The following is a 72,089-nucleotide window of genomic DNA, read 5'->3' as shown; positions in this document are numbered from 1 at the left end:
AGTGCAGCTATGTCGTGATGTCAGTGATGACATCCGTGGTTTCTTGATTTGCGGTCAGTCGACTTGTTCGATTGATAGCTTCTCCATCTCCTCCAGATCATCGACTGGGTATGGCCTGAATAGCTGTCTGAGAGAGTAATGTTTCTCACATCTGTGCTACATCGACAATGGTAGTGAAGAGCCTAAGGCTGAGGTGCATTTGTTGTGTCTCTGTCTTTGGGCTGAGAGTCATGTGGGGGTCCATACTTGGACCTCCGTCTTACATCCCCCCTCTGGTCAATGAGTCAAACAAATTACCTACACCACTCTCTCTGTTCAAGTGTGATTTTGTGAACCAAACCTTTTTTATCCCTCCACGATGCCCATGGTACTTTGCATGGTCGTCTAAACTCCAGGTCAGATAACTGCAGTCTCCACTAGGGTTGCACCAAACCCATTTCCCTCAACAGTCAGGGGTGTTGAATGGGAACTCAAACACCATTCCTGTCAGGAACAGAGGGCACTGCGTGAGTTGTAATTTCAGCATATTCTGTATCATTGTGTCTTCTTCAGTCTCCAAGTCTACCAATACTTTCATCCCTATGGTCTTTTCAGTGGTCTTTTTGCGGTATCACTACATATTGTCCCCACCAAAAATATCGCCGTATATATGGTTGATATGCGATATTTTTGGGGGGGATAATTTTTGGGGTTTTTGGGAGCCGGGGTTGCGGGGGTGTCCCCCCTCCTTTAGAAATAATGGGGGGGTTGCATCGGTGTCCCCCGCAGGTTCCCTGCCTTAGTATCGCCGCAAAAATATGGTGATATTTTTTTATGGCGATATTTTTGCGGGGATATTTACACATGGAACCCTTTTTGCATTGCGTAATGGCTATTCTGATGACACAAAAGGCGAACAACACTATTACCAGGGCTAATCCTAGTACATTCAGTCCGTTGGCCATCCATGTTGGTATCCATGAAAAGATATATGATAGCCAGCCTTCGTCCTTTTCTACAGTATTCTGTTCTGCCTCCATTTTAGCATGCAGCTCTGATAACGGGGTAATGGCCTCTGTCAGGGTCCCATTGTCTTCATCATGGGCAGGAATTAATGTACAGCAAGAAGATTCGATCTTAGCGCAATCACCTCCCTCCATGGCTGTAAGGAAATCTAGAACATATCTGTTCTGGAGAGACATTAACCTCACTGCTCGTAGCTCTTCCTTGATGGCATTGAACCCTTTGATGGTGTCAAAACCTGTGCCCTTTCAGGTGCTACTCATTCCTGGCATACTGCCTTTCATACGCGATGGCGCCTGCCTTGGCATTTAATGCATAGAATGTCTTGATACCCGCAACGGACTGCAACCCCCAAAGTCCCCAGCTCCTTTGGATCATGTGATCCACAGCAACCTCTGCATGCTTGAGCGTCATCAGGAAGTCAGCATTAATGCTTCCTTGAACCGCACGCCATCGCTCCTAAACCGTCACATATCCTGTTACGGTATGGTTGCTTCTACATTCCTTGGTTTATTAAATTCCTGCCTCCCGATTCCATTTTGACCCAGCTTCTGACATAGGCTTTGCTTCCTGATTTCGTCCTTCAATCTGTCTCTGGTGCTCTTTTTCACTGCTGACTGCTTACCTGGCTACTAGACTCAGCATTCTCTTCTCTGACTTCTGCAACACTTCTTGTGCTTGTTTGTGTCTGGCGCTCAAACCGTTCTGTCATGATTACATGGCTTCCCACGGACATCGGCTAACTCATACTGGATTTGTCTCTCGCTTTCCCCTGCATCAGTTTCCACAACCTTGAACAGGGTTCTGTTCTTTTGGGATTCTCTGCTGCTACCGGAAGGACCATATCTTCTTCCTTATTGTGGATTGTGAAGTGACCTTTCTCTCTAGAACTTTGGACTGAGAACTGTGCTTTTTGGAACATTGGTGACTCTGTTCCTCCATTTAGATTGCGCCCTCGTGCCGCCCGGGTTAGGGAAGCTGCCCTGTGCTGTAAGATCCTGCAAACACCTGGTCAGGGTCCCCACCATCTCCGCCTACTCCTGGTTCCTTAACCCTTTGCTGGCTGGAGTTCTGTGCAAGTAATTTCACCGCTTGCATCGCAGCGCAACAGGTAAGAGTGGAGTTGTCTCCGGGTGACGCAGGTGAACTGGTTGGATCTCAAAGAGGTATTGATATTCTGTATCTGTTTTTTTCTTCCTATCAGCTCTGCTGCCCACTCCTGTTTTTTCACTTGAGCCCCTGGCCTAGCAGTAGTTACCCTTTCTGCAGGGTGCGCTCTCGGAGGAAAAGTCTCCCTTTCATCTCTGAAAGGAGATCCCAGTACCCACTTGAGACTGGGATTGTTCGAGTGTCTCCGAAATCCCGACGGAAGACTTCTCGACCTCGACAGATGGTTGAATTTATCATCGGCATCAGCTCCCAACGTGTTATATGGAGCTATTTGGCAATTGTGCTAGTTTGGATTGCTGGAACAATGGACGCAAAGAACATTTCCGTTCTGCTGAACAGGCTGTGCTCTTGTGGTATCGCATCCAGGGCCTCTTCCATTTTCAATGATGCTGTGAAGGATTTACCTCTAAGGTCTTCAACAAAAACAGGGAGAAGATAAAAGGTTAAGTAGGCGGGACTTTATGGAGTCATGGAGATCTACAATCAAGTTGTAGCCAGGTACTTTTCTTTAATGGATTTGTTTTTGTTGTAGCTAGGCGACAGCTCCGTGTGGAGAGGAAGAAAATGTCTGTTGTGAGTGGGCTTATTGACGGAGCTCCACTATAACAGACGGAAAAGGGAGATAATGTTGCGCCGTTGCGCAGAAAGCCTGTAATTTGTTGAAAAAATATAAAAGAAAGAAAGCGGCCGCTTGCCCGCCGCATTGTCAGCTGTGAGGCCAGAGCAGCGTAATGAATGTCTGAAGAGGTGGGGCCTGTCAAAGTTGAAGAGGCATTGCGCTGCTCGATTAGTGCAGCGATGGAAGTTGACGTCTAGCGCTGACCGCCCACATCAGCTGTGAGATGAGAGCCAGGTAACAGAGGTCTGAAGAGGCGGGGCTTGTCAAAATTAAAGAGGCATCGCGCTGACTCGATCGACACAACAGTGGAAACTGACATCTCGCTACCGGGTGAAGGAGGCCCGAGGAAGAGGAGCCGGAGGGCATTACGAGAGAGAGAGCCTCTGCTGCCTTCACTGTAACAAAGGTGAAATTGATGCGCATCCATAGTGGAAGTGAAATAGACTTGTGTTTCACGGGCCATCCCACTTCAGTGTAGTCTCACAGGCTGTTTAAGAATTCTGTTGTTCATAAGTTTGTGGGGAGATAATTCCTACGTTGCACAAGAAACAGACACATACACTCTGTGCCCACCTTTCAACGCATTGTGCCTGCAAAGCAAGAACAATTTTGAGGAGAAATCTCATGACACAGAACATTTTTGCTCTGAGAACAGGTGTGCAGTTTTGAAGAGGATGCCTAAGAGGTGGAATAAGACTGGTTGAGACATAGAGCATACCTGATTAAGAGAACTCATAAAAGTTGTGCCTTTCAGTGTTAGGCATGCAGATGACAATTCACAATGGAACTGTTCCTCTGGCTTACGTTTTCCTTGACTTTTGAAATGGAGAAGTAGCCTTGCAGTTCGAAGGAGGAAGACTTCCTGCTTATGTATCCTTTACAAGAGAGATATATTTTAAAATAAAGTTGTGTTGAACAAGTTATTTGGCCTACGTGTGCTCTATTACCCACAAAAGTGTGACATTTGGTGGCAGCGGTGGGATAGAGCGAACACCATGGAGGACCTCATTAAAACTTTGAGTCAAGGCCAACATCTTTTACAACAAGCTTTACAAATGTAAAGCCAACAGGCACAAGCAGATCGCCAGGCTTTTCAACAAGCATTACAGGTCCAGCAGGCCCAATTGTTAGAAGCTACCAATATGAAGTATGCTTCGGGTGAGGACCCTGCTCATTATTTTGTAAATTTTGAACGCGTCGCATTGTGGAAAAGAGCCCCTCTTTGAGGAAGCCTAAGTCTTGTACTCAGGGGAGCTGGGATGGAAGGCTGAATATCGATTCTGGTCCCATCGTCATCTCCAAGGTCACTCCTCTGCATCTTTGGCCTATTTCGGAGTGGTGAGTAACAGACACCAACTATGGCGACATGAGAAGGGTAATACTCGAAAGACTGGGCCATGATGAAGAAGCCTATAGGTTAAAATGTAGAGAAATCAAACTTCAAACTGATGCAACCCCCCGCCAATTATACTATCGAGTGAAGGAAATGGGAGATAAGTAGTTACAAACGACTACGACAACTACACAAGAAATGGCAGAAAAAATGGTGTTAGAACAGTTTATAGAAGCACTACCCTTGCCCATACAACGTTGGGTTAGGCAACATCACCAACTCACGTTGATGGATGCCGTCAATATAGCTTTGGCCTGTCAGAAGGCCAGCCAAAGTCGTTTGGTAACCTATAGCGGGACACTTAGATCCAACGTTGGTCCCTCTTCTTCCACCGGCAGACCAATAAACGACCAGAGATGGCCGAATTCCATGGTCAGAAGGCCAGAGTGGGAAACCAGCAGGCCATGACCCGCCAGTGAAGGCCCTCCCACTATTCGACATCCATCAATAACATCTAGGGGTCCAGAATGTTTTGAATGTGGTGAGTGGGGACACCTGGCCAAACTGTGTCCTAAGAAGGTCAAACCAGAACCTATGGATGTGGGAGCATTCCATGTTCCAAAAGAGGGTGATAATCAAGAATATACTCCGCTAGTAAAGTCTCCATATGTATATACCTGTGACGCGGAGGTCGATGGAAAGATGACCCGAGCAATGATTGATTCCGGGAGTCTCCAGACAGCGGTCACTTCGGAACTGGTAGGTGGAGTGACTGAATCAAGTAGAAAGATACCCATTTGGTGTGTGCATGGGGATGTAAAAAGTTATCCAACGAAAGAAATCCAAATAAAGATAGCCGGGGAGCAAATGGGGATAAGGGCTGCAGTAATACCTGTACTACCAGAACCTCTTTTACTAGGGTCTGATGTACCTAGTTTTTCAAAACTGATAAAAAATGTGGAGAAGAGCTGGTTAGAAAGTGCCCCATTCTATGACCAAGAAATCATAAGCCCCCAAGTAAAGAACAAAAGAATAGGGCAGAAAAAAGAAGGCTGAAGAAAGAATGGGGAGAGCGAAATGTTCTACCAATTGCCATAGAGTAGAAGTTGGATGAAGAAGGTGATAGTTTTCGGATGAGACAGGAATTAGATCCACTCCTGAGACAGGCTCGAGTGGCTGCAGGGGAAGAATCAACGGGGAACGGACCTTATTTAAAAAGAAAGGTTTGTACTACCGAATTGCAAGAGGTGCAGGAGAAGAAACAGTTCAACAGTTACTAGTCCCAGGTAAATACTACAAAGCGGTTCTGGAAGTAGCACATCTGCAAGTTAGTGAAGGATATTTGGGGACCAAAAAAATGACCCAAAAGATATTAGCAAGGTTTTTTTGGCCAGGAGAATAGGCCCAAGTGGCCAGATTTTGTCAGGGGTGTGAAGAATGCCAGAAGAAAAATAGGGCTAATGTCTCAAAAGCCCCTTTACAACCAATGCCATTAGTGCTTGAAACTTTCTATCGTATCGGTATAGACATTGTGGGACCCCTAGACCCCTCTAGCTGAGGTCACAAATATATCCTGGTAATTGTAGATTATGCCACAAGATATCCTGAGGCTTTTCCGTTGAAGACAACTAATGCCCAACAAATCTGTGATGTATTAATTCCATTTATAAGTCGTGTGGTTATTCCTAAGGAAATTGTAACCAATAGGAGAACTAATTTCATGTCCAACGTTCTTAAGCAGGTTTGTGAGACTCTCAAGATCGAGCATTTGAAAACAGAGGTTTATCAACCACAGACAGATGGCCTCGTCGAAAGATATAACCAAACAATCAAACATATGTTGATGAAAACTACTACTCCAGGAGAGAGGAAATGGGATAGATTATTAACTCTGCGAAACACTACTTAGTCCTCAACTGGGTTTTCTTCCATTGAACTTCTTTTTGGTAGCCCGGTAAGAACCTTATTGGATATACTGAAAGAAAGCTGGGAGGAACAACCTTCGCAGGAGATTTCTCTCACAGAATATGCATACCAGCTGAGAGAGAGAGTAAAAAAGTGCAGTCAATAGCTAGAGATAATCTACGTCAGGCTCAAGAAAGCAGGAACAGTATTATAATCAAAACAGTCGATTACAGAGTTTTCAGGTGGGCGACCAGGTGTTAGTACTTTGGCCAACTTCAGAAAATAAGATGCTGGCAGCATGGAGAGGTCCTTATACAGTGGTGGAAGTCCTGGGCCCAGTCACCTACCAGGTCTGGCAACCAGAGAAAAGAGTACCTCTGCAAACTTATCATGTAAACTTGTTAAAAAAATGGACAGAACCTATTCAGACCTTAGCTATGATTAATACTAATGATACTAATGATTGGCAAACAGAACGTTTTCCTCAATCCGAAAAGAATTCCGGAAAAGAAGCCTTCAATATAAATCAAGAGTTGTCTCCTTCACAAATGTTGGAACTATCCTAGTTTGTGGATAAATACTCAGAGGTATTTTCATCTCTGCTAGGGAGGACCTCCCTAGCTTTCCACCAAATCTCAACACTGCCAGGTGTTACTGTTAGGTTACGTCCTTACAGAATTCCGGAAGCCAAGGTTCAGGCGATCAATCAGGAGGTTCAGGAAATGCTCGATCTGGGAGTGATAGAACCTTCCCACAGTAAGTGGTGTTCCCCAGTAGTTCTAGTTCCCAAGCCTGATGGGAGTGCTCGTTTTTGCATGAATTTCCGGAAACTAAATGAAGTCTCAAAGTTCGACGCCTACCCAATGCCAAGGATAGAAGACCTCTTAAATAATCGCGGAAAAGCCAAGTTCATGACCACTACAGACCTAACCAAAGGATATTAGCAAATACCCTTACATCCTCCGGATAAGGAAAAAACAGCTTTTTGCCACTGCCACAGGACTTTATCAATTTACCGTTCTACCTTTCTGGTCTGCATGGAACATCTGCAACCTTCCAGAGACTAATTAATTACCTTATCAAAGGTCATGAACAATATGTAGGTGAATACCTAGATGACATTATCGTATTCAGTCAGTCTTGGTCCGAACATCTCTCTCATTTAGAAGCCATCTTCAAATCACTACAGCAAGCAGGCCTTCATATTAATCCAAAACAAAAGTATTTTGCCAATTCACATACAAAATACCTAGGATATTTTGTAGGTCAAGGAGAAATCAGACCACAGGAGGATAAATTGTTAGCAATTCAACTGTTGCAGTTTCCAAGAAACCCCAGACAAGTCAGAGCGTTCCTAGGGTTTGTAGGGTACTATCTGAGGTTTGTCCCTCATTTCTCGACAATAGCAGCCCCTCTAACCAATCTTTTAAAGAAGTCAGCTCCTTCGAGAAGAGAGTGGCAGAATGACAGGACCGAAAAAGCTTTTAATTCCTTGAAGGAGGCTCTTACAGAAAAGGCTGTTCTCCACTGTCCCGATTATACAGCCCCATTTTGTTTACATACTGATGCGTCTGGAACAGGTCTTGGGGCAGTCTTGTTTCAAAACCAAGGGGAGGAGGAGAGACCTATATTGTTTATAAGTAGGAAACTACTTTCCCATGAGTTACAGTATGCAACTATTGAAAAAGAATGTCTAGTTGTCAAATGGGCAATCGAGGCACTTAGGTATTACTTATTAGGAAGACATTTTACCCTGGTGACTGATCATGCTCCGTTGGTCTGGCTAGTCCGAAACAAAGACACTAATCCAAGGGTCTTAAGATGGTTTCTTTCTCCCCAGCCCTTCTCTTTTCGAACTGTTCATCACCCAGGTCGCTTGATGGCCCAAGCTGATTACTTGTCACGTGCTCATGCCCTTTCCGAGCGTAAGGGACTAGAAGAGGGTGCGGGGGTGTGAAGGATTTACCTCTAAGATCTTCAACAAAAACAGGGAGAAGATAAAAGGTTAAGTGGGCAGGACTTTATGGAGTCATGGAGATCTACAATCAAGCTGTAGCCAGGTACTTTTTTTTTAATGGATTTGTTTTTGTTGTTGCTAGGGGACAGCTCTGTGTGGAGAGGAAGAAAATGTCAGTTATGAGTGGGCTTATTGACGGAGCTCCACTATAACAGACAGAACAGGGAGATAATGTTGCACCGTTGTGCAGAAAGCCTGCAATTCGTTGAAAAAATATAAAAGAAAGAAAGCGGCCGTTTCCCCGCTGCGTTGTCAGCTGTGAGGCCAGAGCCGCGTAACAAAGGTCTGAGAAGGCGGGCCTGTCAAAGTTGAAGAGGCATCGCTGTTAGGGTTGGCTCTTATACTTGCATGTGTGCTGAGCCAGGATTGATGTCACCATCAGAATGTAGGCTGTGAGTGTGGAGTGTGAGATTAGAATGTTTAGAGTTGAATGGGTTCCAATCCAGGCAATTAGATTATGTGAGCCTGGGTGGTGGGAGCCGTGGGCTCCTGCTCCTGTCCCTTTCCTCTTTATCTCCTAATAACTATGATGACATCTGATCCTTGTAACAGAAGAAACCTAATAAAGTAACCACTATGCGTACCTGGCCTGTGTATCCTGAGTGTCCCTTGGAGTGAACCCTATGACCAAGAGCCGGTCATAACAATTGCGCTGACTCGATCAGCGCAGCGATGGACGTTGACGTCTAGCGCTGACTGCCCACATCAGCTCTGAGATGAGAGCCGGGTAAGGAAGGTCTGAAGAGGCGGGGCTTGTCAAAATTAAAGAGGCATCGCGCTGACTCGATCGACACACCGGTGGAAACTGACATCTATCTACCGGGTGAAAGAGGCCCAAGGAAGAGGAGCCGGAGGGCATTACGAGAGAGAGAGAGACTCCGCTGCCTTCACTGTAACAAAGGTGAAATTAACGCGCAACCATAGTGGAAGTGAAACGTAGTTAACATTGCTGAATAGACTCGTGTTTCACGGGCCCTCCCACTTCAATGTAGTCTCACAGGCTGTTTAAGAATCCTGTTGTTCATAAGTTTGTGGGGAGATAATTCCTACATTGCACAAGAAACAGTCACGTGCACTCTGTGCCCTCCTTTCAACACATTGTGCCTGCAAAGCAAGAACAATTATTAGGAGAAATCTCATGACACAGAACATTTCTGCTCTAGAACAGGTGTGCAGTTTTGAAGAGGACGCCTAAGATGTGGAATAAGACTGGTTGAGACATAGAGCATACCTGATTAAGAGAACTCATAAAGGTTGTGCCTTTCAGCTTTAGGCATGCAGATGACAATTCACAATGGAACTTGTGGCTTACGTCTTTTTAAGACTTTTGAAACAGAGAAGTAGCCCTGCAGTTTGGAGGAGGAAGACTTCCTGCTTACGTATCCTTTACAAGAGAGATATAGTTTTATATAAAGTTGTGTTGAACTAGTTATTTGGCCTATGTGTGCTCTATTACCCACAAAAGTGTGACAGATGCATAGTTCCCTCTTTTCACTCTGGTCAACCCTACAGATATCTTTTTCCTTTGGCAAGTATCATTTTGGGGAATCCGTCTGCTTTTATGGCCTTCTGGGGCACTAACAATGCTGGTGTGTTGAAATGTACAAGTAAACATATTCCTCCCCAGTTGGGTGGCAGTTGCAGGTATGCCCTCAACCTGTGGTCCCAGTAGTGGTCCATAAGCACTGCGGTTCTGACCTTCATGCCTGGTACCTCCAAGATCTGCTTACACCCCTTATTCTCTCCAACCTTTACTGGACCATCATTCTGGAAACATAAAGAAACGCCTTAAAGTGGTATGATGAGCATGGGTCCTGCTTTGTTTTCCACCCATGGGAGCAGTTTCACACTTGCTTCCCATTCCTTGAGGCAATTGTTGTTTTCCCTTTGCACTACTTCGACTGTACCTTTTAGGAGCGCATGTGCTTTGCTCCCACCCACTCTTTCCTTCCACCCGTCTGCTATGTACACTTGACCATACACTAGCATCTGCGGTCGTTCCCAGCATCCTGGCATTCCTCCTGTCTCCATTGTTCCTGTCTTGGGGCACTGTAACTCCTTTTGTGTTACTACCTGTGTTTCTCCCTTTTGCGGACCTTCAGTGACATATTCTATGGTCTTGTCTGTACTCTAGTAATCATCCATCATTTCTTGAGCCTTGATGTAACTATTTTCATACAAGAACGTCTAACCTGCCGTCGCTCCGCTGTGACCTGCACTAACCTTATGAAATATTACCTCTTTCCCAGCACAAAATATAAAGTAAATACAGGATACGGCTGTTGGAAGACCGTGGCTAAGCCTACGTTCAATGCTGGATGAAAATGGTGCTGTGCGAGGCAGCCTCATTTTCAGTTCTGGAAAAGACTCCAAACACATTCGGGAGGCTTGTATTGGAGTGATGCTCCCGAGGGCTTCTGGCACTGTTGGCTTTGTGGTGGAAGGAGGCGGGGGCTGGAGGAGGACCAAACGAGAGCCCTGAAGATCCTACTTTGTCTCTGTGGGAACTCTTGCTCTGAATCCACAGAATATCCTGCTGCCGGAGACTGGTAATTCGGGACCAGGATGGGAGCTGCTTGGATTGCTTGAACTGCTGCACCGCTGCTATCAGCATTACTATGCGTTCTGTCCCGCAGATGCCCGGAGCTGGAGCCCACCCTCCCCAACATAACGGGGGGTGCTGTAGGGAACCAGTTGGGCACCTCCACCCATGCAAAGGCGTCCCGAAGAGAGGTGAGCTTGCCCCCATGATACCCAGGCATCCACCGATGAGTGCAGCACTGGACCGGGCGCAGCGCAGTGGCAGCATGAGATATCCTCATCTGCAGCCGGGGGAATCACTGGTGCACTGTTGAGAGTGGACATCCCAGAGACACATCCGGCACCGTCGCAGATTCCCCAGATACCCGCCATCTACTGGTCAGCACCGTGCTGCTGCCATATGGAGTAGAGGGTCGGGGCATAACTTCTGACGCACGCATGCAGTGCCTTTTCTCTACATGTATAAAGGAGATGGTCCCTCTCCAGCGCAGAGACCCTCCTGAAGATTGCTGTTGATCTGGGGCGTACCTCTGTCTCTCCAGGCCCTGGTGAAACTCCACCATCTCCTTACATTATCGGCCCTGAGCCCTGAACCTGAGGCCAATAGTGCACTGCCTCGGGTTCGGGAGGAGACTACGCTCTACCACATAAGATCCAGATATGATCGCAATGTCATTAACATACAAGGCAGATTCCTGCCACCCATGTCATCACCATAGTTATCAAGGGGGCGGGTAAGGACTCACTGCAACTTGTCACAGCATCAGATTGTTCGGCCACCAACGATTGGGCCCCCTGTCATAGCCGTACAACTAAGGCCCTCATAGAAGGGTGAAACCCTCTGAAACACCAGGCGCTGTGGTGCAAGGGCACATCCTATACACATCCAGATGGGAAGCGATTTCTATAACGCTTAAATCAGCAGGAATGGACAAAGCAAGGACCAAACAATTGAGGATGAAATTTTAGGGGGCGCTATGCACCAAAGTAATTACATAACTGCCAGACACTGGGCGAGGCCCCCCTTCCTCCAGATTTATGTACCATGGGCCCAACAGGACCACTTTGGGGGGGGACCAACCATAGCCTGAAATAAGGCAGATCAGCTTGCAACATGTGAGCGGAGCACTGCGGCGCTAGAACTAACACTACTACTCATATAATAAGAGCAGAACTGATCACCTCTGCTTGCGACCATACACTGGGAAGCCCACTGGTTATTGACCAATGGTCCTTCATCATCTACCACAAGAGTGGCTGTGCACTGAATGTGAACAACCACCTCCAATAAAGGATAATGCAAAAGGTCTGCTCTGAACGTGTCTGTGTAGTGCCCGTGCCTCAGTCTCCCCCTACAAGACTAGGGGTGCGTGAACATCATTCTTCTGACCATAGCACAGTGACTAGAGGCACGGGCGGAGGCAAAAAGATCAGGGCCATGGACAAGTTTACAACAGCTAACGCTCGGGGGAAACCCAGATACCTCAACGAGCTCCCAAACGGAACAAGCACAACCAACATTGAGATGGTGGCTATGGCAAAGGGATTTCCGGCTGTCCACGAGAAGCTGGATGATATCACGGCCAATGTTGCATCCATGAGAAGACAGCTAGCCACGGAAGCCGGGTGCATAACGGAAGCTGAAGCTAGGATGGGGACGACGGAGGACACTGTGCAGGACCTCCAGAATACAGTGTCATCCCTGGTGAGAGATATGAAAGTTGTGAAATCTAAATGCGATGACTTGGCGTTCCGCTCCATGAGGAACAATTTCAGGATAGTTGGGAGTGCCAGAGGATGTCCTGACAGGGGGTATGGAGCAGGTAGTCGACAATCTATTCAAGGAGCGCTTGCGGGTCACCAGCTCTTTCCCCCTTCTTTTGCAGTTGAACATGCACACCGAGCATTGGGACCCAGACCCAAACCTAACGACTTCCCGCGTCCCATTATAGCAGAGATTCTTAGTTACCATGACAGGGACCTCCTTCTCCGCCTTGCCAGGGAGGAAAAGGGAATTGCGCCTGGGCTCCCAAATAATTAGACTTTTTCAAGACTTCTCCATACCAGTGCAAAATGAGCAACGCCAGTTCATTGGAGTTAAGAAACGGCTATGAAGCTGCAATATTCAATATGCCATGCTGTTCCTGGCTCGACTAAAATTCCAGTTCCATGGCCAGCTTTATTTTTTTACGGTTCCGGGCGAGGCAGTCAGATTCATTGAAGCACAGATTCCAGTCCCGGATGGTCATGAGCGGGCTGACGACAATCCACCACCAATTCTAAAAAACACTCCGGCACCGCACCATGTATCATCCTTATTGTCCTGCAAGGTTATGGTAAACACGAAGCACCCCGCTAGCACAGAGATGCAGGGAAGTATGGTTTTGTGTCACAATTGCAACGCGGGTCATGGCGGCGACAGTTTACCCCATAGCAGTTGCTAACGGTTAATGTTATGTCAGGAAATGGGAGGGAGGCCATGTTGGGTTAGGCCGACTAGAGGGTGGCGGGAGGAAGGGCAGACTACACTGCTAGGTTGGGGGGGCAGTGAGGGTGGGTGGAAGAGGTGGGAGTTGTCCGATTGTTTTGAGACCAAATGAAAAGGATGGACGCTAATTGCAAACCTGAACATAGCAACCCAAAATAAATGGGAAAAATATTTGCCAGCAGAGTGCATGGTTAACAGCAAATATATGGGTAAAACAGAAACAGTATCCGAGGATGGGGTAGGGAAACCATAGGACATCCCCCAAGGTACGTGATGGAGACTAAACTGATGTCTTGGAATGTTAGAGGGTTGGGAAACTACACCAAGTCACGTAGAATTATGGCATATGCGCATAGAGATGAGATAAAAATATTTCTCCTACAAGAGACACATGCCAAGAAGGGAGCGGAGACTGGTATAGCATCAACACGGGGAGCAGATTCTTTACTACCTATTCTTCCCAAGCTAGAGAAGTTACGACAAAGATTCATAAATCTGTTACGTTCACTCTGAAAAAGAATTACATAGACACCGAGGGCAGATATGTTATGCTGCATTGTTTGCTTGCCGGTGCTGAGTACCTGTTGGTTAATACCTACTGTCCCAACATTGACACCCCCGAATTCTTTGACAATGTGGTATCCATTCTGTTGGGGTTCATTGGGATTTCGATTTTATGAGGGGGGTAAATATAAACCTGATACTTGATACAGTGTGGGACAGAATGGGGACAGCCCCTAGAGCCCAATCATGTGCTGCTTTCTGACTACTATCACATATGAACTCACTGGAACTGTGGAATGTATGGAGAACACTTCACGCACAAGAAAAGCAATATACATGCTATTCCTTATTACAGGATAGCTCCTCACGGATAGATTTGTTCTTAGTATCGAGCTCCTTGATGGGCAGAATCAAGAGTACTGAGATACAGCCCTGCACCCTCTCGGACCACTCACCTGTGATGCTATCCATAGTTATGGGGTTGATTCCCGGACCCAAAAACTCCTGGTGGTTTAAGTCTGAAGCACTCCTTGATATTGTGTTCAAGGCAGAAATCCGCTCGGATATATAAACATACTTCACCTGCAACGAGCCATACACCACTTAAGCTGGGGTAAGATGGGAAGCTTTTACGGTATACATCCAAGCTATATCCATATCCAGGAAAGCGTGTATATTAAAAGCGATAAGGAGAGATCTTCATTGTTCTGAAACCAAGCTCAAACAACTAGAGCAGGAGTATTCAACTTTGTCGAGCCCGGAAATACTATCAAAGATATGGGCCGAGCTGGAACTCTTCAGGGCACATGCTCTTAGGGAAATACGATACCTCACACGCCCACAGGCAGCCAGGAGATACGGGGAAGGAAAAAGGCCGGGAAGAACACTAGCCAGGCTATCTAGGTCGGAAGGCGGATATATACCAGTAGACTGCATTATTGATGAGAGGGGGTCCCCTCAGTGGGCAGACCAGGACATCCTAAATACATTCTCAAGCTTCTACGGCACTTTGCACAGGGCGGGACACCTGCATTATACTCATACGGTACAGTCCCTTTTAGATGGGATCCCCATGTCATGCTTAAGCCCTCAGGCCAGGGAGGAGCTCGAAAATTCGATCACACTGGAAGAGATAATGAAGGTAATAACAGAACTCCCAAAGGGTAAGGCTCCAGGCCCTGCTGGTCTCCCCCCAAGTTTGATCAAGAACATGCAGCCTTGCTCTCCCCACACCTCCTTGAGGTATGGAACGAGTCACTTTGCGAGATGCCACTATAACAGTCCTGCTGAAACCTGGGAAACCGAGCAATGAGTGTGGGTCCTGTAGACCGTTATCCCGTATGAATATAGACACAATATTTTTTGCTAAGGTACTGGCAAACAGGCTTCTAACGCTAATGCCCCACATGATACATGACGATCAGGGGAGCTTTGTCCCGGGCAGATTGACATCCTTTAATATTAGGAGGCTTTCTGATGTGATGGCCAGAATTGACTCTAAGGCGTAGGCAGTGGCTGTGACACTGGATGCTCAGAAGGCCTTTGATACGGTCTCATGGCAATACCTGTGGGCGGTCCTGGGAAAGATGGGATTTTGTCCTGAAATTATCAGATATATTAAATTGCTATACACGTGCCCTACAGCTAGCGTATTGGTAAATTCTCACAGATCACCACCTTTCACCTTGAGCAGGGGCACACGACAGGGTTGCCCCCTTCTCCACTCCCCTTTGTACTGGCCATTGAACCTATGGCCGACATGATTAGATCTTGTCATGCCCACCGTGGTGTCCGCCTGAAGGACCAACCGGAGATAATATCATTGTACGCAGACAATGTTCTGCTGTACACCAGAGACCCTCAGATAAATCTTGACCCTATTCTAAGAGACGTGATCCAGATGGGGGGCTTCTCTGGGTTCACAATTAATTATAACAAATCCGAATTATTTTCACTCATGAATAGCACCAGACAACCGAACGGAGAGTTTCTACTCCATTGGTCCCCAGAGGGAATCAGATACCTGGGGGTAAAGGTATCTGGGACATAGCCGTCGCTACTAGCAGACAATTATGTGGCTATGGAAACTCACATTGAAAACAAACTAGCCAGATGGCGCTCACTCCCCGTCACTAGGGCGGGTAGACTATCCTTGGTGAAGATTGTCTTAGTACCTAAATTACTATATATATTCGCCAATGTCCCCATCTGGCCCGGAAATCTATATTTTGCTAAATTACATTGTCTCTGCACACAATTCCCATGGCATGCAGGGCTGTGCAGAAAAAATGGACAGACATGACTCTCCCCTACGAGAGGGGAAGCTTCAAGGCCCCTGACCGAGAGCTATATTGGAAAGCAGCACAGGCCCAGAACGCCTTATTCTGGTATGGAGATACCCAACGACCACCTCATGTCATGCTTGAGAAGCTGGCAGTCGGGGAATCCAACCTCACAACTCTTATCGTGAACTATACCTATAAAGAAGATTGCCCATTCAACCCCATAACTACCACATGACAGGCCTGGCGCTGGATACTACCATCAAACGCAGAGTCATGCCCATATTACAGATGGCTACCCTTGTGGAGGTTCCCGGGTTTGGAACCTGCATGGGATCTGGTGCTTCTACACCACTTGAAAGGGTTAGGATACAGGGCACAAGCGGACCTGTTCCTGAATGGGAAGTTCATTACGCCTCAAACCTGGTGGGAGGAACACTCTGGTTCTGGGTTGGAAAATGCTACAATATTATAGACTGTGAGCAGCAGTACAATCTCTATGGCCATGCTTTCCAGTTGAGCCCGCTGAGGCTCAAGAGGTACAATACATTACCAATGTGTACAGCGCTCACAGGATAGTTTCTTCTCTTTATAAGATAATGTTGAATAAATGCCCAGATTCGATGAATGGGGTGCATGCTAAGTGGGCGAACGATTTGGCTATAGACCTGTCTGATGCCCAATGGAGGTCCATGTGCCTGCACACACGTGGAGTCTCCCTCAATTTTAGATTCCGTTGTATACAGTACAAACTGCTGAATAGATTGTATTATACCCCCCATACTCAATCAATATACCCACAATATGATATGATATGATATGATAGGTTATTTATAATGCGCTTAATACCCAGAGTTTTCTAAGCGAGGACCCGGGGATCGAACCTGTGGTGCTCTGTGCTGTCTTGCTTCCAAAGCGAGCACGTTGCCCCTGAGCTATCCTCCCGAGACAATATGCTCCATACTTGCCCCTGATGAGGAGGCTGATCATCTGCACATGTTTTGGACATGCGCCCAACTTCAGAACTTCTGGGACAATGTTTTACAAATGCTTACTGATATTGTAGGGATCCCCATTGAACAAGCTCCATTGGGCGTACTATTTGGTATATGGGATAACACAATGAACACACATTTTTAGCATTTGTAAATATAAGCTGTATTGTTGCCAAGAGATGTATACTGCAACATTGGAAACAGACCTCCCCGTCTAACTTCAGAATGTGGCTACTAGCACTAACCTGGACATGTGAGGAGGAATATGTGAACTCATTGCCCCTAAAACCCCGCCCCAAAAACATATGGTCTGAATTCCTAATATATTTGTGAAAACTTTCGGGGGACTGAATTTTAAACATTCCAACATTCCATCCATTCAGTATTGTCTGTCAAAAATGTATAAATGGCTATATATGATGTCTCTACCTGAATATCTGCACCAAAAATATACTTTGTACGTCTGTAACAGCACTAACAAATTATCATGTGATCTATGTACTCTGATATGTTTGGCAATAAATAAAAGGTTTAAAAAAACAAATTGTCGCTGGATTAGGGACTAACAGGAATTCTGCTTCAACAATTTGGTTCAAGTGAGACAATTCCTGAATAAAACAACACAACCCCATGTCACCTTTTTTACAGGGTACATTGCGGTGTTACACTGCAATTCTGAGGGTACCAGAATATCTTGCTTCACTACCGCGGCTATGATCTCATAGATGCTATGTTCTGCTTCCTTTGATAGGGGATACTGTCTCGCCCTTGGTAAAATAGCCCCTGGTTTGAATTGTATCTTGACTGCCCCAATCCCTTTTAGTAGACCCGCATAATAGGTCCCACTGGTCCTTAAGACAATGTGTACTCACCCCAAGTCTTCCTCGAGAAATGGTGGTGGTGCTTTTTGCAACACAGCCATTCTCTGTGGCACTTTCCTGTAATGTATTCCCCCATAGTATATAATGCTTATGTCAATCACCATCTCGTGATCTGATCGATCATCGTGAAATAGTTCATCAACTGTCATGTCAGTTAATCTGTATCCTTCACTACCCTGCAATCATCGTTCTCCTTGATCGCCCTGTGTCGTCAGTCCCATGCAATACTATTCTCTCATCTTTCACTATAACTGTGTCAAGTTCTATTGGTATCACCTTTCCTTTGAGTTCATCTAAGGGAATCTGTGGTCTAAATAAGAACGTGTTGGGTAGGCGTAACAGCCTTCCCTGTATCCCTGGGAATCACGCTATCAATACTTCCACTGCATATTGAAAATAACCAATGTCTGCTGGCATTTCCCTCTGTACCGTCTGTCCGCAATATGACTGAATGAGTTCCCTCACGTTCATGTAATGAATTCCTGGTGTCGAACATACTATCCCCTGGTCTGTGAATGAAATGGTCATGTTAAGTCGACTCATCATGTCTCTACCCATTATGTTCATCGGTGTCTGTCAGGAATATAACAATGACATGGTCAGGTTGTGTTATCCTATGGAAAGTGGAAGTTTGTTGGTAAAAGTAACCAAATCCGTAGCCGCAGAGAATCCCTGCGCATTCACGGCAATGCCTGACATTGGGTATCTTCCTTCCCTAATACAGGACCGAGTCGCCCCTGTATCCACGAGAAAGGAAAAAGTCTTGTCACCTATTGTCACCCCTATACATGGTTCCTCAGCTGGATTGGGTGTGATGGATAGGATTAAACACATCTGGTCTGTCTGTGGGCTGTCCTATTGTGGGTATAATGACATTCCCGTCCATGTCAATGGACTGCCCGATACAACAGTCGCTCCCCCCAGCTTTCATACGGGAGTTGGCATCATGGTGTCTGTTAGTGTCATGGTAATGAGGTTCTGCTGTTTTGGTTGTGATGTCTGCATGTGTCACTGTGTCTGTGATGCATGTGTCTTGGGCTGATTTGGCTGTATTTGCATGTCCTGTGTGTGCATCTGTCGCGGAGAGTATCTCTGTGCGTCCATGATACAGGGCATAATAGTCAGGCTGCTCTGTCTGATATGTGGGTTGGTGCTACATTCCCCCATTATGGTGCATCCCACCTCTGTTCCTACACACTCCAGATATGTGGCCTATTTACCCACACATCCAACATTGTATGGGACCCTGTCAGTCTTTGCTGTCCCCCAGGAAACCCCTCTGCACCCTGTTGCATTTGATACACACACTCTCCCCCAAGGTGTCCCTCCTCGACCCCGTGGCCAATAATTCATATCCTCCTAACCCTGCAAAACCACCCTGCTATTTTGTGGTCTGTTCTTAGTATGCTGAGTAACTACTCCCTCCCCACTCGTTAGCATTGCCCCGTCCATTGTGTACTTCAATAATTTCTTCTATAATAACTTTGCTTCTTCCTGTTTTCTTTCCACACGCTTCTTTCTCGCATTCTCTTGCATTAGTCTACAATAGTGCACTAGGGTTAGCTGAATTTGTGACCACAGCTTAGCCTCAATCCCCACTAGCTTCTTAAGCTGTTTTTGCACCTGCTCGGGCAACCCTCGACATAATATGTGGTATAATAACCCCACTGTTTTGTGCCATGGCTCTCTTGTTTCGAGACGCCATTGCACTTGAATCTCTTGAAAATAGTGAAGCGGGTCTTTATACTCACGCATTTTGCATACCATAATCACACTTATTTCTGAGGTGTCTGGGTATTGCACCCTTAGAGCTTGCCATAAGGCTGCTCAGCAATTATTGAATAGCGCGCCATAGTGTGCCGTGTTCTGTGCAGTCATTCCGGGATACCCTGCCCTTTTCCATACATCAGCTGCTACCTCCCCAAGAATTGCTGAAAGTAAACTCTTCATTTCACCCACTGATAATGTTGTCCCCGCTGTCAGTCTTTCGAGCTCATAAATAAATGTCCCAGCAGTCAACAACAGAGGCTTGCATCTTAAATTGCCATTGTCCATTTGCTGCCACGGAATATGCTGAGGCTGCCCACCACCCGTCTCCAATAACTTTGTCAGTCTGGTCTCTTCGCCCTGTCTCTCCATGTCTTTAGTGGCGGTGAACGCCATTGCCATCTCTGTCTGTTTTGATCCTGGCAGGGCCCTGAGCCTCTGCACATATGGAATTCTATTATTCTCACTGAGCAATCCACCCTTTGGACATGGCAGTCGCCTTCAATGTCCTCCTCTTCTTCACCTCCCCATAAAGTGTCTCTATCAGGGCTTGCTTCCCTGGAGTCACGAGACGGTCTTCCCTCTTCATGGTCCTCACTCCTCTGTGGATCCTCTTCTGACCCCATGGTCCTGATACTACGGTCACTGGCCCTTTCTCTCTCATCCTCAAACCTAAGCCTCACAAATATTGGGTCTTCCTGCTGGTTTCCCTTTGCTCGATATGTAATCCTGTGTTCCCTCCTCACTGAGGGACCAGTAGAACTCCTACCTGCCTGTAGGGAAGCCGCGCTGTTTCTCCTGTAGAGTTCCCCTAACCTTCTTTGTATCCCCTCCCCATCCTCATCATCTAAAAGTGCCATGTCTGTCTTAATCTCTACCGCCTTCAAGGAGTCTCTCTCTGCTCTTGTCCCGCTCGCATCTCCGCTGCTCTTCTTCCCTGTGTCTGCGTTCTTTATTGAGCTGCTTGTCTTCTGACCTCCTTTTCTTTCTTTATTTGCAATTGATTTTACCGCTTTTCTTCTGCTTTCCTCCTTGCTATGTTCTCTACCTCTCTATGTTTTCATTTCTTCTTTTCTTCTCTTTCTTGTGCTTCTGCTTGCTCCCTCTCTTTTCGCAACTTTTTGCTTTCCTCCTTCTCTTCCCTTTCCCTTCTATGTACTTCCTCCATTATCTCTGCCCATTATTTAACTTCCTCCTCCGCATCTTTACTACTCGGTAGTTCCTTTCCCATGTGCCCTGACTCACTTGTGGCTTTCCCATTCAGTTTGAGCAATATCTGTCTGCCTACCCATTCATTCAGGATTATCAATTCTTGGCCCTCAGTAAACCCTGTCTTTCCCAAGTCATTCTCCTTTAGCTTCGCGTTCAGCTCGCTGGGCTCCTTATATATGCTGCTGATATCTTGCGTTACTTTACTTGCTTGCTTTGCACCACTAAGTGCACCTCTGCCACTATACGGTGGAGGTGCGAAAGTGGGATTGGTGTATCCAGCTGCTGCTTTTAACTCCTTCACAGGATAAAATCCCCTACTCTTTGTTGTTGCATCTAAGTCAGCGGTTTGAGGAGGAGGGGGAATCGAGGTCCATTTGCCTTCCATATCCCGGTTACTCAGCATCCACTGCCGCAGGATCGAGTCCCCTTCCTCGTCCTGAAACATTTTCCATAACTCAAATATGGCCAGTTGCTTGCTTAATTTGTTCCCCTTATAGGCTGCATGTAAATAAGTGGTTAATTGTTGCTGCACACATTTGGAAAAGCTCCCGTCTTTGGGCCATGGCTTTGCCAACTTGCCCTCAGTACCATGAGTCCATTCTGCACTATATTTGCATGTTTGGTCTTGATACTGTGGGAGGGACTTGCATAAGTGTTGGAGACGTGTATCCCTCATTTCGTCACCTTACGTAACACTTGTCAATACTTGCTTGACCTCAAATCAGGATTTCGACAACTTCAGTTTTACCTTGGAATTTTGCAATTTACAATGTCAATACTGTCTCTCGAAACCATGTATCAAAATCATAACAGTGCAATTAAATCTTTTCCTTAGCCTATCCGGTTTCGCCACCATCACTGTGGGTGTGCTGCGTGCACCAACCCACTGTGGCCCTTTGCCCTGAAGGCTCAAATCAAAACTCCACTTGTGCACTTCTCAAGCTCTGCCCCAGTGGCACAACACTAGTTCTCGAAGTCAATCAACAGTCTAAATACTGAAATCCACCACTTCCAATGCACCTCAAGTCCTATTAAACAACCTCGCCGGTAACGTCACCAATAGCTTAGAGGAAATATTCTCGATGAATGACCCTTCAACATATATGTCCGCTTATTGACTACCCAAACATGATAAACATGACGTAACATATACACTTCCGTCTTCCTGTCTGACTAACAGGGTAAACCATTAAATCACATGGTCCCTCTTCTATAGCGTTGCCATATAGGAATACATCTCAGAGAGATAAATTAGGAAACCACCTTTTATGATATAAGGTAACTTGCCCTGCTAACACTTATACACAGGTAAACCATACATAACCATCCATGAACAAAGCTAAATTGCCTAACTCAAAGTGAAACCATGATTTTTTTTCTCAAATTGTTTTCATCTGTAAGCTAAGCTGACCGTGTAAGCTGATCGCCCAAAATGACCACCTAAAGAACGGGTAATCCTTACACAGAACAAAAACCACAACACAAAGCATTGTAAATGCTTCCTGCAGTTCTGAATTGCGGGAGGCATTCACATTTTTTGCCAAAATGGAGTGGAAAAATCAGCAGTGAAGGCTAATGTACCTGTGTTTTACTCGTGACATTGCCACTCCGTTTTGAAAATGTAGAAAATTGCATGGACAGGATCTCTTGAAACGTTCATGGCCCCTCCAGTGCAATTTCTGAATTTTCTAAATTGATCCCTTTTTAAAATGGAACCCCAGCACTTTAAAAGACCCACTTTCACAAAAATGAAGGACTGTTATACATTGTACAAATGAGGGGACACCCTTGCAGATTATGATGCAGGCTCCCACTTTGGATTTCAGATGACACAGAACGTCCAATCTTGACTTTTTATCTAGACGTCAAAACATGTTTTGAATCCATTACTTTTGCTGCCTTTATTGGGTCCTTTCGGTGGCTGAGCAAAGGTGACATCTACAGTGGTTTTTCCCCTGCTTTTCCTCACGGTAAAAGCTGCAAAAATGGCTGGCATGTTCGTTTTTCTCACTTCTGTGACACCAATACATTTTGCATGCCTTATTTCATTATGAAAAGCTGCCAAACAGAACTTCAATATCAGTGTAAATGCAAAAAAAACCGTTTTTTTAAAAAAAGGAGGCAGCGTCGAACAAAAAAGTCGGAATTTCAGGCAAATTATGAGCATACCATAAAACTGCCGCAAAATGGCAAGAATGCTACAAACAAAAGAAAAACAGGGTATTTGCACAATAAACAAAGACGCTCTGAAATAAAGACGCATTGTAAAAAATACACTGCGTCAAAAGACAGTTGCAGAACCTACAATGGCACCTCAACTAGCTGCAAGCTGCTAGTGTTGTCGATTAAAATCATGGGTAATTGAAGCAATTCTCTGGCATAGAGTACTGGCTTTGCCTAAATGGGTGCCAATAGGGGCCATTTGGCACGAGTTGGGCATGATATCTATGAAAGCCCACTGGGACCGGAATGTGATGCAACTATAAGTGTTAGATCCCCGTCTGCTTCACTGTTCGGAAAGCGTACAGGCATGATGAATTTGCAAAGCATTGGAGGAATGGTCCATATCTTGTGAAGACATGCTGAGGGCTATAGATTCTCACAAGAGGGATATCTTCCCCCTCAAAGTAAAACACAAAATTATCTGATTGGATTAAGAATAGAGCCTTGATATCAAATCTGCTTATGTCTTGCCAGCATATTTATGGAAACATCCACCTAGACCAGTGGTTTTCAAACTTGTTTGGCCTGGGCCCCCCTGAGCAATATTTGGGCAGGCCGGGCCCTCCAAAAATGCCAAATGGACAATATGTACAAATGGCTAGGAACTATTGCTCTCCGTCACTGCACCCTACTCCCAGTATAGTCCCTGAGCTCCCCCACCTGCTCCTATCAGAGTCGCTGGGCTCCCTCTCCCCACCCCATCACAGACCCTGGGATCTCCCCACCCTGCTCTCACCACTATACCAGTGCTCCCGCCCATCCTACTCCCATCATAGTCCCTGGGATCCTCCCACCTCATTCCTAACACAGTCCGAGGGCCAGTGGGAGCTGGTGAATTTTTTAAGTGGAGGGGCACAAATATTGCCCACAAAAATGCCATAGCGACCGAGTGCAGTGAGAGAGCCCAAACCAATCCAGTGGGGTCCAGGGTTTTCCCAATTCTTTTTTTTTAAATAATGGGTTAAAATGTTGCATTTTGGAGCATACTTTAAAAAAAAATGGGTAAAAAGCCAAACAGTTTGCAATTGGCGATGTGTGGCCAAGGGGGAAAGCATGTTTATTTTGACCAGACATCTATGATAGATATCCAGTAAAAAAAATACCATTGCTGTCCCCTGGGCTTCACAGTGCCTCAGAAGGAGAGCTGATTTTGGCAGGTGGGTAGGGGGATTGTGCAACAAAGGCATTTTTAAAACGCCTTTGTTGTACATCCCTCCTTCCCCTCTCTAACCTCCACTCGCCAAAATCAGCTCAACAGACCAAAACAAACACACACACCCACACTCACATTCACGTTCACATTCACATTCACACAGCAATCATTCATACGAGGACCCATCACCATCCACTCACTCATAACACAAGCATACACGCATCCATACACATATTTAAATAAAAAAGAAATGAACATAAACGTACTTTCTGCAGGGGCCTGCACGTGGGTGCTGAAATGGCCTGCTCCAGGTTGCTCTGTTCATATGTTTGAGGAGGCGCAGGAGCTCCCCCTCGCACATACAGACATGCAGTGCCCCAGCCAGCATTTCCAATGAGTTATGCAAGGCTGGCGAAGCAAAACGCCCCCCCTGCATGGCTCAGTCAGCATGTGCGGCTGGGGAACTGAACTGTCAAAGGGAAACAGTGTTTCCCTTTGACAGTTCAGCCAGCCCAGTAGCACTCCCTCAGCTGGAAAAAACAGCTGAGGGAGTGCTCAGTGTTTCACTGAGCTGGCTCCTCGGCTCCTCCATAATGGGTGAGGGGACCACTGGGTGGACGCACCCTCGGCCATTATGGATGAGCCGCCAGGCGCAGACTGGCCTATAGGGCAAAAGGGCAACGCCCGTACCAAAAATGCAAAATGCTATTTTAGGCCAGTCAAAATGAGCTACTTTTTTGGCCAATGTGGGCCAGTTTGTTGAGTTACTTCACTATGCAGCTCGTAGCTTTGACCATTGTTGCTGAACAAATATTCTTTAAATATCAGAATTTGCTTACATTTTAACAAAAAAACACCCCATTGGGTACTATTCAAAACGCCTGTAACTAAAGGAATGAATATCCATTTGTAACTGCAGGCTACTTTTTTCATTGGTGACTGAGACAGTTTTATGGTCCAGTCCGTGCATATGAGCCGGCCCTGCCCATTTCCTCCAATCTAAAAAAAAAGAAAAAGGAAGATTTTTTTCTTTTTTTTACATTTCATGCTGGGCTCTCGTGACCGGCCCCACCTCCCGCCCTCACGGGAATCCGGTCGCTCCCCCATGGGGAGGGGGCACCCACCATAATGTGAAGACCTCTGATCTAGACCATTTAGGAGCATGTTCCTCAGATTTAGGTTAAACCTGAGTCTGACGAAAGAATATGTAGGAGCGTGCTGAAATGAGTCCAGGGCGGATAGGATGTGTCATTAGTGTAAAGGAGACATTGGGCCTCATTACGAGATTGGTGGAAGTCATGGCGCTATTTGCGCCATGACTGCCACCAATAAAGTGTCCGGCACCGGTCTCGTTCAATGGGGACTTACCAGTGTAGTTCGACCTTTGCAGGATCGGTAAGTCCCCATTGAAAAAGCCATCCCCCATTCCCATTGAGCCCCCGGTGCCGGTATCCCTTACCGCCCTACTCGTAATGAGGCCCATTGAGATGCTTTGCCAATTTTTTACTTTTTATCCCGCCCTATGGCAGCTTCAATGGGATGCTTTTAAGAAATGTGTATTGTACAAAAAGAAATTGACTTCCTACTCGGTATCGAATTTTAATTACACTGGACACTTCTTTATGTATTGCAGATTTCGATTTTTCTAACTTGTTTTATTTGGCATTTTGGTTAATAACACATATAACCCACCCGCCCCCTACCACCCCTCCACTGACTACCTCCCTCTTCCCCCCTATCCTGTAGTGTGAATGGTACAATAAGCAAAGTCTATGGGGTCACCCAATACCCAGAATACAGAGTTTCTGAGTACAAAATGGAACATTATAGTTACTTTGAAGAGTTCAGCACTATATCCCAGTCCTCAGCAAATGTGGATGGTTCCCCCTCTATGGAGTAGGTTATCCATTCAAGAGCCAAAAAGTTCCAAACCTTGGAGAGCCATTCATTAACGTGTGGTAGATCTTGTGATTTCCATTTTCTTTCCAAATATGTCTATTAAGCATTTCAAAGATATGCATTTTCGAGTTTCCACATCAACATTTCGACAACTTTAGTGCGCAATGTAGCATGACCAGTATAGACTTTTCGATATAACTTTTACCTCCTCCCAACCACCCATACCACAGCCACATCCCTTCCAACATTGGGGGTTAGATTGCTTGAACATTTTAGATAGCCTCTTGGGGTCATATTGCCATCTGTGCAGTAGTTTTATTCCGTGGAGCTTGTATTGTGCCGGAATTGAGTTTTTTGTGCTAATCTGCACATTTGTATCCATAATTGATCTGTCATCAAGGGGCCTAGGTCCTTCTCCTTCTTAGGTCATCGATTCTGCTTTCTAGTTCCCCTATCAGGGATCTGTATATTTCCAAGATGAGGCCCCTGGTTGAGCGGGATTCACTGATTATTTTCTCCAAGAGAGTAAGATCCCTTTGGAGCTTCTCTTTCCATTTCGATGTTAGAAGCACTCCTTTTAGCTGCAAGAACATGAATACTCCTAGCGGGCCTATTCATAAACCAGTTTCCAAGTCCTGAATTGATATACACCTGTTTGGTTTTACTATTTGACCTGCTCTTTTCAGGCCCGCTTCATACCATGTTTGATAGCGATTAGGTTCTTGGATATCATTCCTGATTGAGGGGTGCGGGGGGGGGGCAAACACAATTTATAGGGGAAGGCCATGTCGTAAGACCTTTCATTTCTCCTTTACTCCACCATATTTTCAGGAGCGAACCCATTGCAAAATGATTGACTACCCTTGGGGGGAATGCCCTTTTGGGGCCCAATAGCCATTCTCCAATTGAAAAGGGTCACAATAGGTGGTTTTCAATAGTCACCCATTGCTTCTGCATATCTCTTCTCAGATGTGGCACCAGGGTGCAAAATCGGGCAGCTCGATAATACGTACATGGGTCCGGAAGCCCTGTTCCTCCTTCCTCTCTTGGATGAATTAGGGTGCGGTAGGCAATGCGCTGCTTTTTCCCTGCCATAAAAATCTTAAGAACCTGGTTTTTATCTCTGTGAAATGATTTCGAGGAATGGCAATTGGGAGCATCTGGTAGTAGTATAAAAGATTTGCCAGGACTACCATTTTTGTGGCATTCAGGTGACCAAGCCATGGCACTGTGAGCTTGCTCCATCTCTCGGGGTCCTTTGATATGGTCTTTCCATCGAAAGAGTTTCCAACAAAACCGTTTCCATCGAAAGATTTGCAACACATTTCTTTCCATCGAATGTGTGTGTGTGTGGGATTTTTGTAATTTTTTGTTTTGGGGGGTCGCTGCCCTACCCCCCCGCTTTTTACCTTTAAAAAGCCACCCCAAACAAAATGAACCCTTTATACGACACACACATGCATTCGATGAAAAAAAGTTTGTTGCAAAACTTTCGATGGAAAGGGTTTTGTTGGAAACTTTTTTGATGGAAAGACCAGATACCCTTTGATATTTCTAGCAGCAGTGGGAGGAGATTCGCCTCATATAGATCTTCCGTCTTCTTCGTGATGTTGATCACTGGATATTTTAAGTGGCTGTGTGCAGTTGGTATACCCTGTGTGGGAGCGTTCCCATTACTTGAGTGGGTAGGCATCTTGTATGGGAAGAGGGTGGATTTCTTTGCATTGACTTTTAATCCTGGCCATTTACCAAATTCTTTTATTGTTTGCAAGACTACTGGTATGGCTGTGGTGGGGTCTGTGAGATAGACTAGTATGTTGTCGGCGAACATATCCGGTTTGTATTCTTTTTCCCCTACTTCGATTCCCTTTATTGAATCCTCTTATCTAATTACATTGCCCAGAGGTTTGATAGATGTAGCGTAGAGGAGCGGTGAGAGGGGGAACCCCTGACTGGTACCTCTGGCCATGCCGAATTCTTCTGAGAGGTTGCCTTTCACCGCCACTCTGCCCTTGGGGTTTTTGTTGATTGCCGGTATCCCCCTTATAAATCGCTCGCCGAATCCCATATTTCTAAGTATGGCCCAAAGTAAGCCCCACTCAACCTGATCAAAGGCCTTCTCTGAGTCCATACTGAGGAAAGCATACTCTTCCTCTTTTCCCCTGAGTGTTCCATGATGTCCAATGTCTTCCGCATGGCGACTGCCCCTTGTTCTCCTTTTATGAAGCCCACCTGGTCCGGATGCATCAGGCAGGGCATTAGGTCTTCCATGCGTGTGGCTAGGACTCTTGCGTAGACCTTGGTGTTCGTATAAAGTAACGAGATCGGATGGTAGGATTTGTAGGATGTAGGGTCCTTTTCTGCCTTCGGGATGACCACTATGTGAGCCACTGAGAAGGACGAGGGAGCCTGGCCGGAATCGCATATGTGATTGAATAGCCTGGTGAGTTGCGGATCTAGGGTTTCCACAACGTGTTTGTAGAAGCCCAAAGTATAGCCGTCTTCACCAGGGGCCCCTCATGCAGGGAGCCTTCTTATTGCTGCTTTCACTTCGTCCGGGGATATGGGTGAGTCCAGAAGTGATTGTTCGGAACTAGTTAGGTGGGTTAGTCCTACTCTCTCGATATATTCATCCATTTGCCTTTCTACACGGTCTCCCTCTGAGGTGTACAAATGTGTGTAGAAATAGCAAATTGGGCGACTATGTTCTCTGGGGTCTGTGCCCAACCGCCTTCCTCTGTTTTGATCTTTTCCACCCATCTTTCCATTCTTTTGGCTCTTAGTCTGGTGGCTAATATTCTGTCGGCCTTGTCGTCCTTTATGTAAAACATCTGTTTTAATAGTGTATGTTTTCTCAGGACATCTCCCCTTCCCAGTGCTTTCAGCTCTACCCTTTTTTGTTTGAGCGATACTACGTGTTCATCTCGATAAGACCCGAGGGCATGCATCCTTTCCTCAAGGGTAGTGATCTCTTTTCGCAGTTTATCTTCGTGCAACTTTCTCTCCCTTTTTCGCTTAGCCCCTTGCCTCATGAGGTGACACCTCCAGACTGCTTTTACCACTTCCCATACCGTTCCTGTACCCACTTCTCTATTGTCATTTATCTGGAAGTATTTGTGTATTGCCTTATCGAGTTCTTGTAAATAGAGTTTGTCCTTCCACAGGTACTCATTGCAACACAATTTGGGATCTCGTCGGTTGAGCCCTTTCACGTCGAGTGTTGCCATGACCATGTCGTCGTCTGACCAGCCTATGGGGGCGGATATCACTATGCTTAATTCTCGGACTGGCGTCCCTGTTGACCAGCAAGTAGTCAATTCTAGTAAATGTCTCATGGACACTGGATCTGAAATTGTATCCCTTCTTGTCTGGATTGGTCATCCTCCAGACATCCACTTGGCCCCCTTCTGTAAGGCATGTCAGGAATGTTTTACCGACCTCCCTAGAGGTGTCTCTGGTTAACACCCATGAAGCTTGCCTGTCCATCTGGGGGTCTACCCATGTGTTAAAGTCCCCCATACCACCAAGAGACCCATGCTATTTGCCAGCGTAGTGGAGAGGACGCTCTCGTTGAATGCCGATTGACCTTGGTTGGGCGTGTACACCCCTGCAAAGGTGATCTGTGTGTTATCACATTCGCCCCGGACCACTAAGAGTCTGCCTCCGATTAATGATTGCACCACTGGGTTCGTGAGTCTGACATTCTTATGTAGTATCAATGCTACTCCCCCTTTTTTAAGATCTGCTGAGGCTCAGAATGTTTGCTCCACTCCTTTCCCTTTTAGTGGTCTCTCTTCCCCTGCTTTGAGCCTGGTTTCTTGTATAAAGAGCATGTCCATGTCGGCTCTGTGAAATTCCCTTGCCACTATGGACCTCTTAGTAGGGGAATTGAGCCCTTTAACATTAAGCGTGGCTACCCCTAGGGTTGTGCTCCCTGATCCACTTTTAACTGGTGCTGCCATCGTTATGTTGGGTCACCTTCTTTCTGCCAGCTCCATCTCGAATCTCCCCTCTGGTCTATGCGACAACCCGTTCCCACTATCTCTTGCGTCCCTTTGTCCGTCTGCAAGTCACCCCCCAACTCCCTTTGAACATGAACAGACCCACTAACTGTACCACAGTTATTAATTGTCCTAGGTTCTTGGGATTACAACGCCCTCTTGTAAGTGAGGGCCACTAGGTTTGAAACTCATTCCTCTTCGGGGAATCCCTTTATTAATCCCGGTCCCAGTTACTTGTGCATTTATCTAATGCTTGTGTTACCCTACACCAGTTGTACTTGTGCTTTGGTTCTTTTTCACCACTATTGGGGCAAATCTGCATTTTGAGCCTGTGACACTTGGGTCTGGCTGGGTCTGGCTGGGGCTCTGTCCTCATTTAGTCCTGTTAGATGCCTGAGCACTTGCCTTGCTTCGTCACAGGTGACAACTCTGTAGTCCTCTCCTTTGTATTCAAAAGTTAGGTCGAAGGGGTACCCCCATCTGTATCGTATGGCTTTCTCAGTAAACCACGCTGTTAGTGGGCTGCATGCTCTCCTTCTTCCCAGTGTGAAGTTTGACAAATCTTGAAAGATCTTTATCTCAGAGCTTTGGAAGGTCTTGTGTCTGCTTAGCTTTAAGGAGGATCTCCGTTTTCTCTTTGTATCTGAGATATTTGACGACTATTGAGCACGGGTCTCCTGAGAATGCACATCCTCCTCTGTTGGCCCTTTCAATATGCACATTTTTCCCACCCTCGTCCACAAATAATTGGTTATTATTTCTTGGATCATTCTCTCGACTTGGGCCGGCATTTCACCATCCTTCTATTCTAGGCCTAGAATTCTTAAGTTGGACCTCCTTTCCCTATTTCCCATGTCATCCATTTTGAGCGTAAGTTCTTCTCTCAGTTCTATGTCCGTCATTTGCGCATTTAGCTTCATTTCTACTAGGTTCATGTTGATCTGATTATGTTCCAGGTTCTCCACTTTCCCTTCAATGTGTTCAAACTTTCCTCTAATTTCTGAGATGGATGACTGTATGTCTGATCATAAGGCACGGATTTCTGCCATGATCCCTGCAATGTCATCCTTTGTGGACGCGGTACTCATTTTGGTGGCTTGCGTGTCTGGGGCCTCTTCTCGTCTGTATTGTTGCAGTCTAGGCTTTTGCAGCACGGGGTCCTGCTTTTTTCTTTCCCCCTTTCTGCAGGTGTGCAGCGACGGCGCGGGGATCCCCCTGGCACCTCTTTTGTGTTTTCCAGGTTTATTTATGCTGCGTACTGCTGCGGGTGATTTGGTCTCACCACACTACAGGTCCTTGAGTTCTCTTATGTCTTATGTTGAGTGCCTCTGCCACAGGGGCTTGCAGATTGTTTTATCTTCTGGTTATCCTGCTGACTTGTGCACTTCTCCGACACTCCCCTGGGGGCCCTTTCACTTCTATGGCTCCCCTTCCTCTCTCGTGTCCCCAGATTTCAATGTGAGGGTTATTGGTGTTCGAGCCCTATCTTATGCATTGGGCTCTACCTCCTCTGCAATGCCGCTCCGGCTCTGTCCCATTTCTCCTGTGGATACACTACGCTCTCCGGGCGTGGGTGGGAAGGTTGGGGCCTGTCCCGGTCACAAGGGGGCTATGGCTTCAACCTGCCATGCTCAGAAGCTCTGTCTTCATGGCTTACTGGGGGTGGGAGGGGAGAAGCAGCTCTCACCTTATCCCCGGGGCGTGGTGCGTTGTTCACTCCTCACTTCTACCGAGGCGGAGACGTTCCAGCGCTGGTGAAAGCCTCGTCCCTCCTTTCCACAGGGTCTCAGAGAGTGGCGGCTGGGGGCCAGTCGGGGCACTGATCTGTCACTGCATAGTGTTCCGAGGCTCGCTCAGTGTCGCTTGCCTCCCTTCCGTGGGTTACATGTGGGAGTCCTCAGTTAGGGGTGAGGGAGCTGCCTGCATGTTTTCCAGTGCCTGCAATCCTTCGGGGATACAATTGTACTTTTTCCGTGTTCTCAGCACAGGGACCCTAAATGACTCTCATTTGCTTCCCCTATGGAGAGCCGTCCACAGTGTGACAATGAAGCTTGGGGGCTGACTGTGTGAGGTGTCCTTAGGGTCCAAGTGCCGTTTATCCAGCTCCTTGCCTGCATGCTCTGGTACTCCTATTATGATCGGTTAGCGATTGAGGGTCCAACACTCCTCTCTAGGTCCCCACGCCGGCTCGTGGTCTTGGGGTGGTCACAGACTTTTATGGAGATATGGGGGTGTGCTGCAGGGGGAATGGAGCTCAACTGCGGGCACTCAGGAACTTTCTTACCCGCTGCAACACACACCGCAGGTCGCAACCTGCCACGTCCCGGGTTCAGTTGCACCAGTTGCAGAAGCATCTTTGGGGGCCGGCGGTCCCTCGGTAGGGTCTGCTTTTCGTAGGTTACTGTGCCCTATGTGGGTCCTCCCTGCTGTGGGTCTCCTTCCTCTCTTTTTGACGCTGAGTGTCAACGGGCAGCAACATTCAGAGCCCGGTGGGGGATGGGCACGTCCTTCGTTTTACTTGATTTCTTCTTCCCCTAGGCAGACGTTTGGGGTGCCATTGGGTTCTTATAATTGCCCACACTTCGTTTTCATGCTTTTCACTCAGGGTTTGGCCCGGGATTCTCTCGAAATCTCTTTCGTCCCCGTTGAGACGGGAGGCGAGGTTCAGGTGACCATTCCCTTCCGCGCCCCCTAGTGGTCTCTCTTATTTCCATTTGTGAGCAATCTCCAGTAAAGCCGTTAACTGTAGTATGACATAGGCCTTGCAAATTTGTTTGGAAGTCTGTTGCAAATCTGCTTCAATGAGCACCAGGAGGCACGATCGAAGAGACCTGGGCTTTTGTAGGCTAAATATTTGTATTATGTGTGTATTCACTTCTTTCCAGTATTTTGTCAAGACAGGACAACTCCACCATATTTATCCCCAAACCCCCTTTGCTCCACATTCTCGCCAACACTTATCTGAAATAGTTGATCTCATTTTATGTAAACAAGCTGGTGTATAATGCCATTCTGTCATCAACTAGTACCAAAATTCTCTGATTTCAATTGATCGAATTAGTTTGGGTATGTCCTTCAACAACATGTCCCACTCGTCATACGACACCTGCTCCCCCATTGTCAGAAGCCAAAAGCGTTTGTACTACGGTGCCTTTTTGGGGGTTATATCAGCCATAATTTTATGCAAGTTCGAGATAAAGATCTCATTTTCTAGATTGGATGTAACACGTTTTTCGAAAGGGGTTAACTCTCTAATTGCCACCTTCCTATTTGGGGGAGCAAGTATCCAGTGCCTAACCTGAAAATACTGGAACCGACCAGATTCCTTCAGACCAAACTCTAATTTGCATTGTATAAAAGGTTTGGGGTCATTATCCTGAAATATGTCCCGCAGTCTGGTACAGCCTGCCTGTTTCCATTCAGAAAATGCACATGGAACAAGACCTGGAGTGAATATTGATTTAAGAAGTAAAGGTTCAAGGGGTGAAGGGAATGTTGTCAAATAATATTTCTTAACTGCTACGTCCCAAACGTCTTCAACCTGGCTCATAACCAAACTCTTATGCATGTTGGGGGACGGATCCTGTTTAGGTAACCACAATATGTCTCCTAGCTGTGGACCGCCTAATGCCCGCTCCATCTGAACCCAGCTTTTCCCAGTATCTTCCGCACATCAATCTTTCAGGACCCGAATTTCGGCTGCATGGTAATATGTGAGAAAGTTTGGGAGACCCAAGCCACCCTTGATTGTAGGGGTCATTATCATACCCAGAGCTACCTGCGAAGCCTTGTTATTCCATATAAATATGGAAATCGCCCTATGCAGTTTTTTTAAAAGGGAGGCCGGGACCCAAATTGGTAACGCCTGAAACATATACAGAGCTTTGGGCAGGCTAACCATTTTTACACAGAGTTAATTCTACTGAGCCAAGAAACCGATAACGGACCCCATTTCAACAGTTGACCTTTGATTTCTTTTAACATGGGCCTCATATCATTTTGCTATTGTAAGGGATTTGGTGATTCCAAGCAATCTAATCCCATCCTGCGCCAATCCAAATTGTGTTTGTGATCGTAAAAGCTGCAGGTCTTCAGTGAAGAGGGATAAGTTTAAGGTTCTATGTCCTTTCATCGCCAGGCATTTCTACGCCTGCATTTTAAACGTGTATAAAATAAAGAAAAAGTACATCAAATTTTAACCCCCAACTCCTTATCTGCCCTTTCCCACCCCCCAAAAAAATTCAATGAACTTTCTTGTTATTTTGTACACATTTAAAATGCAGGCGCAGAAAAGCCTGGCGATGAAAGGACGTCGTACCAAGTTTAAAATCTCTGATTTAGTTATATTTATTTTTAAACCAACAACCTTACCACATTTTTCCAATTCTTGTACCGCTGCCTGCAATGTGTTCATGGGTTCAGAGGCCAGGAGCAACATGTCATCTGCCTACGCCATTATTTTGTGTGGAACCCCACCAAAGTCTACCCCATGGATGGCATCTGTTTGTCTGATCTTGGCAAGGAGTGGTTCTAAGTGTAGTGTGTATAAGAATGGCGATAATGGACACCCTTGTTTGGTACCACGTTGGAGAGCAATGAGGAGAGATAAATGGCTGTTAACAAGTAGTCTAGCATTAGGTTGTATAAAATTGGCTTTTATTTTATCTATACATTTCAGCCCGAACCCCATCGTTGCCAAGGTCAGAAAAAGGAACAACCATTTGACCCGATCGAAAGCTTTCTCAGCGCCTACAGATAAAAGGACCAATGGGATGTTCTTCTTTTTGACTTTCCCCAGGATGTGACATGTTCTTCTTATGTTGGCATGTGTCTGATGCTGTGTAATGAAGCCTGATTGGTCTGAGTGTATTAATAAAGGCAGCAGGTTCTCCTTCCGATTGGCTAAAACCTTAGTGCAGATTTTAGCATTCAAATGTATTAATGTAGGACTGTATGACCCACAAATACTCGGATCTTGGCCGGGTTTCGGAAATAGTATGAGTTTAGCTTCTTCCATGGTAGGGGAAATGCAACCCGAATGCTTGAAAAAATGATATATAGATGTGTCAATCTAGGGATTAATACTTTCCGATAGGTCTTATAAAATAAAGCTGGATACCCATCAGGGCCAGGCGATTTATTCTGGGGAATAGAGCGTATGACCCTGATAATTTCTTCTTCAGTGATATCTAATTCCAGCTGATCCCTATATGCCAGTGCTAACTGGGGAAGAGTGACTGCCTTTAGGTACGATTTTGAGACTCAGCATCAGGAGACTCCCCCTGATATAAACTCAAGTAGAATGCATGACATTTGGCCGCATTACGAGTCCGGTGGTAGCCGTGCCGGAAAAACCAGCAGGCTGCCGCCGGACCCGGAATACCATTCCGCCTCCATGATTGCCGGAATCACCAGGGCATTACAACCCAGGTGACCCGGTAATTCAGGAGGCGGAATTCCGTAACTCCCCATTCCAATGGAGTCCCATAGGATGCCATGGGGATGGGGACAATGGAAACACTGGTTCCGTCTATGACAGAGCCGGTGTTTCCATTTCCGCCTGCAGACGGGGGGGCATTACTTAACCCAAGTGGGGAGACTCCTGCAAACGTGACATGGGATGCTTTCAAGGCAACTCTGGACATGGTCCTGATAGTGGAAGAGGCCATTAGATTTAAACAAATATTGGCACTTGAAATAGAATTTGGGGAAGACTTGAGACGAGCAATGACAAATACGGAAACAAGGGTGGGGCCGTCTACGCAAAAAGCCTTTAGAACTGGAGCAGGCAGATTAAACCAATTTCAAACAACAAAAGGCGGAAAAATATCTGCTATATCTTAAACAAAAATGTTATGTAAATCCAACAAGGCTGACTGATTATTAGCAAGACAACTACGCTAAAGAGCGGCATCTCAGATCATTCAATCGATTAGGCTTCCCTCAGGAGAGACGATTACAGAAACACCCCACATTATTTCACAATGTCATGTATTCTACTTGAGTTTATATCAGAGGGAGTCTCCTGATGCTGAGTCTCAAAAAATGTACCTCAAGGCAGTCACTCTTCCCCAGTTAGCACTGGCATATAGGGATCAGCTGGAATTAGATATCACTGAAGAAGAAAGTCTCAGGGTCATACGCTCGATTCCACAGAAAAAATCACCTGGCCCTGATGGGTATCCAGCTTTATTTTATAAGACCTATCAGAAAGTATTAATCCCTAGATTGACACATCTATATATAATTTTTTCAAGCATTCGGGTTGCATCTCCTCTACCATGGAAGAAGCTAAAATCATACTATTTCCAAAACCCGGTCAAGATCCGAGTATCTGTCGGTTATACCGTCCTACATTAATACATTTGGATGCTAAAATCTGCACTAAGGTTTTAGCCAATCGGATGGAGAACCTGCTGCCTTTATTAATACACTCAGACCAATCAGGCTTCATTAAACAGCATCAGACACATGACAACATAAGAAGAACATGTCACATCCTGGAGAAAGTCGAAAAGAAGAACATCTCATTGGTCCTTTTATCTGTAGGCGCTGAGAAAGCTTTCAATCAGTAGAATGGTTGTTCCTTTTTCTGACATTGGCAGCAAAGGGGTTCGGGCTGAAATGTATAGATAAAATAAAAGCCAATTATATACAACCTAATGCTAGACTACTTGTTAGCAGCTATTTATCTATCCCCATTGCGCTCCCACGTGGGACCACACAAGGGTGTCCATTATCGCCAGTCTTATACACACTACACTTAGGACTACTCCTTGCCAAGATCAGACAAACGGACGCCATCCATGGGGTAGACTTTGGTGGGGTTCCACATACAATAATGGCGTATGCAAATCACATGCTGCTTCTGGCCTTTGACCCCATGAACACATTGCAGACAGCGGTACAAGAATTGGAAAAATTTGGTAAGGTCGCTGGTTTAAAAATAAATATAACTTAATCAGAGATTTTAAACTTGGTACGACGTTCTTTCACCTCCAGGCATTTCTACACCTGCATTTTAAATGTTTACAAAATAACGAGAAAGTTCACTGAATTTTTTGGGGGGGTGGGAAGGGGCAGATAAGCGGTTGGGAGTTAAAATGTGATGTACTTATTTGTTATTTTATACACGCTTAAAATGCAGGTGTAGAAATGCCTGGCGATGAAAGGACATAGACCTTAAACTTATCCCTCTTCACTGAAGACCTGCAGCTTTTACGATCGCAAACACAATTTAGATTGGCGCAGGATTTGATTAGATTGCTTGGAATCACCAAATCCCTTACAATAGCAATATTATATGAGGCTAATTACCCCCCATGTTAAAAGAAATCATAGGTCAACTGTTGAAATGGGGTCCGCTATCAGTTTCTTGGCTCGGTAGAATTAACTCAGGAAAAATGGTTATTCTGTCCAAAGCTCTTCATATGTTTCAGGCGTTACCAATTCGGGTCCCGGCCTCCTTTTAAAAAAAAACTACATAGGGCAATTTCCATAATTATATGGAATAACAATGCTTCACAGCTAGCTCTGGGTAGGTTAATGACCCCTACAATCAAGGGTGGCTTGGGTCTCCTTAGTTTTCTCACATATTACCACGCAGCCGAAATTCGGGTCTTAAAAGATTGGTGTGCGGAAGATACTGGGAAAAGATGGGTTCAGATAGAGCAGGCATTAGGGTGTCCACAGCTAGGAGACACATTGTGGTTATCTAAACAGGATCCGTCCCCCAATATGCATAAGAGTTTGATTGTGAGCCAGGTTGAAGACGTTTGGGACGTAGCAGTTAAGAAATATTATTTGACAACATTCCCTTCACCCCTTAGACCTTTATTTCTTAATCCACAATTCACTCCAGGTCTTGTTCCACGTGCATTTGCTGAATGGAAACAGGCAGGCTGTACCAGACTGCGGGACATATTTCAAGGTAATGACCACAAACCTTTTATACAATGTAATTTAGAGTTTGGTCTGATGAATCTAGTTGGTTCCAGTATTTTCAGGTTGGCACAGGATACTTGCTCCCCCAAATCGGAAGGTGGAAATTAGAGAGTTAACCCCTTTCGAAAAACGTGTTACATCCAATCTAGAAAATAAGGCCCTTATCTCGAACTTTCATAACATTATGGCTGACATAACCCCCAAAAATCCACCGTAGTACAAACACTTTTGGCATCCGACACTAGGGGAATAGGTGTTGTATGACGAGTGGGACATGTTGTTGAAGGACATACCCAAACTAACTTGATCAATTAAAATCAGAGAATTTTGGTACAAGTTGATCACAGAATGGCGTTATAAACCAGCTTGTTTACATAAAATGAGAACACCTATTTCAGATAAGTGTTGGCGAGAAAGTGGAGCGAAGGGGATTTGGGGGTAAATATGGTGGAGTTGTCCTGTCTTGACAAAATATTGGAAAGAAGTGAATACACACATGATTCAAATATTTAGCCTACAAAAGCCTAGGTCTCTTAGATCGTGCCTCCCGGTAGTCATTAAAGCAGATTTGCAACAGACTTCTAAACAAATTTGCAAGGCCTATGTCATACTACAGCCAAAGGCTTTACTGGTGATTGCTCACAAATGGAAATCAGAGAGACCACTGGGGGGCACGGAAGGGAATGGTCGCCTGAACCTCGGCTCCCGTCTCACCGGGGAGGAAAGAGAAGATTTTGAGAGAATCCCGGCCCAAACCCTGAGTGAAAAGCATGAAAACGAAGTGCAGGCAAGTTAAGAACCCAGTGGCACCCCAAATATACGCCTAAGGGGAGAAGAAAATTGAGTAAAAAGAAGGACGTGCCCATCCCCCACCAGCCTCCGAATGTTGCTGCCCGTCGACACTCAGCGCCAAAAAGAGAGGAAGGAGACCAGCAGCAGCAAGGACCCACATAGGGCACTGTAACCCACGAAAAGCAGACCCTACCGAGGGACCATCGGCCCCCAAAGAGGCTTCTGCAACTGGTGCAACGGAACCTGATCACCCGCAAGAACCGAGCGGGACGTGGCGGGCTGCGAGCTGTGGTGTGTGTTGCAGCGGAGAGGAAAGTTCCGGAGTGCCCGCAGTTGAGCGGCATTCACCCCCACATCCGACAAAACTGGTAAAAGTCTGTGACAACCCCAAGACCATGAGCCGAAGTGGGGACCTAGAGAGGAGTGTTGGACCCTCGATCGGTAACCGATTGTAATAGGAGTACTGGAGCATGCAGGCGAGGAGCTGGATAAAAGGCACCCGGACCCCAAGAACACTTCACACGGTCAGTCCCCAAGCTTCCTTGTCACACAGTGGACGGCTCTCCATAGGGGAAGAAAATGAGAGTCATTTAGGGTCCCCATGCTGGGAACACAGAAAAAGGACAAATGTATCCCTGGGGGGCTGCAGGTGCTGGAAAACATGCAGGCAGCTCCCTCACCCCGAACTGAGGACTCCCACATGTAACCCATGGAAGGAAGGCAAGCGACACCGAGCGAGCCCCGGAACACTACGCAGTGACAGATCAGTGCCCCCACCGGCCCCCAACAATCCAGCCGGCACCCTCTGAGACCCTGTGGCAAGGAGGGACGAGGCCTACACAAGCGCAGGAACGTCTCTGCGTCGGTGGAAGTGAGGAGAGAACAACGCAACACGACCCGGGGATAAGGTGAGAGCTGCTTCTCCCTTCCCACCCCCAGTAAGCCATAAAGACAGAGCTTCTGAGCACGGCAGGGTGAAGCCATAGCCCCCATGCGACCGGGGCTGGCACCAACCTTCCCCCCATGCCCGGATAGCGTAGTGAACACACGGGAGAAACGGGACAGAGCCGGAGCGGCATTGCAGAGGAGGGAGAGCCCAATGCATAATATAGGGCGCAACCATCAATCACCCTCACATTGAAAGCTGGGGACACGAGAGAGGAAGAGGAGCCATAGAAGTCCCAGGGGAGTGTCAAAGGAGTGTACAAGTCAGCAGGATAACCAGAAGATAAAACAATCTGCAAGCCCCTGTGGCAGAGGCACTCAACATAAGACATAACAGAACTGAAGGACCTGGGGTGTGGTGAGACCAAATCACCCGCAGCAATACACAGCATAAATAAACCTGGAAAACACAAAAGAGATTCCAAGGGGATCCTTCGCGCCTTTGTTGCACACCTGCAGAAAGGGGGAAAGAAAAAAGCAGAACCCCACGCTGCAAAAGCCTAGACAGGCTGCAACAATACAGATGAGAAGAGGCCCCAGACACGCAAGCCACCAAAATGAGTACCGCGTCCACAAAGGATGACATTGCAGGGATCATGGCAGAAATCCGTGCCTTACGATCAGACATACAGACATCCATCTCAGAAATTAGAGGAAAGATGGAACACATTGAAGGGAAAGTGGAGAACCTGCAACATAATCAGATCAACATGGACCTAGTAGAAATGAAGCTAAATGCGAAAATGACGGACATAGAACTGAGAGAAGAATTTATGCTCAAAATTGACCACATGGGAAATAGAGAAAGGAGGTCCAACTTAAGAATTCTAGGCCTAGAAAAGAAAGAAGGTGACACGACAGCCCAAGTCGAGAGAAAGATCCAAGAAATAATAAACCAATTATTTGTGGCCAAGGGTGGGAAAAATGTCCATATTGAAAGGGCCTACAGAGGAGGACGTGCATTCTCAGGAGGCCCGCGCTCAATAGTCGTCAAATTTATCAGATACAAAGAGAAAACAGAGATCCTCCTTAAAGCTAAGCAGACACAAGACCTTGAATTCCAGGGCTCTAAGATAAAGATCTTTCAAGATTTGTCAAACTTCACACTGGGAAGAAGGAGAGCATACAGGCCACTAACGGTGTGGTTAGCTGGGAAAGCCATACGATATAGATGGGGGTAGCCCTTCGACCTAACTTTTGAATACAAAGGAGAGCACTACAGAGTTGTCATCCCTGACGAAGCAAGGCAATTGCTCAGGCATCTAACAGGACTAAACGACGACAGAGCCCTGGTCGGACCCAGCGGGACCCAAGCGTCACAGGCTCGAAATATAGAGGTGCCCCACCAATGGTGAAAACGACCCAAAGCTGGAAGAAAATACACCAAACTTAGCCCAGTGTCACCCACGAAGCCACCATGAAAAGGTACAACAGGTGGGGGTAAGACAAGCATTAGATATATGCACAAGTAACTGGGACCGGGATTAATAAACAGATTCCCCAAAGAGGAACGAGTTTCAAACCTAGTGGCCCTCACTTACAGGAGGGCGTCTGAATCCCAAGAACCTAGGACAATTATAATGACCGTGGTTCAGTTAGTGGGTCTGTTTACGTTTTAATTTCAAAGGGAGTTGGGGGTGGGACTCACAGACGGACAAAGGGATGCAAGAGATAGTGGGAACGGGTTGTTGCATAGACCAAATTGGAGATCCGAGATGGAACTGGCAGAAAGAAGGTGACCCAACATAACGATGGCAGCACCAGTTAAAAGTGGATCAGGGAACACAACCCTGAGGGTAGCCATGCTTAATGTTAAAGGGCTCAATTCCCCTACCAAGAGGTCCATAGTGGCAAGGGAATTTGACAGAGCCGACAAAGATGTGCTCTTCATACAAGAAACCAGGGTCAAAGCAGGGGAAGAGAGACCACTAAAAGGGAAAGAAGTCGGGCAAACATTCTGGGCTTCAGCAGATCTTAAAAAAGGAGGAGTAGCCCTGATACTCCATAAGAATGTCAAACTAACAAACCCAGTGGTGCAATCATTAATCGGAGGCAGACTCTTGGTGGTCCGGGGCGAATGTGATAACACACTGATCACCTTTGCAGGGGTGTACACGCCCAACCAAGGACAATCGGCATTCAACGAGAGCGCCCTATCCACTACACTGGCAAATAGCAGGGGTCTCTTGGTGGTAGGGGGGACTTTAACACATGGGCAGGCCCCCAGGTGGACAGGCAAGCTTCATGGGTGTTAACCAGAGACACCTTTGGGGAAGTAGGTAGACCATTCCTGACATGCCTTGCAGATGGGGGCAAGGTGGATGTCTGGAGAATGACCAATCCAGACAAGAAGGGATACAATTTCAGATCCAGTGTCCATGAGAAATTTACTAGAATTGACTACTTGCTGGTCAACAGGGACGCCAGCGCCAGAATTAAGCATAGTGATATCCGCCCCATAGGCTGGTCAGACCACGACATGGTCATGGTAACACTGGATGTGGAAGGGCTCAACCGACGAGATCCCAAATGGCGTTGCAATGAATACCTGTGGAAGGACAAACTCTATTCACAAGAACTCAATGACGCAATCCACAAATACTTCCAGATAACTGACAATGGGTAAGTGGGTATGGGAATGGGAAGCGGGAAAATTAGTCTGGAGGGGTCACCTGATGAGGCAAAGGGCTAAGTGAAAAAGGGAGAGAAAGTTGCAGATAAACTGTGAAAAGAGATCACTACCTTTGAGGAAAGGATGCATGCCCTTGGGTGAGGAAAGGATGCATGCCCTTGGGTCTTATCGAGATGAACACGTAGAATTGCTCAAACAAAAAGGGTAAAGCTGAAAGCACTGGGAAGGGGAGATGTCCTGAGAAAACGAACACTATTAGAATAGACGTTTTACGAAAAGGGTGACAAGGCAGACAGAATATTAGCCGCCAGACTAAGAGCCCAAAGAATGGATAGATGGGTGGAAAAGATCAAAACAGAGGGGGGCAATTGGGCAAAGACCCCAGAGAACATAGCCACCCAATTTGCTAGTTTCTACACAAATGTGTACATCTCAGAGGGAGACCGGGCAGAAAGGCAAATGGATAAATACATCGAGAGAGCAGGGCTATCCCACCTAACTAGTTCCGAACAATCACTTCTGGACTCACCCATACCCCCGGACGAAGTGAAAGCAGCAATAAGAAGGCTCCCTGCAGCAGGGGCCCCTGGTGAAGACGGCTATACTCTAGGCTTTTACAATCACTTTGTGGAAACTCTAGATCCGCAACTCACCAAGCTATTCAATCAAATACGTGATTCCGGCCAGGCTACCCCGTCCTTCTCAGTGGCTCACATAGTGGTCATCCCCAAGGCAGAAAAGGACCCTACATCCTGCAAATCCTACCGTCCGATCTCGTTACTTTATACGAACACCAAGGTCTACGCAAGAGTCCTAGCCACCTGCATGGAAGACCTAATGCCCCCTGATACATCCGTACCAGGTGGGCTTCATAAAAAGAAGACAAGGCGCAGACGCCATGCGGAAGATATTGGACATCACGGAACACTCCAGGGGAAAAGAGGGAGAGTATGCTCTCCTCACTATGGACTCAGAGAAGGCCTTCGATCGGGTCGAGTGGGGCTTCCTTTGGGCCATAATGAGAAATATGGGAGCGATTTATAAGGGGGATACAGGCATTGAACTAAAACCCCAAGGGAGGATTGGCGGTGAACGGCAACCTCTCCGAAGAATTCGAATGACCAGCGGTACCAGACAGGGGTGCCCCCTCTCGCTGCTCCTCTACGCTCTATCAAACCCCTGGGCAATGTAATTAGATAAGAGGATTCAATAAAGGGAATCGAGGTAGGGGAAAAAGAATACAAACAGGCTATGTTGCCGATGACATACTACTGTATCTCACAGACCCCACCACAGCCATACCAGTAGTCTTGCGGATAATAAAAGAATTTGGTAAATGGGTAGGATTAAAAGTCAATGTGGAGAAATCCACGCTCTTCCCATACAAGATGCCTACCCACTCAAGTGATGGGAATGCTCCCACACGGGGTATACCAACTGCACACAGCCACTTAAAATATCTAAGGATCAACATCACGAAGAAGACGGAAGATCTATATGAGGTGAATCTCCCCCCACTGCTGCTAGAAATATCAAAGGGTATCTGGTCTTTCCATCAAAAATGTTTCCAACGAAACTCTTTCCATCGAAAGTTTTGCAACAAACTTTTTTTCATCAAATGTATGTGTGTGTGGGATAAAGGGTTAATTTTGTTTGGGGTGGGTTTTTAAAGGTAAAAAAGCGGGGGTCTGGGGCAGTGACCCTCCCCAAAGAAATTACAAAAAATGCCTTTATCCCACACACACATACATACGATGGAAAAAAATGTGTTGCAAATCTTTCGATTGAAACGGTTTTGTTGGAAACTCTTTCAATGGAAAGACCATATACCATATCAAAGGACCTTGAGAGATAGAGCAAGCTCACAGTGTCATGGCTTGGTCGCCTGAACGCCAAAAGAATGGTAGTGCTGGCAAACATTTCATACTACTACCAGATGCTCCCAACCACCATTCCTGGAAATCATTTCACAGAGATAAAAACCAGGTTTGTAAGATTTTTATGGCAGGGAAAAAGCAGTGCACTGCCTACAGCACCCTAATTCAACCAAGAGAGGAAGGAGGAACAGGGCTTCCGGACCCATGTACGTATTATCGAGATGCCCAACTGTGCGCCCTGGTGCCACATCTGAGAAGAGATATACAGAAGCAATGGGTGACTATTGAAAATCACCTATTGCAACCTGTGACACTTGGAGATTGGCTATGGGCCCCCAAAAGGGCATTCCCCCCAAGTGTAGTCAATCATTTTGCAATGAGTCCGCTCCTGAAAATATGGTAGAGTAAAGGAGAAATGAAAGGGCTTACGACATGGACTTCCCCCATGAGTTGCGTTTGGGCCCTCCCATCAGGAATGATATCCAAGAACCTAATCGCTATGAAACATGGTATGAAGCGGGCATGAAAAGTGCAGGTCAAATCATAAAACCCAACGGGTGTATATCAATTCAGGACTTCGAAACTGGTTTACAAATAGGCCCACTAGGAGTATTCATGTTCTTGCAGCTAAAAGGAGTGCTTCTAACATCGAAATGGAAAGAGAAGCTCCAAAGGGATCTTACTCTCTTCGAGAAAATAATCACTGAATCCCGCTCAACCAGGGGCCTCATCTCGCAAATATACAGATCCGTGATAGGGGAACTAGAGAGCAGAATCGATGACCTAAGAAAGAGATGGGAGAAGGACGTAAGGCCCTTGATGACAGATCAATCATGGATACAAATGTGCAGATCAGCACAAAAAAACTCAAATTCGGCACAATACAAGCACCACAGAATAAAATTACTGCACAAATTGCAATACGACCCCAAGAGGCTATCTAAAATGGCAAACAATCTAACCCCCAATGCTGGAGGGGATGTGACTCCCATGCTGACTATTGGCATATGTGGTGGTCTTGCCCCAAAACACAAACATATTGGAAATAAGTCCTAACATGTATTAGAAAAATTGAAGGAATCACCCGGGAGACTTATTTGGTCTCGAAGAACAAGAGCGTCACTGGATAAGAGTCCCCCTCATGACTCACTTCCTCGTTCTTGCAGCCAGGGTCTGCATTACCATAAGCTGGAAATCCCACGACCTCCCATCAGAGGCTTCCTGGGCCCGTTAAGCCAGAGAGCTCTACGAGATGGAGAACATTACAGGTGCCATCCACTACATCTCGCCAAGCAGAGAAATGGAATGGGCACCCTTCCTCAAAGCCTATAAATAACTTGAAATGGATTTTGAGACACTATCCCCTGCACAACAGAGCAGTAATAATAAGAAGACTTAATTCCACTGTCTGTCTCGTCTCTGGGGTTGGGTGTGAGGGGTGGGGGACGGGTGGGGTTTGGGGTGTGGGGGGTGGGGGAGGGGTGGGGTTTGGGGGGTGGGGTGGGGGAGGGGTGGGGTTTGGGGTATGGGGGCTGGGGGAGTTAAAAGTCATATCAAAAAGTCTATACTGGTCATGCTACATTGCGCAACTAAAGTTGTCGAAATGTTGATGCGGAAACTCGAAAATGCATGTCTTTCAAATGCTTAATAGACATATTTGGAAAGAAAATGGAAATCAAAAGATCTACCACACGTTAATGAATGGCTCTCCAAGGTTTGGAAATTTTTGGCTCTTGAATGGATAACCTACTCCATAGAGGGGGAACCATCCAAATTTGCTGAGGACTGGGATATAGTGCTGAACGCTTGAAAGTAACTATAAGGTTCCATTTTGTTCTCAGAAACTCTGTATTCTGGGTATTGGGTGACCCCATAGACTTTGCTTATTGTACTATTCACTATGGGAAAGGGAGGCTGAGTCGGGGGAAGAGGGAGGGAGTTAGTGGAGTGGTGTTAGTGGGGGGTTATATATGTTATTAACCAAAATGACCACAAAAAAAACAAGTTAGAAATCTGCAATACACAAAGAAGTGTCCAGTGTAATTAAATTAGAAACCGAGTAGGAAGTCAATTTCTTTTCGTACAATACACATTTCTTAAAAGCATCCCATTGAAGCTGCCATAGGACGGGATAAAAAGTAAAAAATTGGCAAAGATTCTCAATGTTTCTGTTACAGTAACGGCACATCCTATCCGCCCTGGCCACATTTCAGCGCGCTCCAACAACTTTGTGTGTCAGATTCAGGTTAAACCTAAATCTGAGGAACATGCTCCTAAATGGTCTAGATCATAGGTCTTTAAATTATGGGCTGTGTCCCCCCCATGGGGGATCGACCGCATCCCAGGGAGTGTGGGCGGTCACGAGAGCTCAGCATGAAATGTAAAAAAATAAATCTTCCTTTTTTCTTTTTTTTTAGATTGGAGGAAATGGGCAGGGGCGGCTCACATGCATGGACTGGACCATAAAAGTGTCTCAGGCACCAATGAAAAATGTAGCCTGCAGTTGCAAATGGATATTCATTCCTTTAGTTACAGACGGTTTGAATAGTACCCAAGGGGGTGTTTTTTTGTTAAAATGTAAGCAAATTGTGATATTTAAAGAATATTTGTTCAGCAGCAATGGTCAAAACTACTAGCTGCATAGTGAAGTAACTCATCAAACTGGCCCACATTGGCCAAAAAAGTAGCTGTGAATGTGTGTGTGTGTTTGTTTTGGTCCGTTGAGCTGATTTAGGCAAGTGGGTGGTAGAGGGGGGAAGGAGGGTTGTACAACAAAGGCATTACAAAAATGCCTTTGTTGCACAATCCCCCTACCCACCTGCCAAAATCAGCTCTCCTTCTGAGGCGCTGTGAAGCCCAGGGGACAGGGATGGTATTTTTTTTTAACTGGATATCTATTATAGATGTCCGGTCAAAAATACCATGCTTCCCCCTTGGCCACACAGCACCAATTGCAAACTGTTTGGCTTTTTACCCATTTATTTTTTAAAGTATGCTCCAAAATGCAACATTTTAACCCATTATTTAGGTTCGGGCTCTCTCACTGCACTCGGTCGCTCTGGCATTTTTGTGGGAAATATTTATGCCCCTCCACTTAAAAAATACACCAGCTCCCACTGGCCCTCGGACTGTGTTGGGAATGAGGTGGGAGGATCCCAGGGACTGTGATGGGAGCAGGATGGGCGGTAGCACCGGTATAGTGGTAGGAGAAGGATGGGGAGATCCCAGGGTCTGTGATAGGGTGGGGAGAGGAAGCCCAGCAACTCTGATAGGAGCAGGTGGGGGAGCCCAGGGATTATACTGGAAGTAGGATGCAGTGACGGCGCGCAATAGTTCCTAGCCATTTGTACATATTGTCCATTTGGCATCTTTGGAGGGTCTGCCCTGCCCAAATATTGCTCAGGGGGGCCCAGGCCAAACAAATTTGAAGACCACTGGTCTAGGTAGATGTTTCCATAAGTATGCTGCCAAGACATAAGAAGATTTGATAGATGGTACTGCATTATCAAGGCTCTATTCTTAATACAATCAGTTAATTTTGTGTTTTACTTTGAGGGGGAAGACATCCCTCTCGTGAGAATCTATAGCACACTGCATGTCTTCACAAGACATGGACCATTCCTCGAATGCTTTGCAAATTCATCATGCCTGTACGCTTTCCGAACAGTGAAGCAGACGGGGATCTAACACTTATAGTTGCATCACATTCCGGTCCCAGTGGGCTTTCGTAGATATCATACCCAACTCGTGCCAAATGGACCCTATTGGCACACATTTAGGCAAAGCCAGTACTCTTTGCCAGAAAACTGCTTCAATTCTTGCCCATGATATTAATCGACAACACTAGCAGCTTGCAGCTAGTTGAGGTGCCATTGTAGGTTTTGTAACTGTCTTTTGACGCAGTGTACTTTTTACAATGTGTCTATTTCAGAGCGTCTTTGTTTATTGTGCAAATATCCTGTTTTTATTTTGTTTGTAGCATTCTAGCCAGTTTGCGGCACTTTTACCGTATGCTCATAATTTGCCTGCAATTCTGACTTTTTTGTTCAACGCTGCCTTTTTATTTTTATTTTGTTTGCATTTACACTGATATCGAAGTTCTGTTTGGCAGCTTTTCATAATGAAACAAGACGTGTAACATGTATTGGTGTCACAGAAGTGAGAAAAACGAACATGACAGCCATTTTTGCAGCTTTTACCGTGAGGAAAAGGAGGGGAAAAAACCACTGTAGATGTCACCTTTGCTCAGCCACCGAAAGGACCCAATAAAGGCAGCAAAAGTAATGGATTCAAAACATGTTTTGACGTCTAGATAAAAAGTCAAGATTGGACGTTCTGTGTCATCTGAAATCCAAAGTGGGAGCCTGCATCATAATCTGCAAGGGTGTCCCCTCATTTGTAAAATGTATAACAGTCCTTCATTTTTGTGAAAGTGGGTCTTTTAAAGTGCTGGGGTTCCATTTTAAAAAGGGATCAATTTAGAAAATTCAGAAATTGCACTGGAGGGGCCATGAACGTTTCAAGAGATCCTGTCCATACAATTTTCTACATTTACAAAACGGAGTGGCAATGTCACGAGTAAAACACAGGTACATTAGCCTTCACTGCTGATTTTTCCACTCCATTTCGGCAAAAAATGTGAATGCCTCCCGCAATTCAGAACTGCAGGAAGCATTTACAATGCTTTGTGTTGTGTTTTTTGTTCTGTGTAAGGATTACCCGTTCTTTAGGTGGTCATATTGGGCGGTCAGCTTAGACGGTCAGCTTAGCTTACAGATGAAAACATCTGAGAACAAAAATCATGGTTTCACTTTGAGTTAGGCAATTTAGCTTGGTTCATGGATGGTTATGCATGGTTTACCTGTGTATAAGTGTTAGCAGGAGAAGCTTCCATATATCACGGAAGGTGGTTTCCTAATTTATCTGTCTGAGATGTATTCCTATATGGCAACGCTATAGAAGAGGGACAACGTGACTTAATGGTTTACCCTGTCACTCAGGCATGAAGACGGACGTGTATATGTTACGTCATGTTTATCGTGTTTGGTTAGTCAATAAGCTGACATATATGTTGAAGGGTCAGGCATCGAGAATATTTCCTCTAAGCTATTGGTGACGTAACCAGCAAGGTTGTTTAATAGGACTTGAGGGGCACTGGAAGTGGTGGATTTCATAGGTTAGACTGTTGATTGTCTTCGATAACTAGTGTTGGGCCATTGGGGCAGAGCTTGAGAAGTGCACAAGTGGAGTTGTGATTTGATCCTTCAGGGCAAAGGGCCACCTTGGGGTGGTGCACGGAGCAAGCCCACAGTGATGGTGTTGAGCCCGGAGAGGCTAAGGAAAAGATTTCATTGCACTGTTATGATTTTGATACATGGTTTCGAGTGACAGTATTGACATTGTAAATTGCAAAATTCCATGGTAAAATTGGAGTTGTCGAAATCCCGATTTGAGGTCAAGTAAGTATTGACAAGTGTTACGTAAGGTGACGAAATGAGGGATACACTTCTCTAACACTTATGCAAGTCCCTCCCACAGTATCAAGAGCAAACATGCAAATATAGAGCAGAATGGACTCGCGGTACTGAGGGCAAGTTGGCAAAGCCATGGCCCAAAGACGGGAGCTTTTCCAAATGTGTGCAGCAACAATTAACCACTTATTTACATGCAGCCTATAAGGGGAACAAATTAAGCAAGCAACTGGCCATATTTGAGTTATGGAAAATGTTTCCAGACGAGGAAGGGGAGTCAATCGAGCGGCATTGGATGCTGAGTCACTGGGATATGGAAGGCGAATGGAACCTCGACTCCCCCCGACTCCTCAAACCGCTGACTTAGATGCAACAACAAAGAGTAGGGGATTTTATCCTGTGAAGGAGATAAAAGCAGCAGTGGGATACACCAATCCCACTTTCGCACTTCCAGCGTATAGTGGCAGAGATGCACTTAGTGGTGCAAAGCAAGCGAGTAAAGTAACGCAAGATATCAGCAGCATATATAAGGAGCCCAGCGAGCTGAACGCGAAGCTAAAGGAGAATGACTTGGGAAAGACAGGGTTTACTGAGGGCCAAGAATTGATAATCCTGAATGAATGGGTAGGCAGACAGATATTGCTCAAACTGGACGGGAAAGCCACAAGTGAGCCAGGGCACATGGGAAAGGAACTACCGAGTAGTAAAGATGCGGAGGAGGAAGCTAAATAATGGGCAGAGATAATGGAGGAAGTACATAGAGAGGAGAGGAAAGGGAAGAGAAGGAGGAAAACAAAAAGTTGCGAAAAGAGAGGGAGCAAGCAGAAGCACGAGAAAGAGAAAAAAGAATAAATGAAAAAATAGAGAGGTGGAGAACATAGCAAGGAGGAAAGCGGAAGAAAAACAGGAAAAGCTATTGCAAATAAAGAAAGAAAAGGAGGTCAGAAGACAAGCAGCTCAATAAAGAGCAGAGAGAGATGCTCCTTGAAAGCGGTGGAGATTAAGACAGACATGGCACGTTTAGATGATGAGGATGGTGAAGGGATACAAAGAAGGTTAGGGGAACTCTACAAGAGAAACAGCGCGGCTGCCCTGCAGAGAGATAGGAGTTCTACTGGGCCCTCAGTGAGGAGGGAACACGGGATTACATTTCGAGCAAAGAGAAAGCAGCGGGAAGACCCAATATTTGTGAGGCTTAGGTTCAAGGATGAGAGAGAAGGGGACAGAGACAGTAGTATCAGGACCATGGGGTCAGATGAGGATCCACAGGGGAGTGAGGACGATGAAGAGGGAAGACCCTCTCGCGACTCCTGGGAAGCAAGCCCTGATAAAGATACCGTATGGGGAGGTGAAGAAGACATGGACAGAGGAGAGGAGGTCATTGAAGGTGACTGCCATGTCTGAAGGGTGGATTGCTCAGTGCGGACAATATCATTCCGGATGTGCAGAGGTTCAGGGCCCTTCCAGGATGAAAATGGACAGAGATGTCAATGGTGTTCACCGCCACTAAAGACATGGGGCGACAGGGCGAAGGGACCAGACTGACACAGTTATTAGAGAGTTATGTCTCTAAATGGGTGCCTTTGGATTAGGACCTCTGATGGAGGCTTTCCAGTCATCCTTCTACGTGTTTCTTCTCCCCTGTCGGTCCGATGATGACCATTCCAAGGGCTTAGGTTGCTTAGTGGGACGGCCATTACTACCTTCCAGAGGGCCAATAGGTGTATCTTCTTCAATTTGGAGTAGAGTCATTCTGGATTCTCGGGAGCTAATTCTGTGTTGTTTTCCTTTCAAAGTGAAAGCCCATCCAAATGGAAAAGTCCATTTATATTTAACCTCAGGTGACGGTAAGGTTTTTACCGCCACCTGCATTTCACAACGTTCTTGGAGGGTTGTCTGCGAGAGATCCTGATATATTTGAATGTCCATCCCATTGTATGTTATTGGTATCGAGATCCTTGCTTATCTGAGACTGTGTTCCTTTTGCACAGGCTATTAGGACATCTCGGGGGCGAGCTCCAGGTTCTGTTCTTTTTGGACCTGTCGTATGAACTCGATCAAGCAGGATATTGATGACCTCTTCCCCAGTAATTAGATCTGTGAAGATATGGATCTGTTTGTCAGGTCTTCGCAATGGATTTGAAGGTTATGTGCAATCCTTGAGAGATCTTCCAAAGCCAAATCCGATTGCCGGTATTCCTGTGTGAGCTCCTGGATTGCTCACTCGTTGGCATTAAACTTGCTCTCCTAGGAAAGATATTTCCTTGCTAAAATCGGATAGTGAGCGTAATTTCCGAAGTAAAAGAGGAGAATTGTAGCTGAAAAGATGCTGAGAATTTTTCTTGGAAGTCTTGAAAGCTTTTTGCAAAGTCCTCTTTAGAAGCAGCTATGTCTGGATCTTCGTTACGTGGCACTGATAGAGGTGTGACCGCAAGTGTGCTTCTAGTTGAGGGTGTCGCCAGGTCTGTTGTCCACAGTTTTTGCAATGTATTTGACTGTGTTTGGTGGGCCTGCTCAGTCAGAGTATGCGTCTTTCTACCTCTCGGCATATACAAAGTTCCTTATCCTGCGTGGGATTCTTTAGCAGGGGCAGTATTTACCCAGGATAGTAGGTCATCCCAGAAGGCCTGGGATACAAAATGTGTGCTCTACTCAATTGAGTTCAATTTACCCAGAAGAGATCGAAATGCACCTTGCGTTAAATTGTGAAGTTCCCACCAAGCGTATCTTTACCATGTGATGCCAGCAATACTACTCTCTTTCGGGGAGCAACAGTCAGTTATTTACACCTCCTTCAATACTTCCTTGCCTTAATCTTTCCCAAGTCCAGGCTGTTTAAATCCCCCAAATAGGCAATCCTCATCTGTTTTAACTTGGGGGCTATGCAAGTGCGTAGCCCAAATCGAGGGAGAAGATTGCGCAAGACCAGATCACAGCTGCTCCCAACAACTTACATGCGATTGCGGGGAGCAGCCAAAGTCTGCAGCCTGGAGTATTCAAGTTTGGCCAAGGTGCATGAATCCGGAGGCCTCCTATTTTTGGGATGCTAGGTAGCGGTGAGAGGCGCCTATCTGGGGGCGACATGGGTGTTGGTGACCACCTGACTCTTCCGTGGGACGTGGCTCAGGGCCCCCCACAGGGATATTGCTAGAGCTCTCTTGAACCCCCAGGTTGCACCCTGCTGTATGTGGCGGACAGCAAAAGTGAGGTTAGGTTGTGGATCAAAAAGCCCTGTGTCTGTGCTCTTGCCTCTCCAGTTTCCCCCCACAGCCAATTGGTGCCATGTTTCAGGTGGAGTCTCCCCAGCGGAGATGTCAGGCCAAAGTATGCTGATGTTACGGCCTCGCTATACCGATCAAAGCTGCCACAGCGTGTCCCTGTCCGAATCAGAGTTCCTTTACAGCTTCAAAGGCAGTATACCACTGATCCAAGATGCTGTGGTGTTCTGTTTGCCCTGGATTCCAGGCTTGTGCTTCCTTTAAGGAGATCCGAGCATGTTTTAAATCAGAATGTACACGGAGCACTCGCATGCAGGCCTTCACTGTGTGGTCGCCATCTTGGAACTCCCTTTTACATTTTTTAACTCAGGTTTTAGTTTGATGGCACTGTAGAAATTGTAATTGCGGATATTTGTATCGCTGTTGTTATGTAATTTTGCAATTTGCGTCTATTACCGAGGTTTTAATTTGTGTTTCTTTTAGGAAAACGGAACCTTTTTGTCTTTTTTATTATTTGCATAAGGTTTGTTTGATTAACTATATGTGCAGTAAATAAATAAAAATCAAGGTCATCAAATAACTGACTATGGAAAAAGGAGATTAACCAAAGATGGAAAGAAAGTACGTGGATGCACACCGGAAAAACTAAGAGCACATAAAATGAAAAGCATGCACGGGTGACTGCTATAAGAAAGGAACTCTACAATTACACCCTCATACATACCTTGAAGGGACCGTCCGACTGATGGACACGTGTTGCATTTTAATGTCTCCTGGATGCCCATACTTGTGATCCCTTCAAGGGTGTGAGCTCTTTTAACATATTTTAGGTCTGCAAATAAAATATGTTTTAACATATGTGGAGAGGGTTTTATTATGGTTCCCTTCCCAGCACTGTGTGAGATGCATGACACAGCAGGGCATTCGCCCCATGGTATGTACCTCTCTTTAATAAAGCTCTCCCTCTTCTAGCAGCTGAGCTACGTCTTATTGAAGTGCAATCAAAGTGCCCAGACATGGCGCATGTTGAAGGGCGTGCAGAATTTGGAACTATTTCATATGAAGCAGACAAGAGTTAAAGAGTTATCTGTAAGAAGCCAAAACCTAAGGCAAAGTCAACTAAGCCAGAATACTTTAGAGTCAGGGCTCCAGTTGTACGAATTTCTAATTGCATCGAGGGGAACGCCAACATTAGCACTTACATGTTCCGTGCAACTGTCCACATGAGCAAAACAGAGTGAAAAAGCAACATGTGGCAGACATTTACAATGGATTCCTATGGAATCTGCTTGCTTTTAGCAGGGGCTGCAAACAGGTGGATTCCGTACAGTGACGTAACACCAAATTTGGGGTTCCCCTGCGAGCCAGCTGAGGTCCCCCCTCCCATCCCCCAACTGGGCAACAAATCACGGGTCGCGCCACACTCTGGGTCGGCCTAGATTACCACACTTGCGCAATGTGCACAAACATGCTGCTGCAGGGGTATGCTGCACACTGCACTGGGAGAAAGATATAAATATGTGTTTTAATTTTTAATGCATTATACAGCACACTTTCTGAGAAAAATTGGCTAAAAGGCCAGAGCATTTGCAATTATTTTGTAAGGTAACACCAATCCAAAAATCCAATACATGCAAGTCACCAACAGTGCACAGGAACACTAATGCTTTAATTAATACAATGCTTTGCTATTAAAAATGCAATGCCTCAATGAAAACATGTCCAACTCGCTGCACACTGTAGACCAGTCCAGACACGTAATAACATATTACAGTAAAGCATGCCAGGCCACATTTAGACATACCTAGACTGGTTGCACCGAAATGCCAGTCGAAGCAATAACACTTATCATGCTTATTTTATCACAGAAGCCCAGAAAAATATACAATGCTACAGTAAGAAACGGCTACACTGGCAGCACACAAATGCCAGTCTAGACAGGTAATTACACTTAACAGAACTGTTTCATCAGAGATGCTCAGTTAAAAAAAAGTCAAGCCAAGCTAAGAAATCACTAGACTGGCTGCACCAAAATGCCTCTCTAGCCAATAATTCTAGGTGTCAGCAGGAACCGATATGGGTAGGTTCAGTATTTTCAATAGTTTATTGGTCATTCTGGCTATTGTCAAAGTGAGGGGTGCATACCCATTTGAAAAATTCCTCTGCACGGGCATTCAAGATAACGGCAGAACTTTGGACCTTGGCTACTGAAAGCCAGCAGTGTGGGTTGCAAACCCTTAGTCTAGCTAAAGAGCCAGAGCAATGTACGTTAATTGTGTCAGTGATCTTGTAGTATTCTTAAGTTGAAAAAATACTAAACTAGAGATTCTTGTGACAAAACCATGTTGTATTCAATAAGTTGACCACTATACTGCAGTAAATGTGAGAAGCTACAAGGCCTATGCATTTCAGACCTGTGGTCCATCGTCAGGGCATATAGCTGTGCATGTCATTAAGAAGGCCATCAGGACCCCAAACAATCAGTGGACCAAGGGCAACCCCATGCCAATAACAGAAAAAATTAGAGAACGGTGTGGAAATGTCGCAAAATGCATTTAGTGGTTCCATCCCACCACCGCAATAACATATTCAATAGTTAAAAAGAGACAAAATTCTGCGTAAATGTCAGTGATCACATAGTCCAATAAGACAATATCATTGAGTAATGGGCATCAATAAATCAAAGCAATGAAAACAATGCAAAAGGGAAGGAAAAGAGAAGGGAGCAAAAATAAACAGACAGGAATTAGGAAAAGAACCGTACCATGTAGGTACTGCAACTGACTGGAAATGAAGTGCAGTACAATTTTGGCTAATGTTACTCAATAACACATATGTTGCAAAATTCCATCTACCTGGCACATAGAAAGCGCATGGTGGTCAGGGTGTCTCAACGTGCCACAATCATCAGCTGCCCATCTGGGTCGGCACCCATGGCGTGTGCTTGCAAATGACCGCAAAAAGTAAAGCAAAGTGCGTGTTGCAACCCACTGCTTCTCATGTTGAGAGTAAGGTAACAAAATACCACAAAGTTATCACTATAATGCATCCTGCTCTCAAAACTAATGACCCATCCCGGGTCTGACATAGCCTTACCTGTGAAAGCAGTGGAGGAGTTTTCAACCAAATCCTCTAGAAAGAAGTGCCTCGCCTGTAACCAGCTTTAAGTCTAATGTGTGCTGATCACAAGACTGAGAGGATGACTCGGTAGTGGCTGTGAGACCCCCTAGAGGGTGTTCTCAGCAGTGCCTGGCCTGTGTGCACATGTAATCGTGAAGATGACTCAGTAGAAGCTGCAAGGCCCCCAAGGGGTTGTCCTCAGCAGTGCCTGCCCCGTGTACAAAAAACAATATGCATGGAAAATACAATGGACATGTGGATAGTGTGGCCACTGCAATGGTAGAATTGAGGGCTGGAGTGAACTAGTCAGAATGCCAGTGCAAATTACTTGTAGGATTAGTTCAAAGATATGACTAATCGACTACTAAGGTATCTGAACGAGTCAAAAGGTGCCTTATCTTAGAGTTAGCTAGGTATGTTTGTGTCTCATGTGCGGACTCAAGTTCTGCTAGAAGGTGCAAGGGTGGGTAGCCTAACTTGCCGAGGGTAGAGTTAATGGTGGTATGTGGTAAAATTATGAAGTACCAGGATAATGTAGACTTAAGAGTGCAGTTTGTGAAGGTGATGTCTAGTTGGCACAAGGCCCGCTCACCACTGGGTGGTAAGGGGGTGGAGTGTCAACTTAAACAAACAGATTCTGTGTGCCAGGAACAGAGCAATAACTCCCCAAACATATGCGCTGTACTTTTGTGTAAGGTAGGAGATAATCAGCACATGTCTCACTGAATAAAAGAAGCATATTACAGAAAACATTGTAGGTTAAATTCTTCATTCATGCCCCTAGGTGCTAAGGACTCAAGCCTGTGCACCCTGAATACTTTTCTCTGTGCTCTTTTCTTGACAATGTCTCCTCGATATCCTTTGGTGCTCATCACTTCTAGCACCTGGAATCTCATTTGCGCAATGGTATGTCCTTTCTCATTGATTTGTCGGCCTACGGATGAGTTTGCATTCTTGGCGCATATGTTCGAACAGGTACTAGAAGTGTTGAGCACCAAAGGATATCGAGGAGACATCACCAAGAAAAGAGCACAGAGAGGAGCCTTCTTGCTACCTATGAGGCTCATTGCCTCATAGGTAAGTACTGGAATGAGGAAGAGTGGGACTAGGAATAATGAAAATTACAGGTAACTAAGCCAGGTGTTACCCCCATGTCCCTCTACCTCATCCCAGTACTTGTGTATGAGTCAAAGTGCCTCATACACATGTACTGGGACAAGGAAGAATAGGCCTATGAGTAATGGAGATTACCAATAAGTAACCAAGGGATTAAATACAAGTAGTGGTGCAACCCCATTGAGCTGACTGGCTTCCGCCCTCCCATCCAACCCCCACCCCTTCAAATTTTTGGCTATGTTGACTCGACCTGACTGACCTACAGAGCCGTTGCCGGACTGAACAAAACACAGAAGTTCAACGGCAGTTGGGTTTCGCTGTTAACAAAGGCCCAGCAATTAGTAACGTAAAACATTTCACTATTAGTACATGCATTCAAATGCAAAATTCTTTAGGCAATTGAAATCTTGATGTGGGTTTAGTACTTGCATGCCAGGGACTGATAGGAAAGGTAGAAAGGGGACTTGAGACCACTTATTCTTACAGCAGTCCATAAGTGGGTGCTTTTAGACTTAAAGGAGAAAGTTAACAGCTTGTAACATTGAAGCTGTACTAGAATAGTCTCATTAAAATGCATAAAGAAGTTAGATGCCACATCTCCCAACATTTGAAGGGTTAGCACCCCCCCGAAATGTAGGTTTTGTTGCGCCCCTGAACACAAGCACACACAACATTCACCATACACAGAAATGCACCCCCAGCCACCCATACATTTAAGTTTGTACCCTTTCACCATACATGCACACCTAGTCAGCCGCCAATCCATTTAAGTGTGCACCATTTCACCATACAGGCAAACATCCAGGCAGCCACCTATGCATTTAAGTGTGTACCCTTTCACCATACACTCACAAAGGCAGCCACCCATACATTTAAGTGTGCACCTGTTCACCATACACTCACTCTTGTGCACGTCATGGGGTTGAGGGGAGCCCTATTGCTTCAAAAATAAATGGTTTCTTTTTGAAGTTTTAGAGCTCTCCCACGCCATGACATGGAGGCCTCCAGTCTAGAGGCTTCCATGTCATGGGATGGGGGAGCCCTTGGACTTCAAAAATAAACCGTTTATTTTTGTATTCACTCTACCTTCATAAAGGAATTATTGTTTTTACGCTTTAACAGAAATAGTTTATTTGTGAAGGCAGAGTGACTAAAAAAAGGACATGTGGTGGTGGGGCCCCCCTTTAAGCCAAACATCTTTTTATTGATTTTATACAAGCAAATTGTACATTGTGGCTTGTAAGTTGCGAGCGTTGCGAGCAGCATTCCAATGCTTGTTAATATAGGTGATAAAAAGAAAACAAACAACAACAACAGGTCAAAGAAATGTCCATGGGGAAGGCAGGGGGCGGAGTGAGCAGATAGAAGCCCATAGATGGGGTCAGACCTCAGGGAGGCAGTTCGTGCTTCAGGTTCGTAATGGGGAGGGGGAGAAGGATCCACATGGACCTAGGCCTTCGATATTTTGTCTCTGATCCTGCGAGCGGGAGAGGAACTCCCCAGGTCAATACCTCTGTTTTTCCCTTCCACCCGCCTTTTCAGTCATATTTGTCCATCCATCGTAGGGAGGGAGGTTGTCGGGCCAGGCCTGGGTATTTCTGTGTGTAGTCCAGGAAAGGGGCCCAAGTTTGGAAGAATTTGTCCCTGTTTCCAAACCGGAGGGCAGTCATTTTTTCAGCCGCTATTATGTCCCAACATTTAGTCCACCACATTTGGACTGCCGGTCCCTCTGGGTTTTTCCAAAGTCTTGCCATCAAGATTTTAGCGGCTGTCAACAGGTAGGCACATAGATCTGCTCTGTGCCCTGATAGGGAGAATTGGCCCTCTCCGCTTGCTCCTAATAGGACAATAACCGGATCCCATGGGATTGTCAAGCCCGTTATCGTGTCCATAACAGATGGTATAGTGTGCCTTTGTCTGGGCATCCTCTCCAGCACGATGGTGGAATTGCCGGATTGCATTTATTGAGCGTTTCTGGGGTTCGGTACCACCTGTAGTATACCTTGAATGCCCCCTCTTTGTTGGATACGCATTTAGAGCTTCTATGCGCTCTCGTCCAGATGTGGTCCCATTCCTCGGAATCTGTTGGTTTGAGACAAGCAAGAAAATCTCACGCTGGCGTAAATCCAGGAGGCATTTAGAAGGCAAAAGGGGAATGCACAATGCAAATGTTAAATCCGTTTTGGGCCCTTCCTCCACCTGCAAATACCATTGAAAGTCTCTGGAGCGTAAGAGTTAACAGTAGACGGATAAGGTATTGTTTTTACACATTACCTTTGCTCTGCGGCTGGAGAGTGGGGCTCTTAGCTTTTGAGGAAGGTTATAACAGCACTGTACAAGTGCCTGAATGAATAACACATGCCAAAACCAACTGCTCAGAATTCACCCACTGCTTTTCTCTTTTGAGCTTTCCGTGAGACGCATAGCTTATATTTGAAGCTTAACCAACTCTACCAAGGATGACATCATATACACACCTATTATCTAATTATTAACAATCTGAAAGCAAAGCAAGTTACCCGCCTAGATCAATTATTCTCCAAGCACAACATGAATTTGAAAATCTTGCACCGAAACTGTCTCCCATGGCAACCAAGACCCGAGCCTGCCACGCTCAATCATGTGTTTGCCCTGACCATGCAGGGGAGAGACTTTAACTCGCTGTGCCCCACCCACGGGGAGAGCCCGCACAATGCTCTCACAAAAGTGGATTGCTGCCTTTCGGGCTTGTGAAACAATAAGTGCTCCTTGCAAAATTATCTTAAATTCAGAAGCCGGCATGATTGTGTACTTGGCATCCCTCACGCACCTGCACATGTTGGCAGTGAAGAAAGACTTGCTGGCATTCTGCGCTACTGGACTGAAGCTGCGGACTAGCACCCTCTTGGGGCTTTGACAGCCCAGCTGGTCCTGACCCGAGATTCAGCAGCCTAACGATGGAAGTGCTTTGAACCACGTCAGATTAGGGAAATGAAAAGATGGCCTATCCGCTTGGGACAGTCACGTGCCAGGCAGTGCCATAACGGTCCTTCCTGTCCATAAAATGGCAACAGCTGGAAATGGAGTCAGGACTTGGAAAATGCCTATCCAATAGCTATGCACAAGTCAACACGGTTGGCTTCATCAATGCTTGTTTTAAACATGGCTTCAATGCAAGGAACACGTTCAAGGGCACCCATATTGCTCATAATCCACGCGGTTGGAGGTGTACTTTGTTAAGACATTTTTATTACATGAGGAGCAAATTTCCAGGTGAAATTAAACATGAACTCTTAGAAGACTGCTCACAAATAATACTGCCAAGCCCCACACGTCGCAATGTAAGTAGGTAGCATAGAGATCCCAAGAGGGTTGTTTTGCGTGGAGAGGGGGGAGGTAGTGAGTGAGAATGGCGGTAGGGTTTAGCATGGCCATGGATGTTCAAGGGGTGGGTAAAAAAAAGACAAAGAACACCCTCAACCTGTGTGTCGCTTCGCACATCCCATCTTCCTCCTATCTGTACCCAATGCACTAATTCCTGCTTGTCCACACAAAACAGCCAACACTCATAAGCAGTCAGTGAATATTTTTAAGTGTGCAGTTGAAGGCTGGAGACACAGGCTGCTGTTTTGTGAAGGCCAATACGTTTGGAGGGTTTCATGAGAGAGAGAGAAAGAGAGAGAGAGTGGAAGAGAGAGAGAGAGAGAGAGATAGAGAGAGAGAGGGAGACTAGGTATATTCTCTGTGCTATTAGAAAAGGTAATTAATGATCTCTTGCTAATCCTGTTTTACTCAAATTCCTTCAATTATTAGCTCTAAAATTGGGAGATTCGTGCTACTGTCAAGCTTTCTTCACATATACACTGCTATGCACCGAAAAGCAATATGTTCACCCGTGGGCCGAGTCCTGGAGCCTGGTTGATCGCAATTTGTACAAGAAAACAGCCCTGATGTTATGAAAAACATGCCCCCCAGAGGTCGAGGATTTGGCCAATTGTGTTTTACAGGGCATATATTGAGGACTGGCTGCTTGAAAATGTGTTTTCCAGGGCAATACTTGTTGATCTTATTGGGCATTGGGTTGGCAGCGTGAAAGTGGAGCACTGGAGGCATATTGCATTGCCCGGCCTCATTTTTAGGTTTGGGGGGAAACAGCATGAAAATGTCTTTTTGCAGTGGAAATGCTTACATATGTTGGGCAAAGGCAGCACGAAACTGTTTTCACAGTGCCAATGCTTGCATACACTGGACACTGGCATTATGAAGACATGTTTTACAGACCAATGCTATAGAAAAGAGGTGATGGCTGGAAGGTTTGGAGTTAATGTTAACCTCTGGCATAGCTCAGGGCAACGCTCCTGACCATCGTTTTTCCTCCTGCCAAGCCATTACAGAAGGGGAAAGACCATATGCAAATTAGGCTTGGTTCCACCGTAAAAGGGACAGTCAGTCCATCTTGAACTGCTAGGTCCCTTCTGCACGAGACCATAATCATCCCCAGACATGTTTCGGCCTTGTTGGGCATTATCCGTGGGGAGTAGCTTGGGTCTCTAGGCCCAGAAGGCTCGGGAACCACGTCTGGGCATACCCGTCCGGCTCGCGGTTACTAAAGCAAAACAAGGGCAATGCTGGCATATTTGAATTTTTTTTTATTTTTCATTGTTTTAAGCACGCAGAGCACAGGGGCTGGGTAGCCAGCGTATGGGCTGGCATCTTTTAACAGTAACGCAGTGCTGTGAATTGCTCTCTGTGCGTCCATTGTTATTAGTCTTGGTCACACATATTGGGTGCTGGCTGCATGAAAGCATGTTTAACGAAGCAATGCTGGCATATATTATTCGTGCAGGACTAATGATTTTTCTTTGGGCACAGCTAGCATTGAAATGCACTGCAAAATGTTGATGTGAGCTGTTGTTGACCTTGCATTTTTCCGAGTTTTTCACGTGTTTCCCTTCAAAACCCTTTGAAAATTGTATATCTGTTCGTACCAAATTTGTTGTGTAGAAATGCGTTATTTTAAACCATTATTTGAAAGCAAATGTTGGCCTATTTTGGCTAATTTAGCGAAAACATTTTCGCCAACTATTTTCTAAATTCACTGACGACAACTACAGATTCACAAATACATGCAACAAAATGCACAGGGGGTGAGGAGAGCCTGAGTGGAAAAGCAGAGGTTGGCGTCTTGGGGACTCACTGATGGATAAATATTCACCCGGCACTGACATGACCATACACATTCATGTCCATCTTTCAACTGATCCAACTAGACATACAGAGCCAAATCAACATGTGTATACACACATACAATCTTAAAAGTATTGTCAATGGTGTACTCTGTGCCACTCAAACATTTTAGCCCATGTTTGGCCTGGCAGTGGCATGTCACACAGACAGATTTAGCAATGTACTTAGACCGGTTTAAAGTGTGATGCTGTGACATGTACAACAATGGATTAGCAATGTTGCTAATTGTGCTGCCATAGACATGGCCCTTTTATTTTGAAACCTCTTGAACAAAGGCTGCAGGGTTGTCATTGAATAACGTCTCGTTGCCCTGCTGATAGCTACACTTGCTTTCCAAGGCCTTTCTTGGCCATCTTCCTGAGCACGGGTGGCAGGACCAACGTATGATAGGCAATCGACTGTGAGGAGGCCAACTGTACCCTGGCACCACAGACACCCTGGCCAGAAATAAAAACGGAAATTGGTATTTGTGTAGGCATGGCATAGGCATTTTACAGGCACTGCCGTAATTGTAACTCCTGGCCATAAAATGGCAACAGCTGGCAAATAGCATATTATGGCAGTGCCTCGCAAACACTTATATAATACATATATAAATGTGCCAAAACTGGTGGCTTTGACAATGCTTGTTTTAAACAGGAATTCATTGTAAAGAACAGATGCAAAGGTACCACATATATTGATGTATTATTCCAGTTGTTTGAAGGCAAACTTGGTCAAGGTATTTTTATTACAAAAGATGATCCTTTTTTACAGCTGCATTTATGCCGGTATCTTTCAGAACATTGTTAAGAAATAGCATGTATAACCCCTTAACAGCAAACAGCTAGCTCAAAGATATCCACATGGATGTGCTTTGAGCATGGAGGGAGGGTAGCGGGAGGGATTGGCCATAGGGATTGGCTTGGCCATGGGAGTTCAATGGGTAGGTTTAACCCAAATAACACACACACGCAGGTTTGCCCCTCTTTATATCCCATCTCTCGCGTAGCTTTACTTCTTATGCCAATAGTTTTGGTTAACAGCATCAATCAAAGCACCACCTAATAGCCAAAACTAAAAATAATGTATACACTGTGTTGCCAAATGTTGATTCCCTGGGGTCAATTTCTAACCCCCTGGAGTGTCTAAGCAAGGTGCAAGCTGTTAAAGTCATAATTCTGTTGTACATTCCCACTCTGCATCCGAAAAGCCCATTAATTTCCACCGGTATGTCATTTCATGCAGGTGGAAAAGAAATGGATTCCTGTGGAATCCGCCTGACTTTACCACCTGGCAATAACAGCAGGTGCAATCCATAGTAATACATTGCAAATGTCTTTCGCAATCGTTAATAATTTTAGGAGGCATTTACACTTTTTCCAAAACGGCATAGAAAAACAAAGAATAAAGGGGTTTTTTGCCACTGTTTCACTGAAAATGACATCGTTTTTTGGACTTGCGTGTATATGGATACTGAGTCTCCATCAGTGCTATTATCGCTTTTTTATTAAAAAATCACACATACAATCTACAGCACTCAGCTCTGTGGTTAGTTTTTTTTTAACCAAATTTATTTTCATTTTCGAACTTAAGACAATAGTTGAGCTTTCCTCACAACATATTTTAAGAACATTGTTATCAACATGAACCTTTCATTCAACTCCCCTGAACTTTCTTGTAGAGTCTAGCATTGTCTTCATACTTCCCCCCTCTTCCTTTTATTAATTGAACCAAAGCTCTGTGGTTAGTTTTAAGGAAACTCGTTTGAAATTAGATATTGGCGCGTTTTTGGCAGGTGAATGCGCTTCGCTGCTGCGTGTTGCTCTTCGTTTCACTGTAAGGAGACCAATAGGTTTGTCGGGCGCCTGCATCTGCCTTTAATTAGCACAAGTGTCGAATGAAATAAAATCGCATTCTGAAAAAACGCCACAGTTCCTGTTCACTCATGGATGTGTTTTTATTCTGGCCCAGTGCAAATACATGTTGTAATCCGCTCAATGGCTCGATTGTTCTAATCCTGCCCCACCCACCTGCGTGGCCTTACATTTAATAACCCAGCGTGCACCGAAGGCGGCCGCCTGCTCTCTGCTCACCCAGGCTCCCACAGCAATCCCTGCGGATCACCGGAAAACATGCTTTTTCTAAAGCTAAATTGGACTGATATACTCTCCTGTCTGCCTTCAGGCTGCGCCGTGATGTCTGTTAAAAAGCAAAGCTTCCCAGAAGTCACAGCATAGACCATTCTCCAAGAAAATGCAAACAGGCGAGGAAAGGAAACCACTTACCTGGGAAAACTCACTCTTCATCGTTTCTAAAATACTAATTGGGCCCACGTTTTGCTACTTTTGGCAGTGACCTGAACGTTCTCGTTTTCGAGTGAGGGAAACACAACTTAAATGGGCAGAATTTGTGAAACACAGAAGCGGAGTACAAACGCCTGCGCATTATGCGTCTTCGTTTCCTCAATAGGAAAAAACAATTATCTAACGCGCCCATGGCATTTAATTATATGTCAAGACACAGAGGCTTCCTATTATTATGCAGAAAACGTCTCCATTTACTTGTCCATCAGCAAGAACATTCTTTAAATAACGTTTATGAGTAGAAATGGCTAATCCTCTCACTATCGTGAGTGAGGGCTTACTTTGTATTAAAGGAGTAGAAGAAAGAACATTCTGAGTTAACTTCTTTACTACTAAAAGCCAGTAGTAAAGAAAATCAACTTTTTCCAAAATACAAACAAATTCACACTCTTGCTAATTTCACAGGGACGTCATTTCAACAAAATGCCAGGGGGAGCAGACGTGACATCACATGACCCTGGACCCCCTGATGACATCACAGGAAGTGATGTAATTTGACCCCACCCCCAAGTGACATCACAGGGAGTGATGGCAAACGACCTTCAGTTTTTTTTAGATGCATCTAGCACCGTGTTTCCAGGAGCTCTCATTTCATCCAGATATAAGAACTGAGGCACAGAGAGAGGGATGATTTGTCCACGATTACACATTTGTGGAATGGCATTTTCAAGATTCGGAGTGGGTTCTATATGTAAAACATACACAATGCAGTATTTCTAACAGGGTACCTGAAATCTGTAGCAGGCTACAGCTAGTGTATGAAGCATCTATAGATCAATGGACAAAGAAGTATGTGTTATCTGTGGCGTTGCTGTGTTAAACAAGCCAAAAAAGCACTGACCTGGGGAAGCGTGCGCTGCTGTTTAACACGGAGAAAAATGCTGCACGAGCAAGGCCTGAAAATTAAATCCCTGACCAGGATTTAGAGCAAGGCTTAAAAATTAAATCACTGACCAGGATTTAGTATCAACAAAATTCCGTGGTTATAAATGGATATATGAGTCAGCTGGCACTACGACAGAAGAAACCTATTAGACTGGTCTGTGTACACAGAGAGGAGTGCACCTGATAATGTTATCCTTGCTGAAGTATAATACCTGGGAAAGTTTCTTTCAATATACCCAAGACCCCCCCCCATCGTTTTTAGTATCTAAGCGTAATACTGGGTGCCAGAAGACTTTAAAAAAAGACACCATTTCATGTAATATCATTACTGCACACATAAATGCATAGCACCACGCAGTTATTTAAAATAAATTGAAAACACCCACAAGTTGCTTCTCACCCAGGGGCTCACTGGCAGACTTCAAGGCACACACTGCACATTACTCCTTTATGAGACCCAGTGGTGCCCAATGGCGTAGCAAAACCATTTGGCAGCTACTCTGCCAGCCATGCTGTGTGGGAGCTACTTAACAAAGCACAGGGTGCGCCACAGCCTGGGCTGGTCCGGACCACCACGTGTGCAGAAGGTCCATGATAATTTTGCCGCTGCAGGGGCATGCACTACTGCAAGTGAAAGAAGTAAATATGTTTTTCGATCAAACCTTAAATTATTAACATAACATAGAGAGAAGGGGCGGTGCCTGGTCCAGAAATATACCAGTTATTTTTTTGGGGGTGTAAATATTTGCCACAAGTATGTGATTGCGACTGAGCATAGCGAGGGAGCCCGAACTAACAGAAATGGGTGGGGGAGGAGCCCGGGGGGATTCTTCTCCCTCCTCAGAGTAAATGTTTAGAATAATGGGTTAAAATGGTGCATTACGGAGCACACCTTCTGCGAAAATTTGGGTAAAAGGCTAACAATGTGGGTAAAATGCCACCAATCGGTTTTGTAGGGCGTAGGGTAGATCATGAAAAAAAGTACAATAGATGCAATTCACCAAAAGTGAACAGGGCATTTCCCAATGCATTATCATGCTGGTCCCTGCTATATATGCCAGTATAAAAAAACATTTGTAGGCTGGCTGTGCCCATACATTTCCATGCTGGCTCCACCAATATATGCTAGTATTCCCATATAAAACCATATTTATGTTCGCTTTAAGATGTTTTTCTATAGTACAATTACTGGGACTGTGCACAAAACTGGCTCTGCCAATATATGCCATTACTCCTATGTATGTACATTCTCCCGTTGGTTTGGCCATAAAAAGTGACATGTCACAATAGGAAAACCTGTCCAAACTGGTTCCAGTGTAAGCCAGTCTAGACCCATAAGAACACTTATCTTGCTTGATTCACCATAGATGTTCAGTTAATAAAAAGTCATGCTACAGTGAAAAATATACAGGCCGCTACACCAAAACATCAGTCTAGCGAGGTAACACTACTTATCATGCTTGCTTTTGTAAAGATGCCGAGTAATAAATGTCATGCTACAGTAAGCATTTGTTAGACTGACTGCACCAAAATGCCAGTCTAGCCAGGGAATCGTACACATAACTTGCCTTTGCCCAGAAATACCAGTAAAACATGCAAAGTCAATAAAAGATGTGGCAAAAATGCTCCAGTGATCCTCATTCTCCCAGGACCTTACACACACATGCATCCCCTTTCACCCACCGGTCACTCACCCATACATCTCCTTTCGCACTCGCTCACACTGGATTCACCACACAGACACACACCAAACCAGAACATTCAAACACACAGTACGACATGTATGCTCAGCTATCCACCAGTCACTCACTCACACCATCTCTTACCTGCACTCATTGCATTCTCTACACAAGCACACACCCACCCACCCAGAACATTCCAAAAAACACCATCAAATTCATACTCATTCACCCACCAGTCACTCACACTCGCATTTTCTTACATGCACTCATTGCATTCCCTACACATGCACACACCGATCCACACATTGCATTCTCTACACAGGCACACACCCACCCACCCAGAACATTCAAAAACACATCACGTTTCATTCACCCACTAGTAACTCACACCTTCTATTACATCCACTCATTGCATTCTCTACACAGGCAAACACCCACCTACCCAGAACATTCAGAAACACACATCACATCACTTCTCATTCACCCGCCAGCCACTCACACCTTCTATTACATCCACCTATTGCATTCTCTACACAGACACACACCCACCTACCCAGAACATTCAAAAGCACACATCACATTACTTCTCATTCACCCACCACTCACGCACAACTTCTCTTACATTCACTCATTGCATTCTCTGCACATGTACACACCCACCCATCCAGAACATTCAAAAACACACATCCCATCACTTCTCATTCACCCACCAGTCACTCACACTTTCTCTTGCATCCACTCATTACGTTCTCTACACAGGCACACACCCACCCAGAACATTCAAAAACACACATTACATCACTTCTCATTCACCCACCAGTCACTCACACCTTCTCTTCCATCCACTCATTGCATTCTCTACACAGGCACACACACACCCACCCAGAACATTCAAAAACACACATTACATCACTTCTCATTCCCCCACCATTCACATACATACATCTGACACGCACTCCACTCATGCAAAACACACATCATGTTACAAAAAAAAGCCTTTTTACCTTTTTCTTGAGCTTCAGTCCATCCTCCCAGGCACCCTCTGCTCCTCCGTGGTGCTCACAAACAGGAACCAGGAAGCTGCAAGAGCTTCCTGGTTCCTGTATGTGAGCTGCAATGAAGTCGAGGGAGAAGGGGTTGTAGCTGAATGTGGCATGTGACAAGTGCCACATGTCACGGTCAGCTCCAACCCCTACTGAGTGCCTCCCCGGCCCAGCCTTCACCCTGATGGGTGAGGACTGGCCCTGGCACCCGCCAGACCTGGTGTGGCGGGTCCCCCTGTGCTGCAGGAGGGGCCACTACACCAGGAGCACCCGTTTTTTTGCAACCCCTGGTGACCCCCAAATGCCGTCCTTGCCATTTCAACTATAACACATAGAATATGTGTTACGGTCAGCCAAAGACCTGACCCTGTCAAGCCAGGGTGTGGGAGTTGGGAGAGCGCCAGCACCTATCCTTTCCCCTGTTCCTGATTACATTAGGACAGTATCCCTGTGTTATCACCTCATGCCTGCACAGCACCATTCTGGCTAGTGTCTTTCTTTTTGACTTCCAGGGTCTACAAAGTATCAGTCTCAACAGCAGTGCAACCACCTGACAGCCGGGGAGAGAGGACGTGGAAACAAACAAGAGCCGTAGGAAACAAGAAATCAGCCTGAACATAGACAGCCACTATGCAACACAATCCTGCCAGAATAGAGGGATGGGGGATGGAGCACCCAGCATGGTTCGGCTGCTCATGAACATTTCACGCACCTATGTGGGGGCTGCAATCAGGGCCGGCCTTACAAGCTACAGTGCCCCAGGCAGCAAAACAAAATTGTTATGCCCCACCCACTCTCCCTGTGCCACCTGGTCATGCGTTGGGGGGAGCACCACATTGTTCAATAGGTGCTGCAGCATCATATTGTTATTAAGTGTGCTCCGCTCCCGAGAGCAGGGTGCATTCAATTTCAATAGGGCACCTGCTGTGCCTTCTCCCACTGCGCCAGCTCGGGAGAGCCCTTGAAACACTCCGCTGAGCTGGTGAGGCGGGGGGCTAATGGAAGGGCTCCCTGGGCAGTCACCCGGGTGGCCCTGTACTAAGGCTGGCCCTGGTTGCAATGCAGCATCCTTGGCACAGCAGCAATTCCCAGCTGCAGAACCCTCACACAACCTGGGACATTAACTTTGGCGGAGTGCCATTGCATGAGATTAGCGGTTCCGCAGACGAAAAAGGGATGGGGCTCAAGCCCCCTTTAGAATGTTTTGATGTCTGTAACACCTCCCCTAGGGCAGTCAGCGGTTGACCCAGGGAACCAACAGAGGAAGGTAGGCACTGGAGGGGCAAGGGGGAGGATAAAAGGGAGGACAAAAAAGAGGAAGGTGTGGGTTGTTCAGGTAAGGTGAAGGGAGTAGCAGGAGGACCAAGAGACCAGGTGGAGAAAAGACGGGACAGCAGCGTGTTGAGGAGCCTTACTGAAGGAGTGTGTAAGGTGAGGTGTTGGTTGGTGGGAGAAAGTGGTGCTGCCATGAGTATGCATGAAAGGTGTGTGAATGAGATTTCTATTCGGAGAATAGAGTGAACGGAAGGTTACTGGGGAAGTTAAAGGTGGGTGGCTGAGGGAGAATGTGTGGGTGGAGTAATTTCTAGTGTGGAGAGGGTGGTGTAGGTGTTGTGTGGAAAATGTAGTAGGTGTTGTGTGGAGAGAGGAGTGGTTGTAGTGTGGAGGGGGAGTAGTTGTATTGTGAAGAGATGAGTAGTGGTAGTGTGATGAGGGGATTAGTAGTGGTGTAGAGAGGGAAAATTACTAGAGGTAGTATAGAGGGGAGAGAGAGAGTAGTAAGATTGGTGAGTGGAGGCAGACAGCAGAAATATGAACATTGGGGGGTCAGAAGAGAAAGTGTAATGGAGAGAAAGAGACAGAGAGAAAAAGAAAAAGAGAGGGACAGGAAGAAAGATAGAGAGAGAGAAAGAGAGAGAGAGGGGGAGAGGGATAAAGAATGTGAATAGTAGGTAGAAGGGAGGAGGGTAGGAGGCGACAAGGGACAGTGACAACTAGACTTGGGGAGAGGAATAGTCAGGCGTGCAAGGATAATAGCAAGTGAGGCCTGAGTGTCTGAAAGGCACATAATCCATAACCTAAGTGATCTTGGGGATTTTAGAGCAGGGACCCCCTAGATTGTTCCCTGAGGGAGACTTCGATAGTTGAGGTATTGTGCCTTTTTGGCCATCATCGTTACAGGAGACAGATTGTAGACAGTAGCTGTTACTGATCCCTAGTGACCAACCCGGGTTTGAGGGATGCCTGCCTCTAACCAAGACAGGGAGGGATGGTCCTTAAAGAATCCTTTGAGTAATACATCAATAAAAACCCTTAAACTGTCTTTGAGAGTTGGTGTGTTCTTGAGACTATCTGTGAGAGAGAACGAGCATCCAATGCGGATTCTTCGGCCATGTACTCAGGACATCCAATGGGATTGACTCTGAGACTCTATAAGAGTCCTACATTATAAGGTCATCCTTTTCTGTATCTGCCAGAAAACCACAGGAAAGTCCATACCAACAAGGAAATCCACACCACGAGGAAGTAAAAGGATATTCACTTGTGCCTGTCAATCACTGTATCCTGGTGATCTATCGTCAACCCTTCCTTACCCACAACTCTGAGGAAGCAAAAGTAAATAAGGATGGGTGGGATAAGATTCAACACTGTGCTTTTCACAGAATTTAAACCCCCATTCCATAGTGAGGGGAATTTAGCTATTCTATTTTAAGATCAGAGGCTTCTTAGTAGACAAGTTCAAAGCCCTTGAAACACATTAATGCTACATGCTCAATATGTTTATGGTAAAACGATGGATTCCCTAGACCAATCAGCGGCTTTTAGGGTGTCTTCATGTTTCACCCGCCCCTCCACCACAGGGGCACTTATTTAGAGGCTATGCCCCCGGCCCCAACAAATGCACCCCAAAGGAAGACATGTTAATCCCTGCTTTATTCATCACCCAGAAACATCACAAAGCTTGAAAGGAAAAAGAAACTGGACTGTGAGGTTTGCAAAAAGAGATGAACAGCTTAGAGGTTGCAGGAGACCTGATATGATCATTTTTCTGTTCATAATAATGTATGAAATACCCTGCACAAAGGGTGCTGATTCTTCTGAGTGGAAGAATAAGAAACTGAGATTGACATACGTTATGTTCTACGAGTAATGAAAAATGTTACACCCTCAGGTCTATTATTCGTTTAATAAAAATTAGGCATAACAACATTGTCAGCTTGGAAAAAGCTGTTGAAATGTTAACAAGACATTGTCCAACCATGACTGAAACAAGTTGAAAACCAGGTTAATATCCCATGAAACAGAAGACATAGGGCCTCATTAAGTGTTTGCCAATATTCCACCAGTAAATCCAGCAGGAAACCGGCAAACGGTAATACTGTTACCGGCACTTAGAATGCCGGAATTACTGGCATATTCCAAGTAGACTGCAAGGGGGAAATTGCTGGTATTACCGGCACTGGTAATACCGGTGCTGGCAATACCAGCATTTTTTACCGGCACATTCATTCCAGACCAGTATACTCCTAATGAGGCCCATAGCGTTAGGGGGGGCCCTTGATGTAAATACACCTGATAGCTTTCTTCGCTAGAAACTGTTTACCCACAGGTTCCTCTTTTACAAGTTAATGGCCCACCGATATTGCGCATCTGAAAACATTCATTTTCCTTTATGATATTCCTTCCGTGGGAGGCAAAATGATTAATTTCTATGTGGCCCCAAAGGATTAGGAGACCAAAGAAGTGGCAACCTAGCATCCAATCTCTTTTGCACTGGAGATATCTGGAATTTCAGTCTGC

The sequence above is a fragment of the Ambystoma mexicanum genome, chromosome 4p, assembly GCF_040938575.1.
Source record: "Ambystoma mexicanum isolate Mex_15411 chromosome 4p, UKY_AmexF1_1, whole genome shotgun sequence".
In the NCBI taxonomy this organism is placed as follows: domain Eukaryota; kingdom Metazoa; phylum Chordata; class Amphibia; order Caudata; family Ambystomatidae; genus Ambystoma; species Ambystoma mexicanum.
This window is presented reverse-complemented; position numbering follows the sequence as displayed.